This window comes from Cannabis sativa, chromosome 2 (genome assembly GCF_029168945.1).
Source record: "Cannabis sativa cultivar Pink pepper isolate KNU-18-1 chromosome 2, ASM2916894v1, whole genome shotgun sequence".
Taxonomy (NCBI): Eukaryota; Viridiplantae; Streptophyta; class Magnoliopsida; order Rosales; family Cannabaceae; genus Cannabis; species Cannabis sativa.
This window is the reverse complement of record NC_083602.1, coordinates 90,017,656-90,089,354: the sequence shown is the minus strand read 5'-3', so window position 1 is coordinate 90,089,354 and position 71,699 is coordinate 90,017,656. Positions and strand designations below refer to the sequence as shown.

The following is a 71,699-nucleotide window of genomic DNA, read 5'->3' as shown; positions in this document are numbered from 1 at the left end:
CAATTTTCTCATCCATAGTGATGAAATGAGTGCAATGGGATTTGGGATTTGTTTCATTGGGATGAAAATTTGCTCATATCCATAATTTGAAAACCTTCATATTCAAACTTGTTTCATTATTGTAATTATATATAGTTACAATAATAATAATAATAATAATAATAATAATAATAATAATAACACTTACATTTTGTACATATAATTAAGGAGTATTGCTAATTTAATTAGGGGTGTTTATAAAATATCTAATTTAATTCGATCAATTCGTAAAGTGGAGATATCCGCACTTGTACAGTAGAATAGATTGGATTGAGAAATTTAAAATTCACACTTTATGCAAATCAAATATTGATTTACATGTAAAAGTAACTGATTTAATCAAATTCACATCTATATACATGTAATTCATATTTTAAAGGAAAATAATAATAATTTTAAAAAGTAATACGTTACATATATATTTTAAAATTTAATAAATTAAATGTGTACATTTATATAAGGAAAATATAATCCAAAATAAATTATTATTTTTACATACAACTTTAAGCTTTATATAAAAATATGAGTTATTCTACTCATTACCAATTAATTTTGAAATGGAATTCCATAATTCTCAATATTATTTTATTTTGTTATTAGTTATGTGAAAATAATTTATATTTTAATAAATATTAAAAAAGTTTCAATTCAATCCACACTATTATGATTGGATTGAATCCAAAATATGAAATTGGCAATTATTGCCGATTGAATTTACTTTCAGTTACAAATTGAATCGGATGAACACCTTTAATTGCTATAAGGTACCAGTAGTTCTTAGAGGTAGCGTCTTACAATTGATTAACGATATTTCATAAAAATTATTATATTAAATTATATGTGATTTGATACTTAAGTGTATTAATAGCGATATGATATATTTTCATGTGTGTTACATTTCTCATAATTAAGTGTATATTTATTTCTCAATAACAAAATACTAAATGTAATTTTATTATTATTAATTTAATTAAATATCAAATTTTATATATTTTAATTTAATAATAATTATTTAAAAAATTATTAATTATTCACAAAACTAATTTGATGATAGTATTAAGTATAAGTGGTGTCTCAAATCTCAATAGTATGAAGAGCATGCATTAAATAATCAAAACACACATTATGATGATCAAATAAAATAAGGCTATATTATATCGATATCCAAAACCATTATATCCATACAACATGCAAATTAAATTATGTACAGATACAAATTATTCTAATAATTTTATGAATTGAATGTATTATATTAATATACACAAAGTGAGATTTTAAACTTTGAAAGTTGAAATTAATATAGTAATACATGAATAGAGTAAGTTCATTTAAGAAACCTATCTAGGGGCAAATAGTATATATATTTAAGCATTGTTATTAGGTATCAGTAGTGTCTAATATTTTTTATAGGTGACACACTAAGATTGGTTAACGATATTTTTTAGAATTTATTTTCTTAAATTACATGAGACTTAATTACAGCAATAATAATATAACCCGGAAGAAATTATTAAACACCAATAATATTTTTTAATATTTTTCTACTGTAAAACTTTGACAATTATTCAAATATGAGACTAAACTCGAAAAACAAACACTCATCCAAAGACAAAGTCTCGAAAAACTAAGCTTATGAGCTTTTAATATGTTTTTATTTTTATTTTAATCTATAGAAAAATAAGGTTTCAAAAATGTATATACAATGATTTTTGAAATTATATGTAAAAATTAATGAAAAAATAAAAATAAATAATTTTTTTTTTTTTATCACATGTATTGGCTCCCAATAAGTTTCTAGACTGGCTTTGCCATTGGCCCACTGTGTAAATTAAAAAGTAATATTTTTCTAAAATGAATAAAAGAAAATGATATTTCTAAAAAACTTTGGGGCCCTAAGCCAGCTACTAACTTGTTGTCATTTGTAGCAACTTAAATTTTTTTTGAGGGTGTTAGTGTTAATAAAATTATGATTTAATGATAGATTAAATTTTGGATAATTACATGATATACTATTTTTCTGTAAATTTTTTATATTTTTACGTTAAAGTTTTTTTTTTTTTATATATTTAATGATATGCTATAAAAATACAAAAAAAAAATAACATCAAAATAATAACAAAAAAATAATACTAACAAAATAACATCAAAATAACGTAAAAAATAATATATAAATAACAAAAAATCAACAACAAAATAATAAGAATTTAATATAAAAATACATCAAAAACTGTATTTATGTAAATAAAATCTAAAAAATCGTAAAAATGTTAAAAACTCCGTACGGACCGTATTTTTATAATTTTTTTTTTGTTGTTTTTGTATTTTTTTTTTTTTTGAAATTATCCCTAAATTTTATCACACATATAAACTTAGATGATATGAAGCAAAGTTTGTTAATGAATTGAAATAAATTTGGCTTGAAATGGATATGAATAGATTTTAGAGCAAGATAAGAAAATAACACTTTAAAATGAGGAATATGATGATCCTCTAAAGTAGTTATAAATTGTCAAATAATGCATGAAAAATAGCACTAATTTATGAGCATTTAGAATGCTTTTATGCTTCCTTTTGCTTGAAGAAGCAATTGACCAAGCATTGGAGTTTCTTTACTTTTCAAAATTACCACTTTTTGGTTACAAAAATACCATTTATTTTACTAGTGTTAGTTAAATTGATTTTCATTAACAGTGTTGCTATTTAAAATAGAAAACATTATAATTGTCTGCAAAAATAGAGATTCTATTTACTTTTGTTTTGGTAGTTGGTTTTGTCACCAAATTATAGATTTTTCTTTATGGGAATCTTTAAAAATACCATTTTTATGTTTTATTTACAATTTTAAGAGTACTCTAATAGAGTGCTAAAAATGTGGTCTATTATTTTAGCACATTTAAGAAAAACTAATATTCTAATAATGTTCTAAAAAGTGTGCTAAATTTGACACATAGTAATAGTTGTGCTAACAACACACGATATAGTATTGTGTCAAATTTAGCCTACAATAAATACTACTTTTTTATTTTAATAATATCACTAGTTATTATGATTCATTGACTTTTTCTTTACATTTGATAAATCATAATATAAAAGTACTATAAATTATTTTTATCAAATGTACATAAATTTATATTTAAAAAAAATTAAAAATATATATAAAAAATAAAGTATTATATAAAATAAGTTTTTACATATCATTATCATTATCATTATAGTAGATCTTAATAACTCACAGTTCTTTAAAATTTATAATTTACCAAACACTTAGCTTAATTTTTTTTTACAATTATGTTGCAATTACTTTTTCTCACAGCACAACTACAACAGTTTTTTCCTACAAAACAGTTGTGCCAAACTGGCCCATAAAAGAAGATGTAGTTGCTTAGCAAAGCCTAAAAATATTTAAGCTTAATATTATATATTTATGAATGATAAACAATAATAATAATAATAGAGATTTTAAAAATTGAGAAGTAAGTCTAATACTCTTCATAGTTAAGCAAAAGATAAAAAAAAAATCTCATATATTTCATGAGTAGAAAAAACAACATATTTTTTAAAAGCGCTCTTTCTTTTCATAGTTATGTGGACTCTGATTGTTTAGCTTTGGTTTCTGCTTTTCAAAAGCGCTCTTTCTTTTGTATTGAGCTAGATTTTTTTAGATTTTTTGTAATGAGTTAGGTTTTTCAATTTTTTTGCTAGTTTGCTTTCCAGTTTTCCTGAGGCATCCCTATTCATGTCTGTTTCACATGAATTAGTTGTGCATGCACTTAGGGTGGATGGTGAATTAGCTTTGATTGATAATTTTTCATCTTTTCTTATTGTTTTGTATTAAACTCTGGTTCTTGTTAATAAGAGTTTAATTTCAATAAAAAAAAAAAAAGAAACAAAAGAGTTTGAGGATGATGAAGGTAAAATTATAATATAATTTTTTTTTTTAAATCACAATATAATCTTCTTTAAAAAAATGTATACCAAATACTACTTTACTCAGCAACACATGTCAATACCATATAATTAGGATCAAACCTAGGTTAAGGTAGGGTAGGCCTGCGCCTAGGGCCTAGTTCAGAGCCCAAAAAAATATTTTTTCTTTAAAATATACGTATATTTTTAGTATTAAAAATAAGGAAATTTACATGGTATACTAACTTTTGCCATTTTTTTTACAAAAATACTGCCAGACGGTATTTTTTACTTTTTTACTGTATTTTTTATAAGTTTCATACTGCAGTATACTATGTTAAGTTTTCACTGGTGTTCTACTGGCGTTTTTTAGTTGTTCTACTGTTGTTTTGAGTTGTTCTGTTTTGTGGTCTGGTGTTTTATAAAAACACAGTATTTTTGAAAACTTTTCAGTGTAACAGTATTTTTGTAAAAATTAACCTAAATTCCAGTATTTTTATAAGTTTCCCATAAAAATATCACATATTTTTTAAATAAAAGACTCAATAATTTTATTTTTTCTAAGGCCCACCCAATCTCAATGCTACCTTACATACAACCATTCAATTCAACCAATAAAAAGTCTAAACTAATATTTTTACATGTGAGAGCAAAAATAATATAAAATATTGCTCTCACCTAAAAAAATTTCTATATATAAGCTGTTATTAATGTGGAATTAGTTATTTTGCAAATTAATTAATATGGTGATGACTACTTACTATTGTATTACTAATAAAATAAAAGTTGGTAACAATAATCGTTTGATGTGATAAATAATTATTCTTAAAGTTGATGTGATAGTAACCATTAATTCAAAAAATAGATGGAAAAAGATCCCAAAACATGTTAAAAAAATTTATAAAAAGAATGCACAAAATAGAAAATTCCATATTTATCAAACTTATAGAAGAAACAAAAAACATATTTCATGTAATTTTAAAATATGTTATAAAATTATTTTAACACTTCTATAAAAAGTTGGCTTTTAAATAAATTTCAATCATTTAACCCAAAGTGGAATTTTTGTTACCGAGTTACCAATGACGGACCTAGAATTTTTGTTCTGTGGGACTAAGTTATTATAAAAATATTTATTATTTACTTTACATTAAAATTATAATTATTTTATGGAGATTTTTTACTGTTTTATTGTATAATTATTTAACTAAATAGAAAATATTTTTTTTTTAACACTAATTTCTTTTTACTGGGAGTTATAGCCCCCACACTATTGTTAGTGTGTTCGTCCCTGCAAGTTACTAAACTAGTGCTAACAAAATAAATTCATTCATAAAAATAAAAAATACAAAAAAGAGGATCGATTTCATGAAAATTTAAGTGATAAATATGAACCTATCTTGAATTGGTATTGATATTTTGATAATTTCTTCAAATTTTAATCTATTAAGACCTTCGTTTTCTTCAAGCTTAAATCTAACTTGATCTATTGTTATTACTTAATTTTATTTGAAGCTGCCACTACACCTTAATCACTTTGAAGAGTAAATACCCTAAATAACATTACTTAAACACAATTCCGAGCTACAAAGAAAAATGCTAAAAAAGTACCAGTGGTGCTTATATAATACCCTCCTATGTGTTAAAATCGCTATTGGTTCAACTAAGTATTGAGTTTCATATAGTTTAATATAATAATTTTAAGGAGTATCGCTAACCAATTACAAAATGACATATCTAAAAGTGTTAGGTACTACTGGTGCCCAATAACAATGCTCATAATTAAAACATATTTTTCTTTCATTTTTATTTTTGAACTTTTTATTGTTTTATCCATCTAACTTAGGAGCCCAAACTAAGAAAAAAAAATTAAAAATACATAACTTTTTAATAATTTTTAAACATACTATATATTCTTATTATAAGGGTCTCAAAAAATTTATTTTTCGTAAGATCTAATACAACGCCTGTCGTTACGGATGTCAAAAAGATCCATTAAGTTGGAGCGGGTCGGAGCTCCGATCCGACGGATCACTTCTGATCCAAAACATTCAGATACTTAATTGATCTGAATGAGATGTGCTCCGCCCCGCCTAATATTTTTCTGGATTGGATCTAAACTGATCCGGTTTCAATATATTAAAAAAAATTAATTCAAGACTTGGACCCCGAATCTGGACCCGAACCCCCTGGGACCTAGGACCTAGACCCGAACCTGCCTGAGATCCAAACTTGGACCCGGACCTAGCCCAAACTTGGACCCGGACCTAGACTTGGACTCGGAATCCAAAATTTGGACCCGGACCCAAACCCAAACCTAGACCGAGACCCGAGACCCAAACCACCCGAACTCAGACCCAGACCTAGACCCAGACCCGGACCTAAACCCGAGACCCAGGATTAGGGCCTGAACCCGAACCTAAACTCGAACTCGGGACCCGAACAGGATTTGAACTCAAAAATATATTATAACTTTACACAATCTATTAATACAAGTCAATATTAAACATATAATATTGTATTAATTAATACTAATACAAAATTAAAATGGTTATAAAATTATAAACTTAGATATGAAATAAAAATTTTTTTGGGTCAGATCAAATTCGATCCGAATAAGTCGGGTCAGATCTGATCTGACCTGCGTATCTGATCTAGCAAGACATATCTTTACATAATTTAAATCAAGTTGAATCATAGCCGGATCAGATCCCACTTGATCCATTTACACTCTTACCATTCGCCCCCTACTCATAAATGGTATCTAGAGCTTTATTTTGGAAGGAACTCATCATGTTCATTGAGAAAAACAAAACACAATGTCCTAAAAATCTATAACCTAAAAACACCATAAACATATACTTACTCTAAATGAAAGTCGAAGTTAATCGTTTCTTTAAGTTAGCTCGAGAGGTATTGATATAAATGACAGAAAAACTTACTTAGAAGCTTTGGATTTTTTCAAAAATGTGAAAGAAGACTATGAAATTCCTGTATTTCCAAACAATTTCATTATAATATACAAATTAAAGTGCATAAGCCAAAAACTCTTAAAGAGTGAAAAACAACTATAAGTAATAATAAGTTATTTTAGCCCTCTAAAAAATATCTATATATTTTCATATGTATTAAATATATATATAATTATATATTATTATAACTTAAACAACAATAATACAAATGAATATCTTACATGCCTACATTGCAAAATAAATAAATAAATAAATTATCCACAAAATATATATTGGTGTAAAGTCCTTTTTTGGCAAGTTAGGTGACAAAATAATTTTTCCTTTTTATGGTAAGATTGCTATGCATTAATTTTCGAAATCTTACCTCTTTTATTCGGTTTTTAGTTGCCATTTTCCTTGTTTGGAAAGTTGCACTTTCAGCTGAACTTTCCTTTGTTGAAAACTGCTCAAAAGAGAAGGAATTCTTTTTTGGAAAGTTGTCTTTTTTAGGGAAACCTTGTTTATTGCCTTTTCCTTATTGATTTCGATTGTATCTTGATACAATCAGAATATCTAATCTGTTTTTGGCAGGAATCAAGCATTGAAAGAAGATCGGACCCGATTTTAGTAAGTTTCCCGTTTCTCGGCGTATCCTTCGTCGACAAGAACCGAATCTGATGTAGCAGATCTTGTTTCGTTTGGAAAGTTTTTGTACAGCTGCTAATTCGAACTTGTGGTTGCCTCTTTGGTTTCTATGATCTATAAATAGAGCCTAGAGAGCAACCATTCGAATTACCTCTTCCATTATTCATTTTCTACATTTATCTTTTGAGAGAAGAGAGTCTTTCTTTGTTTTGTGAGAGCCTAGTTGTTCATCTAGGTTCTAGTTGTTCTATTTCTGTTCTTACTCTATCCTAGAGGTTGTGAAGAACTACTTGACTGAACAAGAGATTGGTCTTCGGGAGAAGACTTGATAAAGCCTTACTTCGGGAGGAAGTAAGCACTTGGTCTTCGGGAGAAGACTTGTTGAAGCCTTACTTCGGGAGGAAGTAAGCACTCACACTTCAAAGACGAAGGGAGTTCGGGCTTGAAGGTGTTTCAAGAAGTCAGATTCATAAAGTGGATTACAAAGAATTGCGGCAATACTTTAGAGGGAGTCTAAACTTGTTTAAGTCAATTGTCTTTGTAATTTTGATACTTTATTAATTGATTTCATTCTCTGGGCGTGGCCCCGTGGACTAGGAGTGTTCGTGAGAACACTGATACCACGTATAAATCTCTTGTGTCAAGTTATTTATTTTTCTGCAAAATATTTTATATTACGCCCGTTCCGTTTTCACGTATGCATTACTTTCGCTCGCCGCAAACGCTTACGATTTTTATATTTTCGTATATACAATCGACATTTGCAAAAACACGGTTTTTAATTGGTATCAGAGCGGGACACTAAACTCTTAGTGTGGTCCTATAACGTTTTTGTTAGAATGTCATTTTTTGCAGAAGGAAGTTCTATTTCTAGACCACCATTGCTTAATGACTCTAACTATCCTTACTGGAAAGTTAGAATGAGAGCCTTCATCAAATCTCAAGATGAGAAGGCGTGGAGAATGGTTCTATCAGGTTGGTCTCCTCCAGTTGAGACAGATTACTCAGGTAATACTATTATAAAATCTGAACTGGAATGGTCTATTGAAGATGATAAACTATCTGCCTACAATAGCAAAGCCTTGCATGCTATCTTTAATGGTGTAGGTGAGGGTTACATTAAACTTATATCATCTTGTGCTTCTGCTAAGGAAGCTTGGGAGATTCTTCAAACTCAGTTTGAAGGAACTTCTGATGTGAAAAGATCTAGATTTATCATGCTTCAAACTAAATTTGATGAGCTTAGAATGTCTGATAATGAAACTTTAACTGAATTCTATGAAAAATTATCTGACATTGCTAATGAATATTTTGCTCTTGGAGAAAAGCTTGATGACTCTGTTCTTGTGAGAAAAATTGTTAGAGTTCTTCCTGAAAGGTTTGATACGAAACTTTTGGCAATGGAGGAAGCTAAAGATTTTAGCACTATGAAAGTGGAAGAATTGATGGGTTCCTTACGTACTTTTGAATTAAATCAACAGATTAAACAAAAGGACAAACCCAAATCCATTGCTGATAAAGGTAAAAGTATTGCTTTGAAAGTTGCTAATAATGAAAATTCTGATAGTGAATGTGATGATGAGATTGCTTTATTAACTAAGAATTTTCAGAAATATATGAAAAAGATGGGAAATAAAAAGAATATTTCAAAAGGTTCAAAAGGTAATGCTTTCATTAAACCATCTGTCTCTAACAAAAAGGGAATTCAGTGCAGGGAATGTGAAGGTTTTGGGCATATTCAATCTGAGTGTGCAAACACTTTGAAAAAAATAAGAAAAGTTTCAATGTCACTTGGAGTGATGATGAAACCGAAAGTGATGAAGATATTACTGAAAATGTTGCCCTAACCTCTGTTATGACTAATGTGTTGTGTGATTCACAGGTGAAAGATAGATTGGTATGTCTGAATAATACCACCAAACAAGAGGAATCAGATTCAGATGAGTCTGAAATCTGTGAAGAATCCCTTGCTGAATCATACAAAGTCATGTATGAAAAATGGATTCAGGTTGCTTCTGAAAATAGAGAGTTGAATAAATTGAATAAACAATTGTCTCATCAGATTGAAATGTGTGAGTTGAAAATAAAAGAATATGAGACAAGTGTTTGTGATAAAGATGAAAAAATCTCTCTATTGAAGAAGGAACTTGAAAACTTTAAGAAAAATGTTCAAATGCTTAATCCTGGATCTTCTATTTTTGAAAAAGCTCAGAATGCAGGTCAGAGAGGTTTTGCAGGCCTTGGTTCTAATGGAATGGAAAGTTCTGGAGTCACGAAGTTTGTAAAATCTAGTGTTCCAACGAATCACCATGAGGCTACAAACTCTGCTGTAACAGTTTCACATCCTGTGGCAGCAAGAACAGCTTCTGATGCAGCAAAATCTCCAGGATTTTCGAAAAGGGTAAGATCTCAGGTAAAAAGATTTGTTCCCATTTGTCATTTTTGTGGTAGAAAAGGACATATCAGACCTAAATGTTTCACATTGAACAACCTGTTTAAAACAAATTATTTTGATAATTTAAAAAAATCTCAAAAGAAACATAAAGGTTTGAGACAAATATGGGTGAAAAAGAAGTGTCTAGCTGGTTTTTCTGATAAAACTGCTGCATCTCAAATGTGGTATTTTGACAGTGGTTGCTCTAGACATATGACAGGTGACAAGGATTTCTTGACTAACATACGGCCTATGCAATGTGGAGAAGTCACTTTTGGTAATGGCTTATCAGGAAAAGTTGTTGGTATGGGAACTCTAAATTTTGAAGGGTTACCTAGACTGAAAAATGTGATGTTAGTTGAAGGACTGAGGGCTAATTTACTTAGCATCAGTCAAATCTGTGATCAAGGGTTTACTGTGTCTTTTGATAGTGATCATTGTTATGTTATGAATGATGACAATGAATGTATCTTGCAAGGATTTCGATCCAATGATAACTGTTACACTCTAACCCCTGTGTTTACTTGTCACTCAGCTATCAACAACACCACAGATCTGTGGCATGCCAAGCTTGGGCATATTAATTTTAAAAACCTGAAAAAAGCCGTCAAATGCAGTATTGTTCGAGGTCTTCCCAAGCTTGGTAAGGAAAGTGAAGGTAAGTGTGAACCGTGTCAACTTGGGAAGCAATTAAAAATCACTCACAAGCCTGTGTCTGATATCAATACCTCAAAGGTATTGGAATTGCTTCACATGGATCTTATGGGTCCAATCCAAGTTGAAAGTTTGAATGGTAAACGATATATCTTTGTGTGTGTTGATGATTTCTCTCGTTTTACTTGGGTAGATTTCTTAAGAGAAAAATCTGACACTTTTGATGCCTTTAAAACTACGTATCCGAGATTAAGAGTTGAGAAAGGTTGTAATATTGGGAAAATTGTTCGAATTCGAAGTGATCATGGTAAGGAGTTTGAAAATTCTGTGTATGATGATTTTTGCAAGTCTACAGGTATAACTCATGAATTTTCAGCTCCCAAAACTCCTCAACAAAATGGAGTTGTTGAGAGGAAGAATCGAACTTTGCAAGAAATGGCAAGAGTGATGTTAAATAGCAAGAAATTGACAAAGCGCTTATGGGCTGAAGCTATTAACACTGCTTGCTACATAATAAACAGAGTGTTTATTCGTCCAGGTACCTCAAAAACATCTTATGAAATCTGGAAAGGTAAGCGCCCCAATGTAAGTCATTTTCATGTTTTTGGATGTGTGTGTTATGTCTATAGAGATCGTGAGCATATTGGTAAATTTGATGCTAAAAGAGATGTTGGTGTATTTATTGGATATTCCTTAAACAGTAGAGCTTATCGTGTTTATAACATGAGAACTCAAACTGTTTTGGAATCAGCTAACGTGGTTGTTGATGATTTTAGAGATTTTTCAGAGTTTTCCACAGAAGCCAAGATAGATAGTCTCATGGATACTCCTCCAAAAGTTGTAACAACAGATCCTGATGCAGCAGAACCCATTGCTGATGCTGCAAATGACGAATCTGCTGCTGCAACTGAAACTGGAGAACCAGAACCGTCTATCTTGACTCATCCAAACATCATCACTGACTCTATTCAGAAAGAACCAAGCACCAGAGTCAAACTGAATCATCCAAAAGATCTCATTCTTGGAAATCCTGAAGAAAGCATGGTAACTCGCAGAAGGTATATTAATTTAATCAGCTTTCTTTGCTTTGTTTCTCAATATGAACCGAAAAATGTGAAGGAAGCCATGACTTTTGAGGAATGGCTCAATGCAATGCAAGAGGAACTCAACCAATTTGTTCGCAACAAGGTATGGATTTTGGTCCGAAGACCAAAAGGTATAAATGTTATTGGAACAAAGTGGTTGTTTAAAAATAAAAGTGATGAGTTCGGTACAATTGTGAGAAACAAGGCTCGTTTGGTGGCACAAGGGTACACTCAGGTAGAAGGTATTGATTTTGATGAAACTTTTGCTCCTGTTGCAAGATTAGAATCAATACGTTTACTTTTATGTATTGCTTGTATTCTCAATATTAAACTGTTTCAAATGGATGTGAAATCTGCCTTCCTAAATGGTATTTTGAATGAGGAAGTTTATGTTGAGCAACCAAAAGGATTCGAAGATCCTCAATTTCCAGACTATGTATACAAACTTGAAAAAGCTTTGTATGGTCTGAAACAAGCTCCTCGAGCTTGGTATGAAAGGTTGACTCAATTTTTACTTTCTCATGGCTATCACAGAGGTAGTGTGGATAAAACTCTTTTCATCAAACATATAAAATCTGATTTTATCATTGCTCAAATTTATGTTGATGATATAGTTTTTGGTTCTACATCTAACCATGAAGTGCAGGTATTTGTTGATCAAATGAAAAGTGAATTTGAAATGAGCATGGTTGGTGAGCTTAATTTCTTTCTGGGTCTTCAAGTGAGACAAATGGAAGGAGGTACATTTGTATCTCAAAGCAAGTATGCTAAGAACCTGGTCAAGAAATTTGGCCTTGAATCGGCTAAGCAGGTAAGTACTCCTATGAGCACCACTCTGAAATTAACAAAAGATGAGAATGGAGTAAAGGTAGACACTACACTCTATCGTAGCATGATTGGAAGTCTCTTGTATTTAACTGCTAGTCGTCCTGATATATGTTACAGTGTGGGAGTGTGTGCTAGATATCAAAGTAATCCTATGGAATCTCATGTATCAGCTGTAAAAAGGATTATTAGATATGTTAATAGCACTCCTGATTGTGGAATTTGGTACTCGAAAGATACCAATTCAAATCTTGCTTGTTTTAGTGATGCAGATTGGGCAGGAAATGCTGATGATCGAAAGAGCACAAGTGGAGGGTGCTTCTTTCTTGGGAATAACCTAGTATCGTGGCATAGCAAGAAACAGAATTCCATCTCCTTATCCACTGCCGAAGCTGAGTACATAGCTGCTGGCAGTTGTTGCACTCAACTATTGTGGTTGAAACAAATGTTGATTGATTATGGGTTTGATTTGGGTGTTTTGACTATTTTTTGTGACAATACTAGTGCCATAAATATTTCCAAAAATCCTGTTCAACACTCTAGAACAAAGCACATTGATATAAGACACCACTTTATTAGGGAACTTGTTGAAAATAAATCATTGCAATTAGAATATGTTGATACTGAAAAACAATTAGCTGATATTTTCACAAAGGCCCTAGATGCAAGTCGCTTTGACTCCCTCAGAAAGTCTTTGGGAGTTTGCATTGTTTAATTTTATCTGTTCATCATTCGTGTACAATAGTGTTGTGTGATTCTTCTCTAGCTCTAAATCTTCTATCATTGTTTTTGACAAATCATGTTTATGCTTTTGGAATATAATTAGTTAGGATCTCTGTCTGATCATACTTTGTGATGTTGTGTTAAAAGATTCATGTTACTCTTTATTTGTGTCTGGGATTAAATAATGTTCTTATACAGAGTTGAGCAATTTTTGTTTCATGCTTGTCAGGCCCCTTGCTGGAATAGAGCTACCCATACTGAAGTGTGAAAGCCATCTGATGAGTAAGCTGGAACATTGTAATTAGCAACTATGATGAGGATGCACTACCATAGAAAAGGGCTACCTTCAGTATGGTGTGAAAGCATCCAGTTGCGGGATCAATTTGAAAAAGGCGAAAATGAAAAATCATGCCAAGGACAATGATCCTATTTTCACTGCACACACTTATGTCTGACAAGTGTGTTCAACTCTGTAAGTCTCCTCTATTAAAATTAAATTAATAATCCTGGTTCACAATTCTCAGTAACATGCATATCTTTTTCTTCAACATCAATTAAGTATGATCATCTCATGAGATTCTAATTAGTTATTTTCCTTGAAAGCATAACATGTAATCTACTTTGTCAATTGTCAATGATATTTGATTTCTCTCCGCTTGATTCGAATCACATATACTCATCGTACACATTATTTTTTTAGTTTCGGTTTTATTTTAAAATAAAAAAAACAAAAAATAAAAAAAAAGGGGAGGCGTGTGACTTGCTTCATGGGTCAAGGAAAATCTTGTGCATAAATGGTAAGTATCAACATTCATTCTTTCTTTGATTTATTATGATATTTTTCCAAGTAAAGATTAATCTTTATATGGTAATGTGTCTTGATTCTTGAAAGATTGCTTTATTTTTGGAAAAATTTGTTGGCATTTCTAGTTACCTTTTATTTTTTTTTAAAAAAAAAAAAAAAAAAAAGAAGGGAAAGGGGAAAGGAGTTGAGAAGTGGGCGGTTTCCTCTTTTGGTTCATGGGCTGGCGGTTTCATTTTGAATTTTCAAAATTGGTTTCCTTTTTCTTGTTTTGATTCCAAGGTTATATAAACCAAATTTTGTCACTTATTTCACCACCTACCCGAACCCCCTTTCTTGTTTCTCTGTCAAACACTATTCATCTTCTCTTTCAGTTTCAAAATGGTGAGAACCAAGAATCTAGGGCACTCAAAAAAATTAGAAGAAACCGTTCCAACTCCTTCTAGTGCACCCCCCGCCGCCTCGGTTCCTCCTCCCCGCCGTTGCAAAGCCTGGAGATTCATCGCTTCCTCAGCGTGAATCTCAAGCCGTGAAGTCAAAACGTCCACCCAAGCAAGTTGCTCGCAAATCTGTAAGGCCCTATCGCACCTGGACTTCCTCTTCTGAATCCTCGAAGGAATCTCCTCCTCCATTGGTACGTTCCTCCTCCCGCCGCATCAATGGCCGGCACCACTCCAACAGGCCCTTCCTCTCGAACTCGAGCCCGACAAGCCTCGGGCGAGAAAGAACTTCAAGCCTCTCAATCTCGAGAGAAGTCCGCTCCTCCAGCCCAAGAAGAAACTCAAGACCAATCCTCCCTCGGCTTCCTCGAGTTCCGGTTCGTAAGAAGAGGATCCAATGGAAGTCTCTTCGTACAAATCGGTTTCTCTGCATGCGAGAAGGACGGTGAGGACACGTAACTCGAGCCGAGCCTCCTCGTTCAAAAACCGCTTCGCAAAGAAAGGCCTCTCGCTGTCGCCAAAGGCAAGCACCATGGAAGATCCTCCATCTGGTAATATCCCTTCCTCTATCTCTGGCTGTCCAACTTTTTACTATCGAGACAATGAGCGTGACTGGAATCTTTATGCAACTCGTAAGTTTGAAAGTGAGAGGAATTATGATTTGCATGCCCATCGTGTTTATGGTATTGTAAAGTTCATCCAATTTCATCAATGGGAACACACTCTTACTGGTTTTATTGGATTCATTGCTAACATTATTAAAGAGTTTTATGCTAATCTTACTGATGATTTCCTTGATGAGAACTCTAGACTGTATAGAAGAGTGTATGTTAGGGGTCATTGGTTCTCATTTTCTGAAAAGGACATTGCTCGTGCCCCGCAATTGCACGAGAATGTGTCCAATGCCGTGATGTCCATGGATCGTGACTTGATGCACTCGAACTCACCGGTGCACGTTCGAGTGAAACCAGGGGAGAGTCTTCGAATTACTCACCTCACTTTTGCTCATGCTTCCCTGATGCGGTTTGCACTAAGCAATTGGGTTCCAAATTCGAACAAGACCGTGGTGTCTCAAGAAGTGGCTACACTCCTATACCGCATCACCTCTGGAACTTCCATTGATCTAGCCTCTCATATCCTCAACCAGATTGTCTCCTTTCGAAGAGGTAAAAAGCCAACCTTTAAACTTGTGTTTCCAAATTTAATCTATAAGGTTTTATCCTCTCAGAAGAATGTGGCCCAAGCACATGAAACACTTGAGCCTCCCATCACTGGCCCTACATTCCAACCTTCTGAGTATTTTGATGGTGTGTTCCAAAAACGACCAAAGGCTGGTCTTCTTTGCTACTTGGCCGGGTGCCGGATTCGGGCTCTCTTCTGCAGCTCCTGGAAGTCAAGTCTGAACTTCAGAATGTGTACACTCGTCTTGAAGCAATGGCTGATGTCCAGCATGACATGTCCAGGCAACTGTCCACCTTAATTCAACTCTACAAACATTAAAGTGTTATAGTTTGTTTCTTTTTACTTAAACTTTGGTTTATTTTTGTTCTTTGTTTACTTTGGCACTCCGATAAACAAAAAGGGGGAGAGATATTATATTTTTTGGTTTGTGTTGCCCAACTCTGGACCCTTTTTTTCAGGGGGAGTTGTGGTTTGTTAGTACTTGAACTTATTGTTTAAAGTTAGCATGTTCTCTGTGTTCATTGTGATATTCGATTCTGTTACTCAGGGGGAGTAGTACTGTTTGCTCTTGCTAACTTTGCATTGCAGGTACTTTATGGAAAAAATTATTTTGTTCATCTAAAGTGCCAAAGGGGGAGATTGTAAAGTCCTTTTTTGGCAAGTTAGGTGACAAAATAATTTTTCCTTTTTATGGTAAGATTGCTATGCATTAATTTTCGAAATCTTACCTCTTTTATTCGGTTTTTAGTTGCCATTTTCCTTGTTTGGAAAGTTGCACTTTCAGCTGAACTTTCCTTTGTTGAAAACTGCTCAAAAGAGAAGGAATTCTTTTTTGGAATGTTGTCTTTTTTAGGGAAACCTTGTTTATTGCCTTTTCCTTATTGATTTCGATTGTATCTTGATACAATCAGAATATCTAATCTGTTTTTGGCAGGAATCAAGCATTGAAAGAAGATCGGACCCGATTTTAGTAAGTTTCCCGTTTCTGGGCAGATCTGCTTCGTCAGCAACCGAATCTGATGTAGCAGATCTTGTTTCGTTTGGAAAGTTTTTGTACAGCTGCTAATTCGAACTTGTGGTTGCCTCTTTGGTTTCTATGATCTATAAATAGAGCCTAGAGAGCAACCATTCGAATTACCTCTTCCATTATTCATTTTCTACATTTATCTTTTGAGAGAAGAGAGTCTTTCTTTGTTTTGTGAGAGCCTAGTTGTTCATCTAGGTTCTAGTTGTTCTATTTCTGTTCTTACTCTATCCTAGAGGTTGTGAAGAACTACTTGACTGAACAAGAGATTGGTCTTCGGGAGAAGACTTGATAAAGCCTTACTTCGGGAGGAAGTAAGCACTTGGTCTTCGGGAGAAGACTTGTTGAAGCCTTACTTCGGGAGGAAGTAAGCACTCACACTTCAAAGACGAAGGGAGTTCGGGCTTGAAGGTGTTTCAAGAAGTCAGATTCATAAAGTGGATTACAAAGAATTGCGGCAATACTTTAGAGGGAGTCTAAACTTGTTTAAGTCAATTGTCTTTGTAATTTTGATACTTTATTAATTGATTTCATTCTCTGGGCGTGGCCCCGTGGACTAGGAGTGTTCGTGAGAACACTGATACCACGTATAAATCTCTTGTGTCAAGTTATTTATTTTTCTGCAAAATATTTTATATTCTGCCTGTTCCGTTTTGCTGTAGCAGAATTACTTTCTGCTGCTGCAAACGCTTACAGTTTTTATATTTTCGTATATACAACTGACATTTGCAAAAACACGGTTTTTTAATTGGTGAAGACCTAATGTGAAATACAAAAATTATGAAAAAATTTGAACACATAGAACTAATGTGCAAGTCCCAACAACATGAAGACACAAAGGTCATGACATTTTAATTTTATAATAAGTAGGTTTCTAAAGCAATGATTAGTATTTAGATATTAGAGTCTACATTAATTTTATTATGTTATTGCTTTAAATTTTTTAAATTCAAATATTTTAATAAAAAGTAATCTTAAGATTAGTAAAACTTTATTAAGGAGATAAAATGTTTTATTTAAAATTTAAATATTTTATTATTTTTTCCTTTATTTTTTTCTTCATGAAATTGTTTTTTCCCTCTATTTAAAGGACATAATATACCCTAAATAATAACATCACAATATCTTTTAATTCTAACCACTCAACCATATTCAATATTTAAACAATAATAATAATATTATAGTAAATATAATAATTATGACACACTAAAATTATACATAATTTTCTACTCATAAATGATATGCAATTAATCTCAAATGTACAATTACAAATAAGGTAACACAAAAGTGATTCTTACTTATGTTTATTAAACAATATTCAAAATCAGAATAAATTAGTTGAGAAATGTAACAAAATAGTGAAGAATAATTAAAATCAATATTTATTTTAAAAATAATCAGAATCAATATTTGTATAATGTTGTTTACTAAAATTATTTATAAATAGAATGATAATAATTTATTTTGTTTAGTTTATTAGAAAACGTAATTTGAATGTTTACATCGACTGAATTATCTTTTTCAGATAAACTATAATATATATTGTAGTTATTTTGTAAAACATATATATTTAAAGAAAAAAGTTGTCATTACATATTTAATTTTAAAAATTAAAATAATCTTTAAGAAAATTATTTGCACCCACCCCACAAAATATAAATACACCCTAATATTTAAAAAAAAAATTAAGCTTAAAATAATTTTAAAAATCACCTTAATATTTTTTAATTTTTTTCTAATATTATTTTTTATAATTTCATACTTATTCTAATTTTATTTACATAATTTTTTTCAATCATGTATATTTTTTTTTTCTAATAAAATTTCATATAATTTTTTATTTTAACTTTTTAATTTGTTATAATATTTGAAATGAATTTATTTTTGCTAAAAAGAACTAAAAAAATTAAAGATATAAATTTTATGTAAAATAAAAATTATTAAAATAGAGTGTATCTATAAGTTTTTGTGGTACAAATAAATCTCCCCTAAAAATAAATAGAAGTCTTGCTCAAAAAAAATAAATAGAAGTCATTACTCTTAATGACATTCTTTAGAAAATTGGTAGGAAAAGTATTTCCTTACTTTTATCTCTTATTTAATCAAATTATTCCTTTTCTAATTTTAATAAATTCAAGTAAACAAATACTTTGATTCTTATTACTTATATGCCTAAATTTTCACTTAAATAATGAAGACACACGTAAATTGTCTCAATATCTTACACTTAAAAAAATGAGGTGGTTCCACTTCAAATTATATAAGGCTAATTTTAATAAATTAAATTATATAAATGCTTTTGATTTCTATTACTTAGTAGTAAATATGCCTAAATTCTCACTTAAATAATTAAGACACACTTAAATTATCTCAATCTTACACTTAAAAACATGAGGTGTTCAACTCAAAACTTTATAAGGCTAATTTTAATAAATTAAAGTGAATAAATACCTTTGATTTCCATTACTTAGTAGTAAATATGCCTAAACTCTCACTTAAATAATTAAGACACACTTAAATTATCTCAATCTTACACTTAAAAACATGAGGTGTTCAACTCAAAACTACATAAGGCTAATTTTAATAAATTAAAGTAAATAAATACCTTTGAAACATGCCTAAATTCTCACTTAAATTGTCTCAATCTTACACTTAAAAATTGAGGTGTTCCACTTAAAATTATATAAGGTTAATTATAATAAATTAAACTAAAAAATTCCTATTACTTATTACTAAACATACTTTAATTCTCACTTAAAATAATTATGACACACTTAAATTGTCTCAATCTTAACACTTAAAAGAATGAGGTGTTCAACTCAAAATTATATAAGGCCAATTTTTATAAATTAAAGTAAATAAATATCTTTGGTTATTACTTTAAATTGTCTCAATCTTACACTTAAAAGAATCAGGTGTTCCACTTAAAATTATATAAGGCTAATTTTAATAAATTAAAGTAAATAAATACCTTTGAAACATGCCTAAATACTCACTTAAAATTATTATGACACACTTAAATTGTCTCAATCTTAACACTTGAAAAATTGAGGTGTTCCACTTAAAATTATATAAGGCTAATTTTAATAAATTAAAGTAAACAATTACCTTTAATTCCTATTACCTTATTAGTAAACATGCCTAAATTTTCACTTAAATAATTATGACACACTTAAATTATCTCAATCTTACACTTGAAAAAAAAAAATGAGATGTTCCACTCAAAATTATATAAACCTAAAACTAAAAAAACTACACAAATCATTGTATGAAAAAAAAAAAAAATTATGAACAAATTGGATAAATCTCTAATATATATATATATATATTTTTATATATATTTATATAAGACCAAAATTCAATACAAGTCAAGTGTAAACCCTAAACATTCCCACAATATACTCATTAAATTAGTATTTGACCAATAATTAATTATGTCAGATTAGTCAAAAGTCAACAAATTGTTTTCTTCTACAGAATATTCCCTTCATTTAATAATATTATATTTATTTATTTATTTAAATTAAATTAAATAAATAAATATAAAATCACTTTCCTACCAACCAAACACTATACTCAGCCGCAATTTTCTTTCACTTTCTCTCCAATTCAATTCTCACATATATACAGAAGAAAGAAGGTTCATGTTGATTATGTTTGATTTGAAGTGATACAATCTTGATTACGTATATACATTTTGATCTGTTTATATATTATTATTGTTATTAGGTTTGGTTTGGTTTGATTATTTCTGGTTTTTTTTTTGTTTTGATTAATAGGAACAAGAAGATTGAGATGAACGAAGGTGGTGATCAAGGAGGAGAGAGGAGCAACGTGGTTGTAGATCCTCAGTTATGGAACGCTTGCGCCGGAAGATTGGTTCATGTACCTTCTGTTAACTCTAAGGTGTTTTATTTTCCTCAAGGTCACGCCGATCATGCCGGAATCAATGTCGATCGTTTTATTGATCGAAAAGTTCCGTCGCAGATTTTGTGTAGAGTTATGGCTGTGGAGTATAAGGCTGATTCGGCTACTGATGAGGTTTTCGTTAAGATTAGTCTTGTTCCGGTTTCAAGCGGAGAAGAGGACTTGGATGAATCGGGTGGCGATGAAGAGAATGTGAACGAGAACGATGGCGACGGTGGTTTGGAAAAACCTAGTTATTTTTTGAAGATTCTTACTCAATCGGATGCTAATAATGGTGGTGGTTTCTCTGTTCCGAGACAATGTGGGGAGACGATTTTCCCGCCTTTGGATTACGCTGCGAATCCGCCGGTTCAGACTCTTTTTGCTAAGGATGTTCATGGAAATGTTTGGAAATTTAGGCATATTTATAGGGGAACTCCTCGGAGACATTTATTGACTACTGGTTGGAGTACATTTGTGAATGATAAGAAGCTTGTGTCTGGAGATTCGATTGTGTTTTGCAGAGCTAACAATGGTGATGTCTCTGTTGGGATAAAGAGAGTGAAGAGGAGTTGTAACGAAGGAGATGGGATTGAAGAATCGAGGATTGTGAATAATAGAAGGGTTGGGAAAATAAGGCCTGAATCTGTTATTGAAGCTGCAAATCTTGCTGCAGATGGGAAATTATTTGAAGTGGTTTATTACCCTAATGCTAATAATGCAGAAGCTTTTTGTGTAAAGGCTTCGGCGGTGAATAGGGTGATGAGACGACGGTGGTGGTATGGGATGAGGTTTAAGAAGGCTTTTGAGAGTGATGATTCTTCTAGGGTTAACTGGTTCATGGGTACTGTTTCATCTGTTAGTGAAGTTGACCCAAGTCGCTGGCCTCGTTCTCTATGGCGGGTTCTTGAGGTATTGCTTATTGGATTTGTTGTTGTTGTTTGTTCATGTTTTAACACTTGTTTTTGGAATAATGATGGTAATGAGTAGGGTATATAGGTATCTATATTTGTATATAAATAGTGTAATAATGATGATTAGCTGTTTTCCTTATTCATATGAATAGTGTAATGGTGATTAAAGGCATTACAATGTTTTCAAAACCAAACCAAATTATGAAATTGTAATAGTAATTTCATTATGATTAAGATTACATTAAACCAAACATGGCATGTGGTATTTATCCTCATCATGACCACCTTGTCCTATCATGACCATATTATCTGAAACTTGTTGTCATTTAGTGGGAGGGACTTGTTTTGTTTGTGGTAGTAATATGTTCTGAACTATACAAGAACTGTTTAGTTGACGACTTTGATATTTTCTCCACTCACTTGTTGACATATTTTGTTCACTTTTTCCTCCTGTTTCTACAGGTCACTTGGGATGATGGAAATTTTCTAAAGAATGTAAAGCGCATTAACCCATGGTTTGTCCAATTGGGAAACACACATGAACTCTTGCTCTCATCCCTATTGCCACCCAGAAAGAAGTACCGACTATCTCAGTCTCAACAATCAGACATTACCCATGACGGTGGCCAATTACCTGTGTCATCACCTTTAGCCAATAATACACTTGGGGTCAGCATCCCTTTGGATTATCTATCTAATAACACCCCTGTAGGCATACAGGGAGCCAGGCAAATTTCACTTCAAATATCATCATCATCTACACCAGGTGTTTGTCCTGGTCAGAGTTTTGAGAAGTCCAACCAAATCCTACTTTTCGGTCAACGCATTGACATTGAACAGAGAAACTGTGATAGCCCTCCTAGCTTCTCACAAGTTACTGATGGGAGCGGTACAGAGAGATCTCCTTCTACTACCTCAACACCTGCCCTTCATTCTACTGAAAATGAAGGTTTATCCAGCTTTCTTACTATTGGGAATTCTGGTCAGAGTTTGGAGAAGTCCAACATTGTTGGAGCCAATCAATTCCTACTATTTGGGCAATGCATAGACATAGGCACAGAGAGATCTCCTTCTACTGAAAATGGTCTGAATTCAGGTCACTGTAAGATACTAATAGATTCTAAAGATTCAGGGTTGAGTAATGACATTTCGGGTCTAGGCTCTTATGAGGATCTCTTCAAGAATTTGAGTGACTTGATTCAAATAGAAAGATCTCAAATTCAGAACTGTGTTGTTTACTATGATGAATCTGGAGTTGCTAAACGACCTGAAGATGTTCCATTTAGGTAATCCTCTATATTAGTTACTAATTGGATATGTGTATATATATCACCAGCTTAATGCCATTCATTTGTTTCTCTTTTTTTGCAGCGACTTTATGAGAACAGCCAAAACCATAAATATTTCTACAGCTCCTTCTGAAAGCAGAGAGAGATTGAATTGAGGTAACAGTTCTTGTAACTATGGCAATGACTGTGACCAGATTTGAATTGAGAATGGAAACATTGATGATGTTCTTGTATTGAAAGTCTGATTTACTTTCAATTTTTATGTATGTCTGAAAACTTATAGTCTATGTTTCAAGTTTATTTGTGGATATTTCTATCTTATGAAAATTAAATTAGAGACACAAATCAGATTGTTCTTCTTATTTTTTTTTTTGTTGGTTTAAGCATATATGTTTGCTGTGTTGATATTTATATTTTGGAATCATATCAATAGTTAGTAATAAAATCCAACACTTGATGAAACTTTTCATGACATTAAATAAAAGATGTTATTTGTATTGAAGTCCCTAACCAAAAGGGATAGTCCATTTGGCTTTCGAAAACAAATTTTGATTACTACAAAGATTAGTTTCTTTAGGGCGTGTTTGGAAACATTTGTCTAATTACTCATTCGTATAATTAAAACTCTATTTTAAAATATAAATTGTGTTTGAATAAAGGATGGTAATTGTTTATAAATTTTTAATGTCTTGTTTGACAAAATAATTAAAAAAGAAAATAAAAAAAAAAAAATTAGTAGTTGATATTTAAAATGGAATTTTTTTAATAATTATAGAGTATAACTACACTTAACTACTTTTTTTTTTTTTTTTTTTGAAGAAAAGCGTGCAATATATTAACATAAAACAGTTAGACCTGTCGGTCATTACAGAAAATATTGTCGGGCAAGGAGTTCAGAGGCACTGATCCGAACCTCTGATGGGAAAAAGCCCACTTGGCCACATTATGGGCCGCAAAATTACAATGTCTACTAACATGTTTAAAGCTACAACCGATAAAGTAAGGAGAGATTCTGTTACAAAAAGAGACATAGTTCTCAAGCTCCCAAGGGGAATCTTTCCCATTGAGGGCATTGATCACTATCCTCGAATCACTCTCAACTATAATATAGGGAAACCCTCGAGACCTAGCCGCCTCTAAAGCTAAGCAGCACGCCGCCGCTTCCCCGCAGAGAGCATTAGCATACTCCAGCTTTGAAGTAGTAACCCCGATCACCTTGCCAACATGATCCCTTGCAACCACAGCTGCACACATGCTATCCAACCCAACTCTGATGTCACAATTCAGCTTCAACCAATCCTGAGGGGGAGGACGCCAAACATCCAACGAGTTCAACTTGGGGCAAGGGAGTAAGTGAGCTTGGTGATCTGCAAAAGAAAAGCGAACAGAGTCAATGCATTTAAAAATATCAGCAGAGCTGTTGTTGTGTACCTTATCATTCCGCGCTTGCCAAATCTTATCAATTATTATTGACGCATAGAGGAAGACCTCCCTCTCATTTATGCCATTGCTTCTTAGGTCCCATAAGAACTTGACCCAATCCCACATTCTAATGCCAGTATCACAAATAGGATAGATACCCCAAGGGGTAGATCTCCACAAACGAGAGGCAAAGTCACAGGCTAGAAAGAGATGCTCCATGGTTTCAACTTCCATTCCACATAGCGGACAACTATCATCTTCAATAGGAAATTTTCTTGCTATGACCGCACGGACAGGGAGAGCCTTAGACAGGATACACCACCAAAGAACCTTGAGCCTCTCAGGGATTTGACTATTCCACAGCTTATTCCATAGGGCCGGGGCAACCTCACAAGGAGACACTCGCTCTGCAGCTAGGGCCCTATAAGCTGATTTGCATGAAAAGTTACCATTAGATTCTAGGGTCCAGAACCAGTTGTCCTCCCCTACGCCTGAAGGATTACCTCCATTCAAAATAGCCGAAACAGTCTCATTATCAAACAAGCTCTTAAGCTTTTGGATATCCCATCCCCCATTAGCCTGCAGAAGGTCGGCAACTTTTAAATCCTCATTCTGAACGGGGCCTCTCGGCTGGGGTAAGAATCCTTTCTGATGGGCTATCCAAGGATCGTGCCAAGCACTAGTGTCCTTACCATCCATTATACGCCTACAGGCACCCTTGCGAATGGTAGATCTTGATTGAATCACAGTCTTCCAAAACCACGAGTCCGTGGCCTTCGGTTTGCATTCCAAAAAAAGCTTGCCTTTAAGGTATTTAGCTTCCAAAATCCGACAACATAAGGATTGGTTTCCTTTCAGAAGGTTCCACCCCCATTTAGCCAGGAAAGCCTGGTTCATTTCTTTTGATTTACGAAACCCCAGCCCCCCTGCTGACTTAGGGAGGCACAATTTATCCCATGCTTTCAGATACAGCCCATGATTACCCTTCTCAGAGCCCCACCAGAAGTCACGAACCAAGCCATCAATCTTCGAAGCTAATCGGTTGGAAAGCTTAGTAGTTTGCATAGCATACAACGGGAGAGACAGGCCTACCGACTTGATAAGTGTCGCTCTTCCCGCTTTTGAAAGAGTCTTAGCTTTCCATCCATGCAGTTTCGACGTCAAGTTATCCAAAATGAAGTTAAAATCTGCATCTTTTTGTCTCGATCTGAAAAGAGGGAGGCCTAAGTACCTTACATTTCCTTCCGGTGAACCAATACCCAGCATAGACTTGATACCTTGTTTCATGCTGTTGGGGGTATTTTTACTAAAGAAAATGGAAGTCTTTGTTTTATTCACCATCTGCCCAGACCAAGAGCAAAACTTCTCAAGACAATCCCAATATCCCTTGGCCTCCTCTAGATTGGCTTTACCAACCAGAATGAGGTCATCAGCAAAGAAGATATGGGATAAAGTAGGGCCCCCTCTACTCAGCCTGATACCACTAATGGATTTCTTTGCTTGGGCATCTTCCAGAAGCCTAGACAAGATGTCCGCCGCCCAAATAAAAAGGTAGGGGGAAAGAGGGTCCCCTTGGCGAAGACCACAGGAGGGGATAATCTTTCCAAAGGGGCCGCCATTAATGCAAATGTTGAGGGTGGTGGTAGAAATACACTGGGATACCCAATTCCTAAATTCCACTGGCACCCCAAAGCACTCCAAAACATGTTCAATAAACCGCCAACTCATCTTATCATAAGCCTTCATGAGGTCAATCTTAATAGCAAACAGACCTTCTCTTCCTTTCTTCCTATTAAACGAGTGGATAATTTCTTGGGCAATCACATTGTTGTCTTGAATATTCCTCCCAGGCACAAAAGCAGCCTGAGTAGGACAGATAAGACTAGGTAACACTGGCTTGATTCTGTTAGCAATAATCTTAGATATAACCTTATAAACCACATTGCAGAGAGAAATAGGTCGATACTGACTCGGTCTCTTAGGGTTCTGAACCTTAGGAATAAGGACTATGTTGGTAGCATTGACCCCTTTATGCATACGACCTGATTGGAAGAAATCCAAAACCGCTTCGCAGAAGTCACTTTGTATAGAAGCCCAATAGTGTTTGAAGAACAAAACTGACATTCCAATTCTCAATAGTGTTTGAAGTCACTTTGTAATAACCACTTCGTAGTAGTTATTACACTTTATTTTAAAATACAAGGTGTGTGTATATAAAATGGTAATTACATATAAATTCTTAATGTCTTGTTTGGCAAAATAGTTAATACTTACATGTTAAAATTATTCTTTTAAAACGAAATGTTTTTAGTAATTACAATTCTCAATTCTCATGAGGAGCTATACAAGTTGGAGAGTGTAATTGGAACCCTCAATTACCTCCTATTACATTGGGTGTGTTTGAAAATAATTGTGTAATTACTAGGTAGTGTAATTACTAGGGTGGTAATTACACAATTTAGTAATTACATTATATTTTAAAATGCAAAGTGTGTTTGGATATGAAGTGGTAATTACATATGAATTCATAATATCTTGTTTAGCAAAATAATTAGTAATTACATGAGAAAATAATATTTTTTAGTAGCTAATGTTTAATATGGAAAGTTTTTAGTAATTACACAGTGTAATTACATTCAATTCTCATAGGGGTCATGAGAATTGGAGAGTGTAATTAGAACTCCTCAATTACTTCTAATTACATAGTTATATTGTAATTACATGGTCAGACAAACATGCCAAATTGTGTAATTACCTCCAATTACACACAAATCCAATTACACTATGGCTTTCCAAACACACTCACACTCTAATTACTCGTGTTTGGTGGCATGGTTTACCACCTTGTCTCTAATAGTCTAATCCTTAACATTTGTATTGATCTTTTTAGTTTTGTGCTTTTTAATGGAAGTTTCCTCTTTCAAATAAATAAAAAATATAAGTTTGTTTGGTTTCATAACTTAAAAATTATTTTTAGTTTTAAAAAAGAAAAAAAGTTTTAAAAAACTAGAAATAGAAAACTTTAAAATATTATTTTTAATTTTCAAAAATAAATTTTTTTGTCTAACATATTATATTTACATTTATGCTCACATACACGGAGCCTAAACCCGAAACCAGACTTGAACCTGGACTCGAACCCCAACCCTAGACCCCGACCCAGACCCTGACCCCAGACTTGGACCTCGACCCCAACCTCGACACGGACCCAGATCCCAAACCCTGACCCAAATCCCAACCCGGACTAGGACTCAAACCTGGACTCGGATCTCGAATACCGGACCCGTACCTGGACCTCAACCCCAGACCCGGACCCAGACTTAGACGCTAGACCTAGACCTGTACCTGGATGTCGGACCCCGAACCTCGAACCCGGACATAGATCTCACCTAACCTGGACCCGGAGCCCGGACCCTGGACCTAGACCAAAACCCCAGAACCAGACCCCGAACCCCAGACCCAAATCTCAGACCTCGACCCGAATCTCGGACCTCAGAACCCGACCCGAACCCCAAACCCTGAACACTAGGGGTGTTCGCAGTTTGGGTGGTGCAGGTTGTAACCTTTTTTCAAACCAAATCGCATATGCGGTTTTTCAAATTTCTCTCAAACCGCAACCGCACTACGAGATCTTAAAACTACAAAAAACTACACCGCGAAAATATAGTGTGGTGCGGTGCAGTTTGAGTGATTTACACTATCATCATTATCGAACATTATAATAAAAATTTAAAAATCAATCTATAAAATTTTAACAATACAAAAAAAATCTTATTAAAGTTTTAACATCATAACATATATACTAATCATTAGTTATTATATTAAATTGCCTCTAAAAATATTGTAATGTATACATATATTTGTTCTTATATGAAAAAAGAATAAGAAGCAAATAATAAAAATTATAACTTTGTAATATATAGTACACTACGGTTTGAACCGCAATTATTAAATTTAAAACCGTAAAAGATTTTAAACTCCACTTTTTATGTGATGTGGTGCAGTGCGGGAGGTTTGTGCGATGTGAGCAGTTTGATGAACACCCATACCGAATACGGACCCGACCAAGGACCTCGGACCTAGCCTCGAGTTTTGATTCAAGTTCGGGTTCGAGTCCGAGTCCAGGGTTAGGGTCTGAGGTTTAGGGTCATGGGTTCGGGTCCGGGTCCGGGTCTAGATCCGGGGTCTAAGGTTCGTGTCCAGGTTCGGGGTCGGTGTTCCGGTCCAGTGTTTCGGTGCGGGTTTGGGTTCGAGCTAAGGTCTAGGTTCGAGTTGGGTCCGGGGTAAGATGGGTTCATGTCATGGTATGGTGTACAACATTGAATTTTTTTTAGTAATAAAAAATTTAAAAATAATTTTGTAAAACTTGTACCAAACACTATTAAATTTTTAAATGACAAAAAACTTTTTTCTATTCTCACTTTTGAAAACACAATTTTGAAAACTGAAAACACAGTCAAACAGTCTCTAAATCACTGCATATTTTTATTATTATACGAATGCATTTATTTTTAATTCTATTTTTTAACACCATAAACCCCCTATAAAATTCTCTTTTTTTTTTCTTTTTTGTATAAAAATATTATTATCTTACTAAATAATTTTAATCAAAAATAAATATAAATTTGACAGAATAGAAGGGGGTTTATTTATTTTTTATAATATTATTTAGTAGGAGAATTTATAAAAAAATAAATTAAAGAAATATTTACTTTATTATGCTAAAAGGAATGGACAAAACACACTATTTTAGGTGCAAGCATAAACAGACTATACCTTCCTCGGTTCTTTTCCTATAAATAATATCTGTAATGAGAATCTTGTTTTCACTTTGCCAAATCTTAGGTAAGTACTAAGTAGAGAGTTTAATTTAAGTTTGAGTGTCGAAATGTCTTTTGTAGTTACACCCAATTTGGTTCTTGATCCACATTGAAAACAACCCAGCAAAAGAAAAGGAAATCATTCAACCAAGAAAATAGTTTTAGATTTCTAAAAGGTAAAAGTGATTGTTTTAGATTTCTAAAAAGTTTTTGTTTTTTTGACAGTTCAACAGGATCAACAAAATTTTACAAGCGTATTATTATGAAGTATCAATGGTACCTAGTAGTATCATAAATTAATGAATAATAATATTATTTAATAATTATTAAATTAAATTGTAGAATTTAATACTTAATTTAAATAATAACGATATGATCCTTTGAAAAGTATTATGCACTACTTATAATATAAAATTAGAGTATTATTATTGAGTGCCCAACAAATTCAAGAAGTAGCAACTTACAATAAGTTAGTAATATTTTTTAAATTATTAAAGAGAATTGCTAAAAGACAATACTACTTAGCACCATATTCATCGTACCGTCATTAGTGTAATTAAGTATCGAGTCATATACAACTTAAAAAAAATAATTTTATAGAATATCGTTAACCAATCATAAAATGTCACCTATAAAAAGTGTTATGATACCCAATAACAATGCTCTCTATGAAATTATATACTATACAACTCGCTACTTAATTTTACAAATAACAATATAACACTTGAAAAGATACTAAACACCAGTAACCAGTAGTACTTTAAGCATTTCTCATTAAATTATTGAAAGTGAAATGGCATGCACCCTAATGAATAATCAGGGCATTACCTCATCCACAAGTAATCATCATCACCACAGCCACAAAAAATAAGGGCAAATAGCTCAACTCTAGATAGGGATGAATCAAATCAAACCTAATAATGTACATATCACATCATGTAACAACATTTGAAATTTCAAAACTCCAAATGGAAGATTGAAATCCCAACTCTAAAATAGAATAATACTATTACTTACTCTTTTAATATGTTCAAAAATATAGGTATCCAAAACACAATAATAATTAAAAGGCAGCTAATAAAACCACCTTCAATAATACATTATTACTAATGAAATTGAATAATACAACATCTTATTATACAACTCTACTACTAATAAAAGAAAATCTTAGAATCTTTCAAAAACTGAGAAATCCAAAACTAATATATCATACTTGGGTTGTCCAGATTCAAAAATGATAATAATAAAGTCCCACAATTAGGAAGGAAAGACTGGCCAGCAAAAATATGAAATAAAAAATATAAATATGAAAAAAGGATGTGGGAAAGTCCCAAAATCAGTACCAAAGAGGAAACAAAAACCTTAAAAAATAATTAACAAAGAAAGTTACAACAATTAAACAGAGATAATAAACCATAACACAACCTACCATCCCATATACTGTACATATCATCTGTCGTAGTCGTCGCAGCTGCATAAGCCGTTAGCAACCAAAAAATGGGGCCCATGGCTGTTGGACCCAACTTTCGGGTTCAAACAGCCTAAGCAGGATTTTAACCATTATCACATCACTCGAGGACAGCCACCTCTTGATCAACCCTCCAATAATTTGCATCATTGAATTCTTTCATTCCGGGTCCATCGTCAGTGTTCTCCTTCTCTTGTACTTTAGGGTTAACGTTTCTCTTCAATGGCCCGGCTTCCCCAACTATCCCTTCTTTAAGGGCTTGTTCCATAGCTTTTTCAGTGCCTTCTATTTCCACACCTACAAATTCAACATCCTCTTCGAACAGTGAAGGTACTGCCACGTTTCTCTGGCCCACGTCACTGCCTGTGGCGGTTGTTGGAGAGCCGTTCGAAAGTCCAGAATCTGCAGTGGAAGGAGAACTTTCACCGGGAGTTACCAACTCGTTGTTAATTGAATCAGTAACATCGGGATTATCTGAATCAACAAATGGGTTCACACTTGAGCCACCAACTTGCAAATCTGAAGACTCACCCCACCCAACCCATTCGGGTAATGGCCTATCTCCAAACAAGTCCTCATTGTCAGTTGCTTCAAATCTAAAAAATCCCATCTCATGCGAATGAGATGCACTTGCCCTCTCGCTCTCCTGGTTCAAACTTCCACTATTAGATCCATTAATGGCATTTGCATCAGAACTGGATGTTCCATTGTTAGAATCTTTGTTTCCAGCGAGCTCATCGTCTTCACCAACCACAACCTCATCATCACTACTGCTATTGCCACCATTTGCTGTTCCATTTATGTTTATATCTTCCATCATATCTGAGGGTGATGTTCCAGCAGGCGCATTACCGATTCTGTCATCTTGGAATGCAAACCAGTTGGAATTGGTGAATAGACTGCTGCATAAATAATTGCATATAGTTTAGTAGGTAACACGTAACATATAGCTTCTCTTGAAACAAAAAGCCAATCTCTATTTTTATAAAAAGTCCCAAGTGACAATTAAATTTAGTCGGGTGTGAGAAAATTTTTGTATTAAGCTTCATGCCATCACCAAGTTCCTCGGTCATATCATAAGATAATATGTGTACCATAGAAAAATGGCCAACTCACCTCCCTTGATCATCACCGAGTTTAAGGGATGATATAACAACTTCAGCCGATTCATCATCAAAGTAGACGTCCTGCATTTACCAAACCGAAGTGAGTTTTTGTTAAAATAACATAAGTGGAAAAAAAATGTAGTGATGAATTTTATCATATGTAAGAACAAATTACCTCATCATCACGATCAAGAGCCCCATGTTCCTGCAACAAAAATGTATCAGATAATTGAAATTAAAATACAAGGCAAAGAAAAAAAAAGGAAAAAAATTTGAAAAAACATAGAAGTTGATTGAAAACTTAAAAACAAATCTGTACCTCTTCTGCATCTTCATTCCCATATATTTTGTATCTAAATGCCTGGCTTAGATTATTTGCCAAAGCTGCAACGTCATAATCCCTGTCATTCAGGTCATCCTCATCACTGTCCCTCGTCCTGTCTTGCAAAGCAGTTGGTCGGCTGCATGTGGTAAACAACAAAGTCAATAAATCAACAAGGAGAAGCTAATATTACTGTGAAATATCAAGATTATTAAGCAAAGCTTTAATACTTATTACAAAGTCACATGCTCTGAAAACAGTTGGCCAGAGTATTTTGTCAAACACTTGAAACAAAAAAAATTACAAAAGAAGAAAAGCAATGACATGGTCTCCTAATACACTAAAATCTCCATGGAAGATATCCTACCATCTTCCCCCAACCCAAAAGCTCACGAAAATATAATCGGCAGAGTATGACAAACAATCCACATTTAAAAGGAAAGATTTGCAAAATAAAAGATCATGCCAGAATCATACAATGAAATAAATTATCTTGGTGAGATTTGAAAAAATGTTGAACAAAACTCTAACCATTGCATGGTATGCATATGTCTCAACTCACAAGACTGCATAGAACATTGAGCATATCCAGCTCTACAACCATGTTTTTCAAATAAGGGAATTCATAGCGTAGAAGATATAACTGAAATAAGAACATACCCGCAAGCCCATCGGTACACATTTTCAACCGCATTACGCTCCTGCAAAACTGTAGCTTGCCAGTCACTCCATTCGATATTATCCTAGTATAACAAGCAAAGTTTGTCAGGCAACATTTAGTAAATTAACCTTATTGGGACGAAAAAGACATCAGCATCACAATTCTCTTGATCATATGTCGAAAGTAGAGAACACAATGCTCAAAACAAAAATATTAGGGCCACCTGAATTAGGGTTATTACTGGTATATTCTAAAAGCTTGCACGTTAATTTTGAAGTCAACATTCAAATTCAAACAAAAAACTCAAAAAATATTCATCTTAATATCCCTAGACACGATCTAATCTAAAATATCAGTCACAGCTCACAGGACAAGATAACCACCTGAAAAAATTCCTGGATGCGGCTCTGGCAGTTCCTTAATTGAACAAGCTTATTAGCAATTCTTGTAATATGTCCAATGTTTCCTGCCCGTGGTGCACGTTTTCCAGGGGCTGGTATTGTTGGCTACAGGATCAATGCAAGTTACACATGATCAGAAGCTTAATAAATGAACAGCCAAATAGATACTAATATACAACATATTTTTCTTTGGAATCTCAACCCATGAAAAAGAAATTGATAATGGACGAAAACTATAATAACTATGACAATTTGTAATTCAATGCCACAAATGAGAAAATTATATACAAATATAATAAAGCATATAGCAGGCAACTGAGTTTATTTACCTTTACAACATCACCAGAAAGAACAGGATGTCTATCTGATTGGAGAATTTTCCCAATCAAATCACACTCCCGAAGAAGATGGTTAACAATTTCATCACTCTTGCTATCTAAGCAAGACAAAATGATACTTTCTACATGATGATGCAATTGATTATTGTAAGGGTACCTGCATGAATTGAAAAACACAAACAAGTTAGCGAAACATAAGTTCATTACATTTTAATCACCAAAGTTGTCTCTCTTACAATGATGATGGAAGTTGTAATTACTTCCCAACCATCCATTTGAGAAGCAAGGTAATTTAGGACACGATATGCAATAGCATTTTTAAAGCAAAAGAAATGCAATTACTTTAACTTAGTCATTCAGAGCTACATATGATGTAACAGCTTACTCGAAGAAAAGATCAATGACTCGTCTAATGGTTCCTGAGTTGACTAATTCCCTCTCTGCAGCTTCATTAGCAGATCTCAATAGAACAGCAATGAACTCAACAATCTGAATGATACAAAGGAACCAGTTAAGCCAGCAATTAGAGATCCAATAGTACATTCAGATAGTTATCAGACTCTTTATGTAGAAAGAGAAAATATTTTTAAAAATATAAAAATAATAAAAGGATAGAAGAAAAAAGATGACAATGAACAGTGGTCCGGCCCCAATGGTATCAAAAGAAACGAATTGCTCTTAAGCTTAAATATACATCATTCAAATGCTAAACAAACTAACCAACCTTTAAACGGTGTTTTCCAAGAGGAGGCCTCAATTCTCCATATGTTGTGGGTAAACATTTTTCATCAGATGACACATTTAAAAGCATTAGCAAGTCACCTGCAGAACAGACATTTGTAACTTAAAATCCAGGAGGGATATAATTAATAAAGACTCAAGGAAAGATCTCGTAATAAACAATACACAATTTTCAAGCCTAGAAGCACAACCATAATGCCAGCATTTACTCCGACATCTACATGTCACAAAGTTGTTTAAAATATTAGGAATTTACATATTGAAGCCCTTCAAGTTCCAAGGACTGATACGAATATATAGCAACAGGAACTCCAAATGAGAAGCTTTGACTAATAGTTCCTTACAGAAGTACAACACTCTCAGTCTCAGCTACCAATATTTTTTCTAAAACATGTTTTCAGAAGTAATTGTACATCAAATAATAGTATCCCTGCACAAGACTAACATCTCTATAAAACGGAAGCATTGAAGTTCAGAAATGAACAAATGAAAATTGTAACCGGTACATAATAAGCATCATCAGATGAAGAACATAAAAAAATAACACTTTGCAGAAACTACAGCAATAGACAGGCAAACACTCACCGAGTTTTGGAAGCATCGCACCGACAGTCTCTGGAGTAACAGGGACTGAAGTATCGTACATATGTTGGCTACGGAAAGAATGAAATAAGGGAGAAGCAGCCATGGATCTTTTCGGATCCAACAAAGATATACAAACAGAAAGTGAGTTCACAAGGCCAGATTTCGAATGTGAATCCTCCAAAGCATGAGCAAAAATTCTTGCTACGAAACTGCAAGCAAAATTATTTAAAAGAAATTCAAATCACTTCACTTTATTATGAGGACATGATGACACAAAATAAGAAAACCAACACAAACCTTGGACTAGAAAGTTTAGTGGCCAAGGCAGACGGAGAATTTCGAGTTATAGCACAGAGAGTCTCAGCAGCATTAGCATGCACTTCAGGAGGGCACTGATTAGAAAAGGAGAATGAAATTGTTAGATAAGGCTTCATTGTAAGCCAGACCGATTGCCAATCAGCTAAAAGTAGTCTTACCTTGAAATGGGGCTAGTTTTTTTTTTTAGTTTATTTATCCAATCAATTCAAAAGACTAAGACACACAAGCACTGTCTCCAAATAGTTGATTTAACAAAATATATTATAATAAGATAAGCACTACAACTAGAAAGAACAAAAACTAAAATTTAAGGACACAAAAGACAGCCAAATGCTGTATTCCTGGGATGCTAGATTCAAAACACAATTATTCACTAAAGAAATTATGTTTCATAAGCTAAAAAGTGAGAACCTTTGTTCATTTATGTGAGTTCTGATTACTTGTAGCGAGAATGTGCTTTCTGACTTTTTGTATTTGAAAATTGCTGATTTCATTTATCAAAAATAGAAAATAAGGGCATGTTCCTTACCGAAGGGCTCAATTTATCCACAATCATTTCTAGCAAATTACTCTCAGCCAACCATTGCATTACATCAATAAAATTGGGATATACATGATCATCAGCACCAACAAGTCGAACTAAAACCTGTGTAATGAAGCATATCACATATCAAACTCAAGCAAATATATTATCCTGAAAAAATATCATTTGATCTCAGGAATCACTACTGCACTGCCCAAAAAAAAAGAGTTTCTCACCTCCATGATGGAAGTAATTCCTATCAAGTCAACTAATTGACGAAAAACATCCTGGTGGGCCTGAAAAGTTAAATGTAAAATAAAAAAGAGTTCAGGAATAGATATGAAATCAGATAGTTAATTAAATCATACAGCTCTCCGTATAATCTACAATTTACTATTAAACCAGTTTACGCCTTTTATGGCATCATTAAGGTCATAAGCTGATCAGCTGTTGCTGCAACCAAATTTCAAGGAGACTGACTCTAATGACAATCTGAACTAATGATGCTTATAAAACAATGGGGTATTACTTACTTGAACATAATTCATCAGTGGCACAGTTTTCCTTATCATGAGGCACACAACAACCTGAAATGCCACATAAAACATCATCAAGTGCTAGTTTTCCCACAAATGAAAGTACAACAAATTATTCTAGGGAATAATTTTGTACCTTGCTAAAATACCCAGCAAGCAACGCACTGTGGTGACGATTGGGTTCCAAGAAGGAGAAAAGTATATTCATCAGCTGGAAACATAAGAACCACAATCAACACAAAGGGAAAATGACACTATTGAAAATCAAACAATAAGTTCTGTGCGAAAATTCACCTCCTCTTCTTCAACAAGAGTCTTCAAAATAACATCAATTTCACATGTAAAAATCTCACATGATATGAATGGAAACCTAAAAGAAGCCATTTTTCAATAAACAAATCATTAAAAGTCAATAGGATAAAATCCAATAGTGACTGTAAAACATTAAAACCGCATACTTGAAGGCTCGTTTGCTTTCTGCTTCTTCAGAAGGTTCTTCGACAATATAACGCAACAATTGTTCCACTTGAGCTCTATCCCGTAGACTGAAAGCATGAAAAAAAAAATTAAAAAAAGTGAAAATGATCTAGGTTCTGTATTCCAGTTATTTCCAGCTGATATTAATAAATTTCCCCGGAATTACTAAAGTCTAGCACTTGCACCAATAGCAAATACGCCTATGCAAATCGCAAAACATAAACATGATAGTTTTTAAGCAGAAGAATCAAGGGAACATACAAATTAATGAGACGACTGTTCAAAGCTTTGCATTCTTGGATAATTTCCTCTTCATCCAAAAGCTCCTCCAAAGTGAAATTCTCCTTGTCTAGTATCGACTCCACCTGCAGATTGCAATTACGAAAATAGGAATCAAGAAACGATAACAGGTTAGGCCAATATCATAAGCTTAATCACTTAAAGTTCAATTTAAACAAATGCCCATTGCATAAACATGTACATACATAGCTAATCAAAAGGGAAAAACACAGTAATATGAAAATAAAGGCAGATGTATTATAAAGTCTACTGCCCACCCACCATTGAAGCCCCTAAAAAGGCTTAAATCCTTCTTCTTTTTCACTCAATATGCTCATAAATCCAGCCATACAACTTAACCACACACAAAATATATATATAAACATATTATATATGTATACCAAACAAGAATAACAACATAAAATCAAGTCCCAGAAACCAAAGCAATATTTTCACAATTTCTGAAACAAGTAATTACTAGCAACATATAAAATAATTTCAATTTTTCCCATAACAAAAGAACTTTAAATATATAAACAAAGAAGCAATTTCCAACTACAATTCCCATATCACTGAAGAGTATTAGTATTATTATTATTATTATTACTATTTCAGAACTGGTTGAAATTAAACTTACAGGAGAGGAGGCAGAGAGAGAAGTAAGCTTCCAAAACATGTCGAGAAAGAATAGAGAGAAAGCGAGAGGAAATCAGTAAGAGAAGAGCTGGTGGTTTAGATCTGCAAGCAAACCCTAGAAAGAGCAGTGAATCTAGGGTGTTGATTTTTCAGAGTGACGAATGAGGCGGAGTGGTCGAGATTTGAAAGGCTAGCAAGAACAGTTCTTGTAATAACCCCCAAACAAAAAAAAATTATTATGGACCTGAAAACCCTAATTTTCAAAAATTAAAAAAAAAATTAAAAAAAAATTACGAGATCGAAAGGAGGCAGAACCGTGAAGATCGAGAGAAAGAGAAAGAGAGCCCCAAAAAAATCATAAAAAGAAAGGTAAGAGAGAGAAAGTAGAGAGAGAAAACTACAAACGATGATGATGATGATGATGATGTGTATTCTATTCTATTCTACTCTCAAATTTATGTGATGATGATGATGATGGTCATGCATGTATTCATGCATGTGACATAGTTTTACTTTTTTTTTTTTCTAATGAGTAGTTAGATCTTTTTCGGCTCGTTCGTATTGTATTAAATAATAAATAATATTATGTTTGGATTAAGCAATATATTATATTAATTATTATGACCAAATTTTTTAATACAATGTATGTTGTATTCTGTATTAGCTTGTATTATAATATTTATAAAAGATTTGGATTCAACACCAATCTTCGACCCGGACCTGGACTCGGACCCTAGACCCGGACCCAAACCTGGACCCGGACCCTAGACCTGGACCCAAATCTGGACCCGGACCCCAAACTCGGACCCGAGCTTGGACCCGGATCAAGACCCCGAACCCGGACCAAGACCCCGGACCTAGACCCAGACTCGGGACCCCGGACCCCAACTCGGACCTGGACATGGACCCGGACCCCGATCTGAACCCAAGGACGTGGACCCGGACCTGAACTCGGGACGTGGAGCCGAATCCGAACCCGTAATTGGTGTTGGGATCGAGTGTATTAAAAATATATTATAATTTTACACAATCACTTAATACAAGTCAATACCAAACATTGTATTGTATTAAATAATACTAATACAATGCAATACAACACAATCTAACACAATACAATACAATACATTACAATACGGTGTACTAAACAAGCCCTTTTTTAGGGCACGTTTGAAAAATGAATGTGTAATTAAAAATAATTACATGTTTTGATATGTTTATTTGACTATGTAATTACATAATTTGAGTGTAATTAGATTGTATAATTACCAAAAACTTTTTATTTTAAATAATAACTACTAAAAAATATTATTTTCCTGTGTAATTAATATTACTAACTGTTTTGCCAAATAAAATAATATGAATACATATATAATTACCATCTCATATTCAAACACACATTGTATTTTAAAATATAGTATAATTGTTAGATTGTGTAATTACTACCCTAGTAATTATAATTGTGTAATTAACACACTAGTAATTACACAGTTACTTTCAAGCATACTTCTAATTTTTTACATACTTAACTTCTCTTTTTTTTTTAGCAAAATCCTTTTAATTTTACTATTTTTTGCAAATTTGAGGCGCCTGTTAAATACCAATTAAATGATCACTGTGTACACTTGAGTATATGTGAAAGTAAAATTTCGAAACCTATACAGTAATAATCAAGTTGAAATTTAACAGTGATATCAGCACCTCAAATTTGCAAGACAAAAAAAAAATAAACATAAGGGAGGTTTGCCACAAAAAAAAAATAAGGGATTAAGTTTAAAAAAATCGAAACATAAAAGGGTTTTGTCGCAAATAATATTTTTCTTATATATGTGGTTGAGGAGTGCTACTGTCAACCTCTTATTACAATCTCTTAGTTAATCTCTATGCCCGAAAACATATACCAGAATAATTTTTCAAAAAAAAAAAGTCATGATTGTGTTCGTTATAGTTATAATATCCTCCCTGTAAATTTTTAAAAAATTTCAAATAGTTTACAGTAGCAAAAATAAATTTGAAGTTTTTGAACACGGATGATAGATTAGAATATCAAAAACTCTATTTTCAGTACGATAATCTATTCAAAAAAATTACAAAAATAATATTGTAACTGTAATAAATATTGCTATGAAAAAATTAAAAGAAATATTTTGATATATAATTTTAAGTATAGAAATTGACTAAAATGCTGTAATTAATATTCTTTATATGTGGTCACAATGATAACATGTTAAAAAAATAATAGTATAGTAAATAATTATTTATTCAAATATGTTGAATTTATGGGTGTTTATTTAACTCAATTCACACCATAAAGAATATAATGAGTGTAGAATTTATATTTTAGATTCAACTTAATTGCACAATAGTTTAAATTTAATCTAATGGAATTTGTGGAATTAGATTGGTTACTTTTTTTTAATATTATCTAATGTTTAGGCGTTATGTGATGAGGTGATGGTAAATGCATTCATGCATGTGATGTGACATTGTGACATAGTTTTGTTAAAAAAAAAACAAAAGAAAATAGTATAATAAATAATTATTTATTAAATACCTTGAATAATTAGGGGTGTTTATCCTTAATCATGTTTATCTACTTCACTTCACATTATTTTCTTTATAGTGTGTAGAATTTATATTTTGGATTCAATTTATAATACAATCATTTAAATTTAATTCAATTCAATATATAATAGTAGGATTAGATTCATTATTTTGAATATTAAATTATTTAATATTTAAATATGTGATAACAATAAAGGTGAATGCATCCTTGCATGTGACATAGTTTTACCTTTCTTCTTGATAACATGGTGTTTTCTTAAAAAAAAATAATATAATAAATAATTATTTATTCAAATATATTATTTATTTATTTTTTTGAGAAAAAGCGTTTATATTATAGATTCAAATCAGTTAGACTTTTCGGTCGTTACACAAAATATTGTTAGGTAAGGCCGGAGCCGGGATAGACCCAAAAACCTGATGAGCAAATGCCCATCTAGCCACATTATGAGCGGCAAAGTTACAAGTTCTACTAATATAAGCAAAATTACAACTGATAAACAAGGGAGAAGACTTAGTACAAAAAGAGATGTAATTATCAAGCGCCTAGCAAGAAGCCTTCCCGTTGAGAGCATTGATCACCACACTCGAGTCATTCTCCACAATCACAAACTTAGATCCAATATATTAAATTTAGAGGAAATTAGACTCTATACTCTTTTTATATTGTTCTATTTTATTTTTACCTTTTTTTTAAAAAAAAAAAAATCTATTATTTTTACCTCTTTTTTTAAATACTTTACCGATTTTACCCTTATCACCTCAATATACTCTCCATGTGACTCTCTTATGTCAGGATATTTTGGGTACAGTACATATAAAAAGAGGTATGTCTCAATTAAATATAAAATTAGAGGTAAATTTGGTTAATTGATAAATAGAAGAGGTATTTTTCAATAAACTCCTTAAATTTAGGACATATAATTCAATTCGTATTTTTTTTATTATAGTGCATACAAAATTCATATTTTAGATTCTATTTGATTCGCATAATAGCTCAAATATAATCTAATTCAATCTACAATAGTATAATTGAATCAGTTATTTTAAATTAGCTATTTTTTAATATTAAATTATTTAAATTTAAAACACACCAACAAATAAAATAAAATGAAGTTTCTTTTATATTTTTTAATAATCCCTCAAAAAAGGTAGCTACATTAGTTGATGTAAAATGTGTATGTTTATTACATTTGTAGGAGTGCTTAGTTACATTTATAACATAATATAGCTTCTTTAAATAATTTTTCAATAGTTTATTTTTTCTCTATATATTTTTATTTAATTAGTTTTATAAATTTAAATATTAAAATTATAGTTTTTAAATGATATAAAGATAAAAATAAAAATAAAAATGTAATATAATGTAAATATGTACGGTAAAATAATAAAAAAAAAATTGATAAGACATTTTAAAGAATAGCGTAAAGAAGCTTATATGAGTGCTCTTAAGTGTTAAAACTATTCCAACATGATTTTAGTAATCAAATAAATATTATATGTGTAATTAAATCTATCAAAAAAATTTGTTAGTTCTACTCATGTATTCTTTGGTGGTTTAGGAGTTTATTTTTAGGTGGTTTAAGAGTTTGGTTTCAAAATAAGGAAGAAAAAATCTAGGGTTTAACATTAATTGGATGATGATATCTTGTTTTCCCTATATTTTTTTAAAGTAATTGATAAGTTTTGTTTTATTTTTATTATTATTTAGTAAGTCTCATAACTGTTTATAACGATAATTGGTTTGTCTTTTATTCTATTTTATAACGGATAATGAATAAATATTTATAATTTTTGTACGAATAAGTTATTCAATTGGACAAATGAATCTCTATTTTTGGAGTGGTGTATTAATTGAGCAACAAGGTTAATGTATATCCATGATTAAAATTATTTTAAATCAAATCTAGAAGAGATTCTAATACTCATAAATGAAATATATTGAGGAAATTGTCAAGATGTGGAATATACCAGAAGAAGATGAACTAATTTATGGAGGTCACTTCCTCAATGCATTATTGGGATCTTGTTTCTATGATCTTTATACTAATAGCAAGACAACAAAAAATAGATTTGAGAAGCTTTTCCAAAGAAATACAAACTTGAGGATAAAGGTATAAAAAAATGCATGGAGTTTAAGTTTTATAGCAATAAACTATTGATTTCATAAATGCATGAATTATAAATAGGGTGGGCCCGAGAATATATGAGCCTAAAGTGATTTTGGAATTTTTACAAAAATATTAGATTTTAGACAAAAGTTTACAATTTTACTGTCACTAAGAACTTTTTACAAAAAATACTATCTTTTTATAAAACAATCGTAAAACAACAAAATAGAACAATTAAAACAACAGCAAAATAACTAAAAAATAGCCATGGAACAACCGTGAAAACTTAACACGATACACAGTATAAAACTTACGCAGTATTTTTGAAAAAAAAATACAGTATTTTTGAAAAAAATTCTGTCCCACAATAAAAAAATTAGAAATTTCAATATGTAGTGTAAAAACCCTTTTAAATTTTAGAACCTTCACTTTCAAAAATATATATAAAAAAAAATATTAAAAATGAGTGTCAACCCACACGGCCACACCACTGTTTAATGTAATATACATCCCAACTAATAAATTTATGAATATTTATTATTTACAATACACTTAATTTTATATATAAATAAAAATCTAATGAGACCTATTACTTTTTATTTTGGACTCTCAAAAAATGTGAACCCTAAGTACGAGCCTAGTCACCTATGCTTAGAGCACCCTGATTGCAAATCACTCTAAATAAATTGGGTAATCTTAAAATTGTTTAACTCATTTCGGACTGAAACTATCATCGGCAAATTACCTAGAGGAGGTTGGAGGATAAAAGAATTTATCTAAAGAAAGTCTCAAACATTCGAGAATGGTGGAAAAATCTCGTTCTAGAAATCAAGATAAAAATGAGGTCAATTTGGTAAACACTTGTAAGTCTAAGTTATCTCTATTAGCTCCCAATTGGCTTTCATCTAAAACAATGTATACATGGCATGGACAAGATGATTGCCTCCCCTTTGTTACTACTCTCTTCAAACAAAGTTAACCTGAAAAATTTTGTTGATAACATTTCCTACAAAATAAAATAAAGAATAAATTACATTATTATCCTAGAAATGGTCATGTGTTGGAGGAGGCTGAGAATCCACTAGTACAACTACAAGTTCTCAATTAGCTTTCATTTAAGACAATGTCCACATAGCATAGGCTATATGATCATCTTCTCATTGTTACTACTTCCTTTTATACAAAGCTAACTTAAAAAAAAATGTTGGTAACATTTCCCACAAAATAACACTATATTATTAAAGTTAAGAATTCCTGAACACTTAAAACATAAAAACATGCTCATTATAACAATATAGCCTAGGGTTTCTCTAAATATTTTATATTGCTTGCAGGGTTTCTCGTCTTAAATCTTTAGCCATTTAAGGTTGTCTTTTTTCTCCGGCCAGACCCACCGACCCTCCTTGGGTTTAGGTGTGGCTTTGTCGGGGTTTTTGATTTTGCTACTGCAATTAATCTTGTCTTTCTGATCTGGTTTTAAGTGTCTTTTATTTAAGTTACTAAGATTAGTCTTGTATTTGTGACATTGTTTTGTATGTTTTGTTTTGTTTCGTTATTGATTCGTCTTCTTTGTTTTTTGATGAATCGTCATTGAATCACTGCTAGTAGTTGTGAATAACAAGTTCTCTGCGGCTAAAGAAATTGTTAGTGTTGGAAACTTATTTTACCAGGATCTATATTTACTAACATGTATGTTGATTATAATTCTATAATCTAACATCCTAAATATGAAATTCCTAAAAACGACAAATAAACACATAAGAGTAGGAGTGTTCACAAAGTATCCGATCCAATCCAATCCGCACGATCCAATCCAATCCAATCCGCAAAATGCGAATATCCGCACTTGTGCGTATTGGATTGGATTGAAAAATCTAAAATCCGCACTTGTGCGGATTGGATGTTGTTTGACCTCAAAAAGTAACCGATCCAATCCAATCCGCACTTAATTATATATATTTTAAAAAAATTATAATATGTAATACATTTTAATTAAAAAAAGACACAAACTTCTAATTTCGTAATCTTTTTTAGTAATATATTGAGTTGGTGCATTTTATTTATTTTGTAATAAAAAAACACAAGAAAAATAATTCTTATTCAGATAGACACATACACATAAAGTTTAAATATATATACTAGCTTATTTATTTTAGTAATTAGATACATATATATTTTAGTGTAAATCTAAAGATAAGTATATATATTGATATATATGTATATTGGTTTAATTTGTATATAAATAGAGATGGAAATAGATTAGTATTGGAGATTAAGAAACAATAGTCTTTTTTTAATTTTTTTTCTATGAAATATTAAATAATTTATTATTAAAAAAGTAACCGATCTAAAATAACCGATCCAATCCGCACTATTGCGGATTGGATTGGATTGGATTTAAACTCTTATGCGGATCGGATTGGATCCAAAATATGAAATCCGCACTTAGTGCGGATTGGATGTTGTTTGACCAAAAAAGTGCGGATTGGATCGGATGAACACCCCTACATAAGAGTTATAGAAAAACTTACATTAATGGCACCAAAATAATATGATTCATTCCGTACAATTCTCTAGCTCTTGATTCATGTTTGTAGCAAAACATTATCAAAATCTGAACCTAGATATTCTCTTCCTTCAATTGTGTTCATCACAGTCATTTACAAAGGCCTAGGTATCACCTTTAATAGTGTGGGTTGATACTCCAACACCTTTAGAACAATATTTTGAAAGAGAAACTATGTAATTTTCGAAAATCAAGAGAAGAGGAATAAGTGACATTAAGTTTTTCAATTCTCTTCTCTTTCTTTATATAGGTATTCACATAAGGTTAGGTTTAGATGAAATGTGTTTGGAATGAAGACTTGAGCTGAATCTTACTCTTAGGGCCGAATATACATATGGGCTTTAGAGTTAGATTTTGGCCACTTTATTTCAACTAATGAAACAAAAGTGCCTTTTCTAATTTTAGCATTTCTCTCATTTAATTATTTAAATACCAGATTTATTTTAATGATTATAAATAATTATAAAATAAAATACAATTTAAATATATTTATTAATTAGACTCACGAAGTGTACTAATTAACAAGTAAACCCCTATTTCTCTTTTCTTCTAAAGAATGCTTAAACTTGGTGAAATTTTTCAAATAAGACGTAGTCTATTTTCAAATTCTATTTGACTTATTAAATTAATTAGTTGAGTCTACAAGATGATATTATCCAAGACAATATGGGGACCATGAGCCTATGTAACCAAACTTCTAATAAGTAGATCCAAAAATAAACCAAGTAGATTTCCTAACTTATTAATTCTTCTTAACTCTACTATAGATTTGGAATTACACTATTGATTACATAGAACGCTCTATATACCAGATATAAATACATTATGAATTATCCATTATTTCAATCTACATAATCAATGGTCCTCTATATATGGTCTACATTGAATAGGAAAAAAATTACCATATTACCCTTCAATATATTTTATCTTTAAAACACTTAGCTACTTATAAATGATATTTCATAAAATTAATATAATTACCGAAATGAGACATCAATGATTTAAACTCGTTTAACCAAGCTTTAAGAAAACTATCGTTTCACTTGTATGTACTTATAAAAGCTATATATTCCATTTATGTGATTAACGCTCCCACTCGATTGAACTACTGAGTTCCCAATATATAAGTATTAGATCGATCATATTGGTCAGTTGTAACGAACAAGTTAAAGAACTCGTATAGTACAATTAAGCTAGAACTTGATCATCTCAGGATTGAGATTAATTGACCTAAGATCAACTAAGTGACATTGACTTAGAAAATACATAACGATAAGTTTATGATATCTTTTTCACTATCAATATCGATCCAGTCCGATGTATAGTTGATACATCTGATACTTGCTTACTTTGCTAATGACCTGAAAAGGACATTCTACTTATACAAGTGTAAGTAAATCACATTATTGATTATCACGTCAGTGTAAATCTAGTGCATTGATAAATCGTGGGACTAAGTAGTTTGAAGCATATAATCATGGTTATTTCCCACTGTGTAGACAACTCTATAATCATGAATAACTCTATCTTCAGAATTTATATAATAAACATATAATCGTGAAAGTAATCACGTGAACCATGCAATATAAAATGAATTCTGATATTTTATTAATTAGTAAATCTGATTATATTGAAATGAATTTTATTAAGAGTATAAAATCTCAATGGTTAGGGTGCAGTGCTCAAGCTATAACCTTGCAACTCTATAACACTGTACAATCGTTAAGTGCTCAAGCTAAGGGGTTGAATGAACCTGGTGCAATAGTTTATGCTGTTGCATTTTTTCAGCAACGGATGAAATTGAATAGGTGTTCTTAAGGTTAACTGTGAAGTTACAATCTTTTTCATCCAATTTTATTTTAGTTTATTTTGTCAAACGATCTAGAAATTAGGCGACCAATTGATTGGCTTGTTTTTTTGATTATAATCCTGATCGTATTTCTAATAGAAGAGATGTTCTGATTGGGTTGCAGACTATTATTTTAATTGATTGTTATTAATAAAATTACACGATTCATTAAAAAAAAAACATAGAAATATGAATTATTCCACTATCTATTTCACATGAGTATTAATAGAAATAAATAAATAAATAAATAAAAATATGTTTCTCTAGGGCAGCATTTTGCCAAGCTCTTGTCCTCGTATAAAATTACCTAATGCTACCGAGGCTATTGTGAAGAGCCTCACTTGTATATCAAGTTCGTTTGTTGTCTACTATGCATGAACCTTGCTTGAGAGTAACATTATATTTAGTAGGAAGGAGAAATAGGAGTGGATGAAGAGGAGAGGAGGGATATGGGAGAGTATAACAAGTCAATGAGATAGTTTGTTGGAGAGCAATTCTTTTTAAATTCTCAATTCTTTTTGTGTGTAATTCACATGTTTGTTAGTTCATATAATTGCATTAAAATTGTATAACTGGAGGTAACGGCAGACTCGACCTTAAAAATATATGAGTCTAAACAAATTAAATTTTTGGATCCCCACTGTTAAATATATATATAAAAAAATTATTGAAAATAAGTGTCACGAGATTCGAACTCATAACATGTATGATATGTTTACTCCAACCAACTAAGCTATGAATATTTATTGTTTAAAATACATTTAATTTTAGTTAAATAAAAGCCTAATAAAACTTTTTATTTTTATTTTGGGCTCAAAAAGTGTGAGTCTAATGCACGAGCCTAGTCTGCTTATGCTTAAGCCTGACCCTAGGTAATGGAGGAGTTCCAACTATACTCTCAAATTTTCACGAACTCTGTGAGAATTGAGTGTAATTACTTTGTGTAATTACTAAAAACTTTATTATTTCTACTAATTGTTTTGCCAAACAAAATATTAGAAATTCAAATGTAAAATATATTGTAATTATTAGATTGTTTAATTATCACTTTAATAATTATATTATCTAATAATTATACAATGTAATTACATTCAATTCTTATTGAGAACCATACCAATTGAAAAGTGTAATTAAAACTCCTCAGTTACATCTAATTAAACAATTACCATGTAATTACTTAATCACTACCAAACACACCTAAAATAAAGTCATATTCAAACAACACCATTTGGAGTTTGGACAAAAACACCTCAAGATGAAAAAGCTTAAATCAACTCATCCCTATCATTAGCTTGGTTGGGAGTGTTGTGAGGATTGGTTCCTCCATAAACAACAAACAAACAACATTAGTTGTTCTTCTTAGTTAGGTACCCAAAAACAAAAAATCAACCCTAACATTCTCTTTCTTTTTCTTTTTTCCCCTAAACACTTTATTATTATTCTCTTTCACTCCCTATAATACATATATATAAATACCCAAAAAAAAAAAAAAAAACAGCAGCCGACTACGGTCGTCCTCGTCCCACACCCAGAAATCTCTCCTACCCAATCTCCTGGTGAGTATCGGAGACTCTTAGACCAGTCCTCCGTCGCCGTCAACCTGAAAAGTTCATCTCTTTATCGGAGGAACCGATGATTCTTCCCTCAAAACTAGTTTTTTACTGCTAGGGTTTCTCTACTCGTTCAGATCTCCGAACAATCACAACCTCAGACCATCGATTTCGTTCTAAAGGTCCTTGATTTCATCTGGGTTTTTCTTAATTAGAGACTCAAGCTCACTCTGTTAGGTTTCCTGAAGAAAAAGGGGTAAGCGAAATTATGGATGATGCTCGAGTTCTTTTGTTTGTTTCTTACAATAGATTTTGAGCTGTTTTTGTTGAAATTGTTTTGATTAGATACCGAAGGGTTGAGCTTGAGAGCTGAAAGTGTTGGCTTTGGGTGTGGGTTTTTGAGGAATTTGGTTATGAAGTGAAAATTAGGGTTCTTTTGTTATTTGGGGGTTTTGAGGAAATGAATGTGAGCCATGCTTCGGTTCACCCAGTGGAAGATGCTCCAACTACAGAAGGTGGTAATGCTCCGAGGGTGAGGATGAAGGACTTACAGGGCATGCCTGGGACCCCAGTTGGGCTTGCTTTGCGTGTTAGCCAATTCGTTTTTGCAGCTGCTGCTCTTGTTGTCATGGCCTCCACTAGTGACTTTCCTTCTGTCACTGCCTTTTGGTAACGCATTCTTTGCCTAATTTTCTTATCGGGGTTTTCTTGTTTTTGATTGATTTGTTGTTTAGCTGGTATTATGTTAGCAATTTCGTTTTTAGAGGAACAAGCCCAATTGGCTGATCTTAGGATTACATTAGAGATTTGTCATTTGTGTTTATACTGTTTTTGTATAATACTTAGGCTGTTTGTTGCTTTTGGAAATTATGTGCATTGCTCAACTTTGCGATTTTAATCATTGTTGTTCTCTGAAAGGTGTTGTAATCAGAGTGTTGTGTAAATAGTTCGATGCAAGGGTGTTCCGTTGATGGTTAATTGAAAATTTCATAGTTTTCGGTCCAGTAATAGTATATTCATGTGAATTTTCTTGGTTTTACAGACGAACATATTCTAATTTTACGTATGGCAATAATTTACCTCAGAAACTGTTCCATTTCGGGTATTTCATTTGCAATTTTTGATACCTTGGTTCCTTTTACACTTGGTTAAAACTACATAAGAATTCTGATCCTTGAAGGTAATCATAATATTTTTTTAGCAGCATCAGTATATTACGTAGCTACTACTATTGGATCGAATTGGATGTATCATCACCAAACCATGATTGTTTCTTTAATGGATCATGTTTAGAAGTTGCTTATAAGATAGTAACTATTAATTGTAGGAGTTTACTTCTGTGAAAGATCAATCCATCTACGTCTGTATTTACTTTTTCTTCATGCTACAGTCCTCCTGCTAAACTCAGTCTTTAGGATGAATGGCTTATAGTAATATGCTAGGTAGGTTCACATGAGGCATTGAACCCAAACCTCATGAGAGCAGACCATGGACTTGATCACTCAATCTATGCTCCATGAATTTCTCCGTCTATATTTATTCTAAAGGTGAAGGGTGAAAAATAAAAACAGCTTACCTTCACATGCTTGGAAAGGTTTTTGACCTTTAGTCAAGAAAACCCCTACACTGGAATAATATATAGTTGCTTGATCGTACTTGTTTCCTTAACAGAAAATAGCGCTCATCAAATTATTCCAACGGGGGTTGAAAGTTTTAATGTTATTAACTTTTTGTGGTAGGAGAATGGAGGGTATTAGATATGTTATTTATTTTTCTTTGCTCTTTGGATAAAAAGTGTTGTCAAGATAAGTACTGGTTGCCGCTGGGTTGCATAACATAAAATAAAGGATAACTCTAAGACTGCTGTTGTAGGAAAACAAAAAAATTGATGAACACATCTCCCTGTTATTTTCGCTATTCACTTTATGTATTATGAAACTAAAACCAATGTACGTAGACATGTTATGTTGTGAGTGTACTCATTTTGTTCATGTGATGGTAAAGGATATGGAAGATCAGTTTTTCATATAGTATCTTTGGCTGTCAATATAAGAATTTCCATCTCAGTGAAAGTAGGGGCTTATTATGTATATTCTTTAAATATGAAAAGTCTATTTGTGATGTCTTTCTTTTCTTGTGCTTGTTCTGTATATCAAACTTTGTGGATGCTCATAACCTCTTCTGATGTTTCCTGTCTCAGCTATCTTGTTGCGGCTGCTGGTTTGCAGTGTGTGTGGAGCCTTTCATTGGCCATCGTTGACATGTATGCTCTTTTAGTGAGACGCTCTTTACAGAATCATCGGGTTGTGAGCTTTTTCACTGTTGGTGATGGGGTAAGATTCTTCATAGCGAAAAATACTCTAGCAAACAGATAGTTTCGGGAGATGCAGAGCATGATCCCTGATCTCTTGACCAATAGGTTTAACGTGGTAGATTAGATTAGACCATGGGGTGTGTTTGCCTTGAACCAGTCATTTTATTTATTTCTCTCTTCAAACTCGCACTTTTCATGGATTACATATTTCAATTTCGCATGTGCCCTTTCTTTAGTTACACGGTGCTCATTTTCATGTTTTAATCAGGACCCTTCTTTCTGCTGCAGATGACTTCAACTCTTACATTCGCTGCAGCATGTGCTTCTGCTGGTATCACAGTTCTGATCGACAACGATCTTGGTAGCTGCGCACACAACCACTGTGCACAGTTCGAAACTGCTACAGCCATGGCTTTTATAACTTGGTTCACATCATTACCATCTTTCCTTCTAAACTTCTGGTCACTAGCATCTCGGTGAGTGTACTACAAGAATGAGAAAACTTGAATGAAATATAAGAACGAAGAGCAGCTTCGGTTTGAAAATGCTATTTTTCTTCTTTTTCGTCGCTGTGTCCTTGTGTGACATGTTACCAAAATGCCCTTGAATGAAAAAAAAAAAGTTGGTTGTAATTTTGTGTATAGTTTGTGTGAGTCAGTCTGTTTCAACAATACAAAAGATTTCAAGTGGTGGTGAGATATAATGGGTGGTTAACATACATACCCTCTCAACCTGAATATTGAATATATTGGACATTTTTGACATAGTATCAGATATATTTGTATGCATATAGGTGGTTTTTGATGATGTTGTTGTTTATGCAAATAGGTTTTGAGTGACATTTTTGGCTTATTCTTCTTCTTCTTCCTATGGTTTTGTTTAGTCATTTTAGGATGGTTTTATTTTGTTTCTTAGTCATGTGAGCATTGGTTAAAGACAATATGAATTATAAATTAATAACATAGTAATGCATACTTTTCATGAAATAAGAATCTCGTGCTAGGTTGTCATCATGCAACTTCTCAACCCTTTTTCTTTTCCTTTTTGTTTTTTAATACAACCACTCACATTTATATATATTAATGAGTAAATTTGTTGGATTGTAAGTAACTTGAGTATTTTGAAAGTAGTTTTAAGATTATTCTAATTTTGGAACAAATAGTGCTTAGTAATATGAGAGAGAGCATACATTATCATAGGATCACAAGTGAATGAAACTAAGACTAAAAAGTCCTAATTTCCTAATTTTTTTTAAGGCTAGTTAGAATTTTTGCTCCTTGAATTTTGACATGTACTAAATCATGCCCTTTGAACTTTTAAAGTCGTTAAAAATACTTTATGAACTATTGAATTTGTTGGATTTAAGGATTTTTGTCTAATTTCATTCAATTTTACTATTTCACTGATTGTTTATGTACTAAATTATGTTTTCTAATTATGATATTTATCAAATCATGCCTCTCAAACTTTGATATGTACTAAATTATGCATCTTGAATTTTCATTCATGTTAGACTTTTTTATTAAAATTGAAAAAAAATCCTTAAATTCAACAATCTCAATAGTTCAGGGATATTTTTAAGGACTTTAAAAGTTCAGAAGGTATGATTTGGTACATATTAAAGTTCAAGAGTAAAAATCCTAATTAGCCTTATTTTAATAATCTTGATATGAGCGAGTAATGCTTATTTATACATTAATAGAATAATTGAGTTGTATGTATGTCTCTTACAATCAACTATGATTGCTTGAATAAAAGGAGAAATGGTAAAATGCACTAATATAATATCGTTATAATATTGTTATTGATACAATTAAATATTAAATTTTATATAAGTGAATATATTAATTTTTATAGAATATTATTAATTGATTATAAGATATCACTTGTGGTGCTAAATACTATTGATGTTTTGTGGTACTAAACACTACTCGTGCCTTATAGCAACCCAATTTCCTTCTGTCTTACGTAAACAATTCCCACTTAACACAATTGTAAAGCCAAAAATCACAACTTATATATAAAGATATTTTATAATTATTAATTAGTTATGTTTTTTGATGTAACAAATTTGAATACGAAGTATTAATTAATGGGATATTTTTTATAAATACTATAAAAAGTTAAAAAAAATTAGAAAAAATACGGTTATATATAATTTTGATTTTTTTTAACAGTTTATACGTTTTTATTTACAAAAAATATGGACTATTGATGTCTTTATGTTATTTTTTTTATTGTAATGTTGTTTTTGCTGTTTTTTTCTATATTATGTGATTCTCAATAGAAGATTAGAATGTAGAAATCTTATCTATATAATATTTTTCAGAAAGTAATTAAATATTCAATATTATTATGGGTAAATACTATTTTGGATCTTCTGTTTTACAAAAGTTATTAATTGGACCCTGTATTTTGTTAAATGACAAAATGGACCCTGTGTTTTCTAAAATAATACAAATAGGACCTTGAATTGATTTTTTGTCAAAATAAAGTTTAATTATAATCCGATCTTAAAGTGTTATGACAAAACTGTTTACATTTTTTGCATCTGTTCGTATTAAGTATTGTCTTCAAGTTGGTTGTATTAAAAAAAAAGTTGTTAAAAATTAAGCTCAGGATCCTATTTTTACTATTTTAGAAAATACAAGGTCTATTTTGTCATTTAACAAAACACAGAGTCCAATCTGTAACTTTTGCAAAACACAGGGTCCAAAATGGTATTTACCCTATTATTATTATTGATGATTTTAGCTAAATTTATTACTTCATAGTTACACAATGATATGATTTGGATTGTTGAGTTACCAATATCTATCCTTGTATAAAAAATTGAATAAATTTAGGATGCTAAAATTATAATTAATTAATGAATACAGAAAAAGTTAGATGTTTTTAGGATTTTGTAGCCAAAAGTTGGAACATAATTTATGGAATATAATTAATGTAAGTACGTAGTAGTATAGTACATATATATAAACATTCTCATTCTCATCATGTATTGTCCTATAAATATACCCACCAACCCCAACTACCAAAACTAATTCATTCTCTCATTCGAATATCACACATTCATTTTCATTTCATATATAATCATTCGACTGCATAAATATATATATCTTTATATATTAAAAGTGCCTATGTAACGGCAATTATTGGTTTAACAGAATATGCTTTACAAATAAAAGAATATTCTGTTAAATTTAACCCCAAAAATAATTAAATTTAACCCTAAAAATAATCGTCCACGTTTAAAACCCTTCACTGGCGGCCAACTCCAAAACCCTCCTTATAAAGAGAAGAGATTAGAGATCCACACACACAGTACTCATTATTACCATTCACTTTCACTGGCGGCCAACTCCAAAACCCTCCTTTTCTTTTGAATTCTGATATTATTCTTGACTTGGGTTTTCCTTTGATGCCATATTTGACTCCTTCGTATTCTAATGGCTACTTCTACTCCCGATAATGAAGTTCCCAACGCTTCTCCCATCCCCAAAGAAGTAGAGAAGCCTCCGATTGAGCCCATAAGGTTGCCCACTGTTGAGGAAATTCGCGGCCAAGACATTTGGAACAACTGTGCTGTTCGTAGTGTCTTTAGTGGAGTCATGGGTATGCCCCAAAATAAACCCTTTTTCTTCTTCTAATCTGTTTTTGTTTATTTGCTCCTTTGTTTCAGTTTTATACTTCTTTATGCTTTCATTACCTGGAAAAGTTTGGCTTGTTTGATCTCACTGTAGCCGAATCTGTATTCGGTGTTATATTGGTGTCTTAAACTATGTACAATTATTAAAAGATGTAAAAAAATTAATACCATTGTTAAACACCAGGAGTATGTTCCCTTTTCAAGTTTTGTTATGGTTTGTGGAATTAGATTTATCAACAATGCTTGCAAAACCTTGTTTTGTAACTTTAGCTTTTACAAACTCGTGACAATCAAGAATTTGATTCATGTTGGAACCTCAATTTGTTTATTTTTTTCTGCTAACATGTCAATTTTTGTGTATTATTTGATTCTGTTAATTGAAGAACATTGTACTCAGTAAGTTAGATTTACTTAATTATGTTGGATGGTGTAAATTTTGTAGGTGGCGCTCTTGGGTTGGCCATGGGTTTGTTTATAGGTTCTCTAGATAATCCTATAACTCGAGATGAGATGAGTGGTAAGCAGCAATTTGTTTATCAGGCAAAGCAGATGGGGCGCAGGAGCTGGAGTTCTGCAAAGGCATTTGCTGTTATGGGATTTGTTTTCTCTGCGTCTAGATAAGCAAACTTTACAATATAAACTTAGCAAGAGAAAAGTAATTCATTACACAAAAAAAAAAAAGATAATCACAATTCACAAATTGCATATACTGTGTAACCCATTTATTCTTTTTATTTTTCTCTTTCACAACAACAAAATAATATATACACAAAACCCAACCAAATTATCTAAATGAAAATGTATGATATTTAATTAAAACTACAAATCTCTTCTGCAAATCCAAGTTTAGAGCCTTTAGTATCATAAATAACCCTTTGATTCTTCTGTTGATAATTTCCAATAATACCAATTTCTTCTTCATAAGCCAAACTTGCCAAAGCCAAACAAATCTGAGAAGCATCAGTTTTAACCATATACAAAACACCAGTCACATCAATACTCAACTCAGCAGCATTTCCATCAAACTGCATTTTCAATGTTGGAAGGTTGATTTGATCATACCCACTCAGATTGAAACACGTGTCCAATATTGAAAATCCAGGTGCTGAAGGAAACCCAGAAAATTGTTTCACAAACTCTTCTTTCACAATCTTGTAAACTGATGGAGCTAGCCTTGTTATGACTGTACCAGAATCAATCAAAATCCCACCTTTACCAAAAGAATTATTAGAAGAAGAATTTGAAAGTGATAATGCCACTCCACCAACACTAATTCCAGTCATGTTGAGAAAATAGAAAGTGGGCAGTTGTGGATTTTGTACCATTTTGGTAAATAAAATTGGTGTTGAATTTTTGTAAGTAGATGAGTCAAATCCCATAACTAATGAGCCTGAAGCATTAGGCTCTGTACTTGAAGGTAAACAATAAGAGAAAACTCCTTTAAACAATGAATCAGTTTGAGAAATTAATGAGAGATCACTTCTTCCTAACCCCATTAGTCCTGAGGCTCCACCAAACAAGCCCTTGTTGTTTCTACCACACCCGAAAACAAAGCCATTTACAGGAGTTGTTCCGAGTTTGAGATGTTCACTACCAATTTCACCACTTGTGTATGATCCATCGCCATAGCTAACCAAGGTATCTTGGTTGTGCAATTTACAGTAAAAACTTACACATTGTGTATTTTTTTTTCCTTCAATACTTTGGTTTTCATCTCGCGAGTTAGTAATTGCTTGATATGCTTTACCGATACTATTTACGTAGCAAGTAATTAGGAGTTGTGTACTTTGAAGTTCTTTGGCATTGTTCCTTATCTTATTTTGGGAGAAAATTGGTGCCGAGCTTTCGATAGAGGAGCTTGGTAAAAGAGATGTGGAATTTTTTTTATTTGCAAATCAACAATGTGGTGAAGTTAGCTGTTTAGAGGGGCTTTGGAAAATTGCTATCGATCCTAGACCAGTATATTTGTTTTTGTAGAGTTCTGTGTTGTGATTTTGTTATTTTGTTGAATTTCTTGTAGTATTGTTGCCCTATTGATCCTTATCGTGTTTTTATTATTGGTTACTCTGTTCAGATTGAGGTTTATTGAAGTTTAGGAGGCTCCACCTCTTCTTCATCGAGTTATGGCCCGTTTTGGAAGTGTAAGAGCTCCAACACACATACATATATGTTTTTGTATAAATATATTTTTGAGTTCAAGGCTGTCTTTGGTTTTCCAGGAAAATATGTATTTTCTTAGCAACCAAACAGAGTTAATATAGCTGTAATGGACTATGATTAGGGCTTTATAATGCGTTCATGCTCTGAAAACAGTTTGATGATGAATTGTTTCTTGTTTTTCTTAATATTTTCCTTGAAATGTTAATGTAGATATTTGATTAAGTACACTAATTATGTTTTAACTAACAAGACATTAACAATAGTTGGTAATTCCGTAATTTTAATTTTATACATACATATGCTTTTCATTTTTATTGATGAAGCTATATTTTGTATATTACTACACAATATTTTACACTTTTGAATAAGCTGGTTGGAAATTGGCTATGTACTATTAGTCATGTCTAAAGGATTAATTAATATATTTCACCCGTAGATTCATATGAGTTGAATCAAAGATTGATAGATATTGCCAATTACTGCATTTAGTTTGGGTTTTACTTGTAATTTTTTTCCTTATACTAAGTACAGTTTTTGTTCTTGGCAGAAAATAGAAGGGAAAAGTCATTGGCACTTCTTACCCAGAATTTTGTAAAGAGATTTGCTGGGTTTTAAATTGTCATTGTCCAATTATAATATACGTGGTTTGATAGTAGATATAAATTTTTCAGGAAACAACTTTATGTAACAAGATATAGATTTTTCTGTTTTTCTGTTTTTGTTTAAATATGAATTTGAATTAAATATATATCTTTTGTATTAAATAAATATAATATCACCTGATATTTTAATATAATATCACCTGATATTTATTTCTACTCCTGTTAGTAATATATATAGCTCAGTAAACTATACTCTATGGTTACGTGCCGAGCATATATGTATGTCTACCCAATTATACTCTATGGTTTAATCCTATACTCTAGCATATATGTATGTCTACTATATATATAGCTCAGTAAGTCATCGACTATAGTGTCTCTTCCAACTTAAAGATTTTGAGCAAAAGGCTGTTCTTACTGCATAGGTACCCTTTCTTCTCTTCCCATCTCTTAATTTTTAGTTTTTCAATTTTCCACAGATCTTCTATTAATTAACTCATTCATATTCACATATATCTAATAATTAATCTCTTAATTAATTAAGCCATTAACTATACATATCATACGTAATCTTGAATTAATCTTCTTTTTAATAATTTTCTCAAGAAAGGTCATTACGCATTCTTATTTCATATTCACATATATCTAATAATTAATCTCTTAATTAATTAGGCCATTAACTATATATATCCTTGTGTGTCTAAACAATAACTTAATAATATTATACTCGACAAGTATATATTTTTAGAATGGAGAATTCAGTTGTACGTAGATGCAAACCGAACATAAGTTGTTTGTCCAAAAAACTTAGATGCAAACCGAACAATGACTTCAAAGTACAATCAGTTCACCATTCAAGTAGTTGAACCAATGGAAGATTAGGAAGAAGTTACCTTTTTTTTTTTTTTTTACAGTAATTTTATTTTATTTAGTGTTGAGACTTTTCTTGCTGCTGAGCTTGTTTTTCTTTCTCTTGACTTGTTATTTATGGATTTACATGGAGTAGTGTATGCAAGTATTTCATATACCCAATTTTCTAAAAGTAAATAATAAGTATTATTTTATTATGATTTATATATACCTAATTATATTTTACCAACCAATTATAATAGCACAAATATTAATTTGATAAAACAAATTATTCGTATGATCATACCTTTACATACAATCTAAATAAGAAGAAATAAAAAAAAATAACTAAACTTTATCTAAAACTAATCTTTACGTGCCTCGGCACGTAACTCCTACCTAGTATATATATATATATAAATATATTTATACCACCACGCATGCAATTATATATATAATTTTCATGCATTAATAAATGCCTAAAATATATATTAATGGAGTAGAACTATTTAATTCATTCTGTGTGGTTTGGTTTGGTCGACCTTACTATATTCATATAATAATTAATAATATTCATAAATATATATTTATATTTATATATTTTATTTCATCATTGCTTTTCCAGCTTTTTCTTCGCATGATGTTACCTCACACTTCACGTACGTACGTAATAAAAAACAATATATTTTTCTTTATATATGTCTTAGTATGTATTTATGTATATTTTTTTAAAGTAGATTTTATATTTGTTTTGGTATTTGGTGGTTTCTTAGTTTATTTATTATTATTTTTTTATGTTATAGTTATTTAAGTTTACATGTAAATTTTTAAAAAAATTTAAATATTTACAATAACTATAAGTATAAGGTATGTAATTATGAAAAAAAAAAATTATTAAACTAAAAAACTTTTCTACATGCTAAACTAGACATAAGTATTTATTAGAGAGTGTACTATAGATTAACTATAAATATCATATATCTTAATATTTTATATTATTTGCTAGTAACACTATAAAAAAAATTACTTTCAGAATTTAAAACATAATAAATTAGTACTAATTTAATTTTAGCACAGTAAATAAATATTAATATTGTAACTAACAATATATATGTAAAATTTTTGTTAATATAATATGTATGAAACCTCTAAAATTGTGAAACGTAAGAGTGAAAAAGATGGATAATTAGTGGGTTAATATGTAGCCTAATGATTAAAAGTTTCACAAGGTAATAGGTAGGTAGGTAGGTTAATTTGATAAACAAAAGTAATTAAGCATAATATACATAATAATTATGATAATGTGTGTATATATATATGCATTAATGTTCCTCACCAACACGACAAAAAGTTTTTTAGTTGACTCATCAGGAGCCAAAGCTATTATATTTCGCACTAAAAACATCATTATTACCTTATTTAAATCAGCTATTGTAACAAACAATGCTTCAAATTATTTTACCATTCCCTATACATATACATATATATGCATTATATATAAATGTAGGAATGAAAAATTGCTTGTTAAAGTAGTATAGATATAAGTATAGGGGATTTTCTCCATAAATTTTCAAAAAATTCATAATTATAGGGTGATGAATTTAGGGTTTAAACATTTTGGAGGTATGTCTGTATTGTTGATATTTATATGAGAGTGCGATAAATTATTTGAAAATTTTGACTTTGATATTGTAAATTATTTAAAATAAAATTAGAAAATCTTATATAGTTGCAATTTATCCAATAACTAAAAATGTTAAAAAGTACTAATTATAAATAGTGATTAAAATCCAATCACTAGTAATGGTAACCAAACCAAGTACGTAGTGAAATATATATATTATTATTGCAAATATTAACCTAAATCCTTTTTAATTAATGCATAAAATAAAACTAATCAAATATGCAAGACACCACACACTTTCCATTGTAACAAATATGGAAAAGTCCACTTTCTCTATTTTGAAATTTATTATATACATTGTTAATTAGCAGTAAAAAAAATTTATGTTTTAATTTTTATACACTTAACCTTTTAATTATTTTTTGGCAATATTACCTTAACTTTAATTTTCTTTACACACTTGATGTGTAAGTTAAATTCCACTGTATTAAAGGCCAACTGAGATCGTCATTGTTTACATCTTTGTACACGTGATAGTAAAATTTCGAAACCATTATTTACCGAGTTTTTCAAAAATCAATTTAAAAAAAGATTAAGTAGAAAAAAATAAGATTAAACTCGACAAGAAGAGATTTTTTACGTGTTGGAGTGTTAATAAACTTTACTCTACGAATTAATATTATTAGTTCTCAAGCTATGGAGTATATTTTCATACAAGTCTTTCTTGCTAATTTTCTAACCCTTTGCATAGGAAAATGTCATATTTATAGGCTCCTTCACTAATGGAACAGGCTGACCTGGACCTATTAGTGTGTGTAAATTGAAAAAAGTCCACTAATGGAATAAATTACATCAAAATATTGACTTTTCACCGATTTGAAGAGGCCTACAATTGGGGACAACCGTCGTCTATACACATATGTACGAATGATGGTGACAGCTGGGTGTGAGCCGTTGGTCTCTTGTGAGAATGTTAGAGTAGTGGGCATTTGCTTAGAAAAGGTGATCTTCTTTTTGTTGTGCGCTTTTCCAAGACGTGACATAGGGGACATGATGCCTGATTTCTCTAGATTTTTGTTGGGGACGTACCACGTAATAATTCCTGAATATTTGTTCGTTCCCAGATTCCTTTTCGAATATCCTTTCCGAGTGACCCCTGAGGGTATCCGTCTTCGTCTCTTCGTATACTTGTTAATAGAACAAGTGTCAACCTTGTCTGACTTAATCATTCTGAAGCACCAATTAAATCTGAATATTATGTTCGGATCTACCTATGGACTGAGTGATCAATGCATCATGTCTTAGTGAATGTACTTGTTAAGATGAATGGGTTGATCGGAATGTACACGTGTCACTTATATTTGGAAATGCGGATAACACCAATCAAAACATGCCACGTATATGTGTACACAATAGCAATTCAGTTGATATTTAAAAGTAAGATTTGACTGACACATTAAATTTGTAAAGAATAGTAAAGTTAATAGATATTTTGCCAAAAAAAAATCAAAAGGTTGAATGTATAAAACTGAAAATACAAAAGGTTTTTCCACAAATTACTCTATATATGTATGTATAGCACACACAAATATAAATATATATAAAATATTGATAATTAAAAAATTTTAATAAATAAAATAAATATATTTTTATATATGTGGTATTGGTGTGAATAAGGCTTGATGGAATAATTCAAAGGACAAGAAGAACATAACAAAACAAAGATATATTTGTGGACATTGTACCCTAACCTTCATCTCACATTATACTTTCATTAATTTATATATGAAGAATGCGAAGCATTTTCTTTAATAATAGTAATCATAGTTAATTCCTCATAACATTTAATTTAGTAATTATCTTATTCATCTTCAATCTAATCAAATATTAGTACTCACAAATTTTTCAATCACAATTTTCATGATTTGACTACTAATATTACTCACACACGGCTCATTCTTGCTAAACTCGTTCTTGGTGGATGAAGATTATGTAATTATTATTATTATTATTTTAAAAAAATTGTGGATGAAGATTATGATTTGGCAAGGAATTCAATATATAATTTTGGGGTTTTTCAAGGTACACCTCACTTTTTATTAAAAACAAAAAGTTAAAATAAAAACAATACATAAAATTAATTGGCGGCAAAATATTTTTAAGTTTAACATTTTTTACAAATTTAAATAATTATTTAAATATCACCGTTAAATACCAATAAGATAACCACTGTGTATAGTGTATATGTGAAAGTAAAATTTTGAAATCAATACCGTAATAATTCAGTTGATATTTAACGGTATTATCTAACTGACACTTCAAATTTACAAAAAAAAAATAAATAAATAAACATAAAAGAATTTTGCCACAAAAAGATGTAAGAGTATTAAGTGTAAAAATTTAAAACATAAAAGAATTTTACCACAAACAACTCTTAAAATTATTCCAAATTAAAAAAGTACACAAATACTAAATAAATATAACTATTACATTTCATATTAAAAATGCAAATTGGTGTGTAACAATCACACTAAAATTAATAAATACCTACAAAGTTGGAAATTGACAGTAACAATCTCCAATCATGTGTTTTGAGTTGATTATAAAATTGTTGTATTTGAAACAAAGCATAAATTATAGTCTTATAATTATCATTCTAAATTAAACATTATTTCAATATATAAATTATGACCAATTTGAATTCAAACTATTATAACCAAAAGTCAAGGTCTAACTTTTTCATTTGAATATATTCAAATTTGCAAAATTATAAGAAATTAAATCTTAGCCAAAGTTTTTATGAACTCAATATTCTTACAAATCTAACTGAAAATAGAAAGCACAAACCAATAATTTACATGCAGAAACAAAAATTTTGGTAAATAAAAGTAAAAATTAAATTAAATTAATATTAATGCAAACCTGGGATTAGGTTCAGATATTACAAAACTTGATTCTCTTTTTTTTTTTGTTTTTTCTTCCTTTTCCTTCTTTTTTTTTTCTTCAAATTTATCATTTTTGTATATTCAAAGTTGGAAAAAGATGTGTTTGGAAAATATAACAAAGTGTTTTCACACAAAAGACCAGTTTACAAAAGAGAAAGCAAGACAATGAACACTGTTGATATCTTCCGAAGCATGTACTTTCCACGCAACAGCTTGGTCGAACGAAACATGGCGTCCCATCGTCGACATGCAGAGTCCCGAAGGCAAGCACCCGAACCCCTTTTAACAAATTAAACAAAAAATGCCATTGTTGTTAAGAAAAAAGAATGTTCATTGGCATATTTCGAATGAATAAACAAAATTTCGAGTGGGAAATTTCACCTCTTGCATCAATTTGGCAAAGTCGGTGAACAATGCCTTGCGACCAGACTCGTCGAAGATTTTATCCAATGTTATGTCTTGTAAAGCCACTAATGTCGTCTCCAACATGTCGAGCCCCGCTTGGTTCGCAAAGATGAATACCGGAAGTGACTGTGATCGACAAAAGGTAGATAGGTTATTTTTCGATATCAGTGTGTTCTACCAAGTCATGAAATTGTATAAGGCATACCTTTAAAGAACAGCACAAAATGGCATCTTGGTGATGCCATAGATTCTTTAATAGTGAGTCACCACCACCTAAATTGTCTGATCTCACCAATTCTGATCCCATATAGTAACTGAATATGCAAAAAATTGATATGTTAATAAGCTAAAATGTCCCACATCGATCGTGTGAGTGCTATTTGCGTAGTTTATATTACACTTAGCAGCTACCAAGTCTTAACCCCATCACAGAGTTTTGGTAATTGGTAAATTTGCTCGGGTTCTTTTCGGTATGACAAACATTAAAAAAGAAGCGAAGAAGTGTTACCTATAGCTTTGGCAGATCCAGTTGGCTAATGTAAGAGCTTCTGGCGAGCTTTGTGAAAGCTTGGGACCAATTCCGGGACTTGATCCCGATGGAGATATAGCCATTGCAACTCTTTGAACCGAGGAAATGACACTACGGACATACTGGCGTGCCATTGTAGCAACGTTATCCTGCAGACTACTCTCGAAAGGAAATTGGAAGGCAATAGTCAATAACGACCTTGCATTTTGACCCGATGAGGGATCTCCACCCGTGAGACTTGTTGCTGGTCCCACTTCCAGACTGGATGTAAGATCCAATGTCCGATGTGCAGGCAATGCATCCTTCGAATCAGACTGAAAAATGAACAAAAGCACTAATTAACGAAACATAAAAATGGAGCAAGTGGAAAAGTTGTCCCAAAACCAGAACGATTTGACTCTTACTGGTTTTGATTCCAATGGGATGATGCGGAAACCAGAAGGTAGTAGGGGCGCATCATCTGGGAACATCTCGTCAATTGGAGCAAAAACTAGTTCTGAACAGGCACCGACGGCATTGTCATCAACTCCACTGCAAATCTGTCGAAACAAACAAAACAATGATCTTAACATTTTAAACCATAAACTATCTGATATCATGCCCTTCACCGTAAACATACCTGCAACAGATGAATGTCCCTCGACAGGAAAGCATCTTCTTGAGCCAACGAATGTCCTTCTAACCGAACAACTTCAAGCAACTGAAACATAAAAAGGCACCGTAAGCAAAAAAAAGATGTAAAGAAATTTTCCTAGTGAAAGGGTGCGTTTTCTTTTCTAAACCATACCTCTTCATGTACAATTGTGTGGCCGAGGGGCATTATGATTTGACTCCCGGTAAATCTTGTGGGCCTCATACCCGGATAAGCATAAGAGCCAGCTTTCAATGCAGATGCAGTATAGCCATCAACATTAAAGTCGGCCCACTCTGAGCGATGCTCCCTTAGAAACCGAACCAGGACAGCAGGAGGGACGTTCTGGTAGACGACAGGAAATATACACAACATTAGAATCAATGTGACAACATATGAAAACACGACCAACATTGCGAAGTTATAAAATTACTTGGAGTAGCATAGAAGCCTTTGCACAAAGAACCCCTCCAAGGAATGCAAGGGAGTTAGCAGGATTGGCTATGGTACTTAAATTCTTCCCTGAGTTAATTGCAATAGTAACATCTTCGGAACTATCAACAGTCACAATGGACCAGCCGTCATCATTGAATCCATTGACAGCATCATTGAAACCTCTGAAAGATAACCGATCCACAAGTTAACAACAAATCTTCCACATAAAAGACAACAACGGAGCTAAATGAAGAAAAAACATTCGATACCTTATTAATCTTTGACTAAAAGTCCGTAGAACAGCAGGCTGCCTGCCCAAACTATATACCACCTCACCACTCGTCTCTTGTGCTATTTGCCTGATGTAGCGCAGCGCCTGTACAAAATAATTTTAGTGAATACCGACATCAATCCATTCTACGTGTTCTATCTTTAGATTACACATGGAAGCAAGAACATTCTCTTCCAAAAATAGAATTCAATGCTCAAAAACTCGAGTGGTGAGTCCCATTTTGAAATGAGGATTATCATGATAACCTCGGGACATAGGACACAGGACTGTGCCTATAATACGCTATTAGGCTTAGGACACCATCCCCACTAACATGTTTCTACCAAATGACTAATGGTTTCAATAGAAAGACGAGAGAAATTGTACGAAACCAGCAAGAATCACATGAACACTTGTTTAAAGTTTAAACGCAACGCTTCATTACAGAAAAATTGTACTCACTGCAATAGTAACTTTCTGTGCTACTACTTTAGATGATTCATACAGAGGGCGCAAAACTTCGGGCACACTCCATGCCTGCAAAGCGAGAACATATTATATAAATGTTATACAAGAAACTAAAAATGGATTTTAAACGGGCTCGTCTAAGCCTTCAAAATTCAGAAAATCAACTAAGAGTTTTTACAATAAGCCTAGAAGTAATGACCTCAAGTTTTAGATGATCAACTATATGGATTATAGACCCTCCACCCTCACATGGCCGAATCAAATATCCACTAGGAAGCATTTCGCCTCTTACAAACTGAGCAGCCGAAGCTGAATCAGGACCAGCACCAGAACCAGACAGAGATCTCTCACAAACCTATAAGAAAGCAATGTAACATTAGTCTCCTTCATAACCGATACAACTACTTATGTAATGATACATAGGAGAACAAGGACAAGGACAAAGACACTCACCACAAGACTGCCGTTTTCTAGATTAGTAGTGTATCTTAAAGTCCAGAAATCTCGTGCAGGAGCCAATGTTGTTGGAGCATAAGTCTGCATTGATGTAAATACATATCATAACATTAAGTATTCAGATAATAAATAGTAAGATATCTCAGTAGTTGTTTGTTTACCTGTGTGTAAACAAGTTCAATTGTTCCTCCATTTCCAGCAGGAAACATGGTAAAAACTTCAAGGCTCCGACAATCCCGAAACCACGATGTACGATCTTTAAGGATCTCTGCAATCTGTTAAGAATTCAACAAAACATAAGAAACTAAAAAAGGGTACTAAGACAAAACATTTAGCTCGGTCAAATCATTTACCTTTGTAGGCTCTAAACTTACTAAACCGCAGGCTCTTGCTGCCACTCCACTACAACCTTGTGAAATAGCAAAGATCCCAACCGAATCCGGACCAGGCTAAAACAACAAACGAAACTGTAAATAACATATTTATATAGCAAAATCAAATTATGTTCTTAGATTGATATAAGACAAGAAACAAACCTTCATCCCAGGCATCTGGACCCAATCGACAGCAGTTCCTGTAGCCTTTGAAAGGAACTCTGCCAAGGTCTCCTCTGCAATAGAGAGGAGTCTGCCAATAACACAACACATGAAAATGAAATCAAAAACCACACAATACATGAAAATTAAATCACTGATTTTGAGAGCTATATATATTATATACCCAGCAGGGTTATTAGCATCTCTAAGGGAATGTTGAGGAGTGGTAACCACAGAGTCACAACTTGCATCTGTAGTTGCCGCTGATGCCTGCACCAAAGTCAAATTTTTTATGCTTATTATATTATATATACACATATATTATGTATATGACAGTATCCAAATATAGTCACACCTAAGAGATTTTGGAACCAGGTAAGTATAAAAGTACAAACAAACAAAACCCAAAAAACATTATCATTCTCATACCAAATTTGATTCCAATTCCTTTAATAATAAAAATATCATTTTTTTCCCACCCACCAAAGAACATACCTTAAAAATTTCAAGTTTTTTATATTTAAATAAGTATAAAGAGAGAGAAAATATACACTAACGGTATGCAATTGTTGCCGCATATATCCATTTTCACAAACCAGCTGAGACACCTGTTTTTGCAAGCGATCATTCTCCTCCATCAATAACTTATTCATAGCTGATAATTTTCTATTAACAGTCTGAAGCCTTGAAGCTTCTTTCCTTTGTTTTTCTCTACACCTGTTTGTTTAAAACCCAAATCCAAATACAATTAAAGTTACCATTTTTAATGATCTAAACACAAAAATGATCAAAACCCAGTTGTGTAATAAAAAATCATCAAATCAAACCTTCGATTTTGGAACCAAACTTTGATCTGTTTAGGCTCGATGTTAGAGAGAATAGGACACTCCCGGATCAACTGTTGTCTACGCATAGAACTTGGTTTTGGACACTCAGCATAAACTCTTTCAAGAGCTTCAACTTGTTCGGTGGTGTAACGGACATACTTACCGTTATCAAGATGTTTGTTAATACTACTTCCACTACTACTCTCCCTGTGTTGGACCACAGCCATAGCCATTACTAATCTTCAAAAACCCACCAAGAAAAAAATAGTCTTTTACAGAGAAAATTAGATGGGGTGGCTTTGTTTTGGTTTTTTTTTTTTCTTTGTGAAAGATTCTTTGTCCTAGTAAAGTCCGTCCTTAAGAAAGAGAAAGAAAATAGAGAAAGAGAGAGAGAGAGAGAGAGACGTAAACGGACGAGTAAAGCTTTAAGACCAGAGAGAGAAGATTCTTGGTCTCGTCGAAACACTAGTAGCTTGTAGTTTAAGGTAACAAAATCCAAAAAATGGGGCTAGAAAACAAAGTCTGTATTTTTATTTTTATTTTAATGAAACCTTTGTTTATTGGTTGATGATGAAGCTATGAAAGAACACAGTAGCTTCAAATTTAGGTACCCAGAAACCAAAAATGGTGAAACTCCATAACCCAAAAAAAAAATCCCAACTTTAGTTTCTTCAGCTAATTTCTTCTTCCTTTTTCCTTAAAAACTATGAAAAAGAACACATTTTCAACCAAAAAACAAAAACCCCACTAAACTAACCAAGACCAAAAAACTTAAAACTCAAGCTTTTTTGAAAAAAAAAAAAACAGAGCAGAAGAAGAAATCAAAGGCTCCCCTGAGGAGTAAAAAAGCCACAATGTGTTAAAGCATTAGAAAAGAGCTGGTGAGAATCAAGCAACCCAGAAAAAAATAAGGAAACCCTAATCATAATCATGTTAAAGAAGAGTGAGCAGCCATAGTATTGGGAAGAAGAAGAAGGCTTTGATTTTTGAGTTTTTGTAAGAAAGAGAGAGAAAATGAAGGAAAGAGAGGGAAAAGACAGTGATCTCTGTGGTGAAAACAGTGAGAGAAGAATAAAAGAGAAAGAGAGAGTTAGAGAGAGAAAGCACGCATATCGACAAGAGAGAGAGAAAGAGAATTATTAAATAAATAAATAAATAAAATAGTAAAATAAATAATAAATAAAATTATTTTTTAAATTAAATAATTTTCGGCGCATTTACGATATTGTCCCTAATGTTGTTGAGTGAAATGACATATTAGACCCCTCAATAGTCATAGTCATAGTCTTAGACTGTTGTTTCTGTCAATCTGTCTCATTCAAAACGCTTCTCTTCTCTCAGTTAAAAAATTAAAAAATTAAAACAAAAAAACCAAGAATAATTATCTTTTTTGTTTATTTTGTTTAAAAATACTGTTTGTATTGATGATGTGGTATTATAACAAAGGATAGAGTAGTAATTTTATCTCTTTTTAGAGGGAAAATTGACTATGAGGTGGCATAATAACTGACAATGAAAGATGATTAAAAATGATTTTATAACCTTTTAAAAAAAATTTAATAAAAATAATTTTATTAAAATAATTCCAATCGTTTTTTAGCAGTTCAAATTAGAAAAATGTGTAAAATTAGGATTCTACAGTATTGAAGAGATGGATATCACTAGAAAGAACATGGGATTTTTGGAAAATTAAGGTAATGATATTCTACTTTTTGGGATGTTATTTTTCATTTTTTTTTTCCTGTGATTGTAATTTTTATGACTTGTAATTTATTTTCCTAATGGTATATAATTTTTCAACTACTATCTATGTATAATGCCACATTATTAATTTAACAGTCAACTTTAGTCAATTTTAACAGAATTAGATAGAAGGATTATACTATTCCAACTGATATATTTTAGGGGGTATTTTTAACTACACTTATAAATTAAGGGGCATCATAGTATAGTGTCATAAGTACAGGGACTAAAAAAGCTAATTATTCAAAAACCAAATCTACCTTGGCAGTAACAAACAAATGTATGATCCAAATACAAAAGTAATACCGTCAACCTCTTATTACAAATTTACAGCCTTAAAGACTTTTAAGGATATTTGCAGTGGAGGTTATTAATTTTTTTTCAAATTGCAACCGTATCATACTACGAAATCTTAAAACTACAAAAATCACACTGTAAAAATACGGTATAGTGCGATATAATTTAAACAATTTACATTATTATTATTTTTAAACATTATTCAACTTTAAATATTATAATATATATACTAATAATCATCAAGTAATTATATTGAGTTGTCTCTAAAAATAAATAATCAAATGCATATATAATAGCATATATTTTTTTCTTATATAAAATAAAAATTATGTTGTAAAAATTGGTAATTCCATAATACATGGTATGGTGTGCTTTAAACCGCCTTAATTAAATTCAAAACTGTAAATCACACTGCCCGCCCGATTTGATAAAAATACAAAGCACAATTGCACCACAAAAGATTTAAATCACATTTTTTATGTAGTGTGGTACGGTGCGTGCAATTTATGCGGTGTGAGCAGTTTGATGAACAACCTTAGAGACTCTAAGATCATTTTTCAAACTTGCTCTCATTTCGAGTCAAGAGATAGATAAATAAACACATCCCATTACACTAATCGGGCGTGCTCGTAAGGGGATCCAAAGACCAAGAAATAAGTTATTTATCAACCAAGTATTCTTCTTACGAATTTTTTAATTAATGTTCATACTTAAAATCGTACGGTAGGATTTTTTTTCTTATTTTTTTACAAAGGTGTTCATTATACTTATAACATTATTCTTGTAAAAATTTTAATAATTTATACTATTAAAAATAAATTTAAAATTTTTTGAAGACGCTTGGTAATCTGAAATATTAAGAACTTTATTTTTGGTATTATAAACATTTTTAAAAAAATTTATAAAAATAATATGATAACTATAATAAATACTGTTATAAAAATTAAAAAAATAAAATAAATATTTGAAGTATGAAAGTTGAGTTGTAATTAGCACTATTTGTTGAAAAGAAAAAAAAAACAAATATCTATTGGACCTTGTGTATTACAAAACTTACCAATTGGACTCTCTGTTTTGTTAAATGACAAAATAGACTTTATATTTTTAAAAGTGGTAAAAATAGGACCATAAACTCAATTTTTAACAATTGTATTTTATAATTAAATTTAAGACAATTTATAACATGAACAGATACAGATAATGTAACAAGTTTTGTCATGATATCTCTAAATCAAATTATTATTAAGTTTTTTTTTGACAAAAAATCAGTTCAGGGTCCTATTTGTACAATTTCAGAAAATACAGAGTCTATTTTGTCATTTAACAAAACAGAGAATCTAATTGATAACTTTTGCAAAACATAAAATTTAAAATAATATTTACCAAAAAAAAATCATTTTTTTCTATTTACTCTCCAAACCAAACATGTATATTTATTGCTTTTTCCTTAATTAAAAATAAATATCTTTTATTTTATTTTATCTTTTTTAAAAAAGGAAAGGATTTATTGCAGTTGTTGGAATGTTTGATTTTTTACAATCTTTTTCGTGGTAATAACAATAAGATCATTTATTTAGAACATTAATTGCACTCTCTCAATGAGTGGTCAAATAATACATTTATTTATATGCCTATTTTTTTTTTCTAAAAAAAAAAAAGAAAAATATGTAAAAAAATTAATGTTATTTAAATAATATGAAATGGATTTTTTTTTTTTTTTGTATAATATATGAAATGGATTTGAATTAAGTTGAGACTATTTTTTTCACCTCCCACTCTATTTTTCAGAGTAATAATAAAAGACAATATTTTTTATAAAGAATAAAAGGCTATCTTATAGCTATGTGTGAAAATATTTTAACATGTCAAATTTTGTTCACAGCCTAATTAAAAAGTATATATTTTTGTTTTTAGAAAAAAAAAAAATTGATTCAAGGAATTAAATAGACGATCGATAGTATGAAAAAACAAAAAATAATGTGAAAAAAATTATTGCTATCATGCTTTAATTTTATAATAAATTTTTAGTAATTAGATAATTATTATATGTATGTCGAAATTAATAAAAAATAGTAAAGAAAAAAAAAAGAAAGAAAGAGCAATAAAAGTAAGCTAAAGAGCAACCCTAGACCAATCTCCTTCGGCTCCGAGAGATCCGATTATCGTCAAATTATTAAGTACTTTCATTAGAAGGTCTTCAACCGAAAGAGAAAGTAGGGCCGACTTAATTATTTTAGAGGTTTTTAAAAATTATAAATTGAGGTCTATCGAATAAATTTAAAATCAACATATAAAAATATTATAAAATAAATAAAGTAATAACAAAAAAAATTCAAAGATAGATTATTTTCATCATTTCAAAATAAGACCACATGTACAAAATTACGTGATTGAAAATAATAAATTAATTTTGGACTTTTTTTTTTGTTGTAAACACAAATTCTCTATCATTTGTCTTATTAATGCAAATGACAAGCTAATAAACATGTGAAGTCATGATTTATTTTTAATTAACAAAACCAATTAATATTCACTCAATTGGATAATTAAGACTTAAATTAATAAGTATGTTTGCAATTAAGAAGTAATCATGATGAGTTTTAATTTTAATATAGGTGTAATTTGTGTGCCCATATTTTTTCTTTCTGAATTACATTATTATTTGGTTTAAGAAAATGAATGAAAAAATATTGAAATACTAGGAGAGAAGAGTAAGAGGTTGAAAGTCTTAGTTGATTTGAGGAAGCTAAAGAAATATTGTTTAAAATACTTTTATCTATAATGAATTATTATATTATTTATTAAAAGATTGTACAAATGAATAATCAAGTTTAGTCTCTTTTGTTTGTGTGCATATTTGACTAATTA

The 71,699-nt window shown here is 31.6% G+C and overlaps 6 protein-coding genes across 8 annotated transcripts; 3 read left to right on the top strand and 3 right to left on the bottom strand.

Moving 5' to 3' along the window:
- The first annotated feature begins 20,225 nt into the window (after window positions 1-20,225).
- Window positions 20,226-23,164, top strand: LOC115718756 (auxin response factor 16). The gene is made up of 4 exons (XM_030647578.2): window positions 20,226-20,350; window positions 20,490-21,528; window positions 21,993-22,816; window positions 22,902-23,164. Exons 2-4 carry the CDS (start codon window positions 20,506-20,508, stop codon window positions 22,972-22,974), a joined length of 1,920 nt encoding a protein of 639 aa, XP_030503438.2. The 5' UTR covers window positions 20,226-20,350; window positions 20,490-20,505; the 3' UTR covers window positions 22,975-23,164.
- Window positions 23,165-30,121: 6,957 nt separating this feature from the next.
- LOC115721175 (uncharacterized) lies at window positions 30,122-37,992 on the bottom strand. Of its 2 annotated transcripts, none has more exons than XM_030650429.2 (19): window positions 37,454-37,992; window positions 36,799-36,902; window positions 36,519-36,605; window positions 36,355-36,430; window positions 36,197-36,271; window positions 36,058-36,111; window positions 35,761-35,820; window positions 35,531-35,647; window positions 34,981-35,075; window positions 34,684-34,892; window positions 34,082-34,179; window positions 33,743-33,846; window positions 33,349-33,514; window positions 33,002-33,124; window positions 32,618-32,700; window positions 31,955-32,096; window positions 31,811-31,840; window positions 31,646-31,716; window positions 30,122-31,431 (listed from the first exon to the last, which is right to left on the bottom strand). In XM_030650429.2, exons 1-19 carry the CDS (start codon window positions 37,490-37,492, stop codon window positions 30,630-30,632), a joined length of 2,535 nt encoding a protein of 844 aa, XP_030506289.2. In that variant the 5' UTR covers window positions 37,493-37,992; the 3' UTR covers window positions 30,122-30,629. The 2 variants fall into 2 exon arrangements, with proteins under 2 accessions (XP_030506289.2, XP_030506290.2); XM_030650430.2 differs by having other exon boundaries at window positions 30,122-31,428; window positions 37,454-37,898.
- Window positions 37,993-47,774: 9,782 nt separating this feature from the next.
- Window positions 47,775-51,245, top strand: LOC115719604 (CASP-like protein 5A2). Its single transcript, XM_030648702.2, has 4 exons — window positions 47,775-48,346; window positions 48,436-48,759; window positions 50,291-50,423; window positions 50,693-51,245. The coding sequence occupies exons 2-4, from the start codon at window positions 48,551-48,553 to the stop codon at window positions 50,882-50,884; spliced, it is 534 nt and encodes a 177-aa protein (XP_030504562.1). The 5' UTR covers window positions 47,775-48,346; window positions 48,436-48,550; the 3' UTR covers window positions 50,885-51,245.
- Window positions 51,246-53,698: 2,453 nt separating this feature from the next.
- LOC133029078 (mitochondrial import inner membrane translocase subunit TIM22-1-like) lies at window positions 53,699-56,648 on the top strand. Its single transcript, XM_061110993.1, has 3 exons — window positions 53,699-54,019; window positions 54,496-54,708; window positions 56,128-56,648. Exons 1-2 carry the CDS (start codon window positions 53,854-53,856, stop codon window positions 54,672-54,674), a joined length of 345 nt encoding a protein of 114 aa, XP_060966976.1. The 5' UTR covers window positions 53,699-53,853; the 3' UTR covers window positions 54,675-54,708; window positions 56,128-56,648.
- Window positions 54,738-60,517, bottom strand: LOC133034583 (aspartyl protease family protein At5g10770-like). The gene is made up of 2 exons (XM_061109695.1): window positions 60,214-60,517; window positions 54,738-55,695 (listed from the first exon to the last, which is right to left on the bottom strand). Exons 1-2 carry the CDS (start codon window positions 60,515-60,517, stop codon window positions 54,863-54,865), a joined length of 1,137 nt encoding a protein of 378 aa, XP_060965678.1. The 3' UTR covers window positions 54,738-54,862.
- Window positions 60,518-62,161: 1,644 nt separating this feature from the next.
- On the bottom strand, window positions 62,162-67,921 carry LOC115719260 (homeobox-leucine zipper protein REVOLUTA). 2 transcript variants are annotated; one of them, XM_030648225.2, is made up of 18 exons: window positions 66,792-67,921; window positions 66,516-66,681; window positions 66,149-66,234; window positions 65,965-66,055; window positions 65,782-65,877; window positions 65,590-65,703; window positions 65,426-65,509; window positions 65,172-65,327; window positions 64,967-65,041; window positions 64,503-64,609; window positions 64,232-64,415; window positions 63,955-64,143; window positions 63,787-63,867; window positions 63,572-63,706; window positions 63,147-63,481; window positions 62,844-62,952; window positions 62,615-62,764; window positions 62,162-62,512 (listed from the first exon to the last, which is right to left on the bottom strand). In XM_030648225.2, exons 1-18 carry the CDS (start codon window positions 67,022-67,024, stop codon window positions 62,360-62,362), a joined length of 2,544 nt encoding a protein of 847 aa, XP_030504085.2. In that variant the 5' UTR covers window positions 67,025-67,921; the 3' UTR covers window positions 62,162-62,359. The 2 variants fall into 2 exon arrangements, with proteins under 2 accessions (XP_030504085.2, XP_030504086.2); XM_030648226.2 differs by having other exon boundaries at window positions 66,522-66,681.
- Window positions 67,922-71,699: the final 3,778 nt, after the last annotated feature.

What these genes read in the sequence shown, in the direction of transcription:
- LOC115718756 (XM_030647578.2), top strand. Translation starts at nt 20,506, where the DNA reads ATGAACGAAGGTGGTGATCAAGGAGGAGAGAGGAGCAACGTGGTTGTA. An exon ending in CTCTATGGCGGGTTCTTGAG is followed by an intron (nt 21,529 to 21,992) that starts GTATTGCTTATT and finishes CTGTTTCTACAG; the next exon opens with GTCACTTGGGATGATGGAAA. An exon ending in CCTGAAGATGTTCCATTTAG is followed by an intron (nt 22,817 to 22,901) that starts GTAATCCTCTAT and finishes CTTTTTTTGCAG; the next exon opens with CGACTTTATGAGAACAGCCA.
- LOC115719604 (XM_030648702.2), top strand. Translation starts at nt 48,551, where the DNA reads ATGAATGTGAGCCATGCTTCGGTTCACCCAGTGGAAGATGCTCCAACT. An exon ending in CCTTCTGTCACTGCCTTTTG is followed by an intron (nt 48,760 to 50,290) that starts GTAACGCATTCT and finishes TTCCTGTCTCAG; the next exon opens with CTATCTTGTTGCGGCTGCTG. An exon ending in TTTTCACTGTTGGTGATGGG is followed by an intron (nt 50,424 to 50,692) that starts GTAAGATTCTTC and finishes TTTCTGCTGCAG; the next exon opens with ATGACTTCAACTCTTACATT.
- LOC115719260 (XM_030648225.2), bottom strand. Translation starts at nt 67,024, where the DNA reads ATGGCTATGGCTGTGGTCCAACACAGGGAGAGTAGTAGTGGAAGTAGT. An exon ending in GATGCTAATAACCCTGCTGG is followed by an intron (nt 66,056 to 66,148) that starts GTATATAATATA and finishes TGTTATTGGCAG; the next exon opens with ACTCCTCTCTATTGCAGAGG. An exon ending in TCCAGATGCCTGGGATGAAG is followed by an intron (nt 65,878 to 65,964) that starts GTTTGTTTCTTG and finishes TTGTTGTTTTAG; the next exon opens with CCTGGTCCGGATTCGGTTGG.
- LOC115721175 (XM_030650429.2), bottom strand. Translation starts at nt 37,492, where the DNA reads ATGTTTTGGAAGCTTACTTCTCTCTCTGCCTCCTCTCCT. An exon ending in ACTAAACTTTCTAGTCCAAG is followed by an intron (nt 34,893 to 34,980) that starts GTTTGTGTTGGT and finishes TTTTGCTTGCAG; the next exon opens with TTTCGTAGCAAGAATTTTTG. An exon ending in TGCGATGCTTCCAAAACTCG is followed by an intron (nt 34,180 to 34,683) that starts GTGAGTGTTTGC and finishes TCTGTTCTGCAG; the next exon opens with GTGACTTGCTAATGCTTTTA.
- LOC133034583 (XM_061109695.1), bottom strand. Translation starts at nt 60,517, where the DNA reads ATGATTAAGTCAGACAAGGTTGACACTTGTTCTATTAACAAGTATACG. An exon ending in CCCAGCTGTCACCATCATTC is followed by an intron (nt 55,696 to 60,213) that starts GTACATATGTGT and finishes TGCACAACCAAG; the next exon opens with ATACCTTGGTTAGCTATGGC.
- LOC133029078 (XM_061110993.1), top strand. Translation starts at nt 53,854, where the DNA reads ATGGCTACTTCTACTCCCGATAATGAAGTTCCCAACGCTTCTCCCATC. An exon ending in TGTCTTTAGTGGAGTCATGG is followed by an intron (nt 54,020 to 54,495) that starts GTATGCCCCAAA and finishes TAAATTTTGTAG; the next exon opens with GTGGCGCTCTTGGGTTGGCC.